The sequence below is a fragment of the Exophiala spinifera genome (assembly GCF_000836115.1).
Source record: "Exophiala spinifera strain CBS 89968 unplaced genomic scaffold supercont1.3, whole genome shotgun sequence".
NCBI classification, from domain to species: domain Eukaryota; kingdom Fungi; phylum Ascomycota; class Eurotiomycetes; order Chaetothyriales; family Herpotrichiellaceae; genus Exophiala; species Exophiala spinifera.
In genome coordinates, this window is record NW_015622515.1 from 1 (window position 1) to 56,225 (window position 56,225).

The 56,225-nt window shown below is 48.4% G+C and overlaps 20 protein-coding genes across 20 annotated transcripts; 9 read left to right on the plus strand and 11 right to left on the minus strand.

The window, feature by feature from the left end:
- Positions 1–137: 137 nt before the first annotated feature.
- On the minus strand, positions 138–2,846 carry PV08_03724 (uncharacterized protein; the record flags this gene model as incomplete). The annotated part of the gene is made up of 3 exons (XM_016378075.1): positions 138–2,288; positions 2,316–2,465; positions 2,532–2,846. The coding sequence occupies 3 exons, from the start codon at positions 2,844–2,846 to the stop codon at positions 138–140; spliced, it is 2,616 nt and encodes an 871-aa protein (XP_016236752.1).
- A 108-nt stretch (positions 2,847–2,954) lies between these two features.
- Positions 2,955–3,599, minus strand: PV08_03725 (uncharacterized protein; the record flags this gene model as incomplete). The annotated part of the gene is made up of 1 exon (XM_016378076.1): positions 2,955–3,599. The coding sequence occupies one exon, from the start codon at positions 3,597–3,599 to the stop codon at positions 2,955–2,957; it is 645 nt and encodes a 214-aa protein (XP_016236753.1).
- An 8,437-nt stretch (positions 3,600–12,036) lies between these two features.
- Positions 12,037–13,842, minus strand: PV08_03726 (uncharacterized protein; the record flags this gene model as incomplete). The annotated part of the gene is made up of 4 exons (XM_016378077.1): positions 12,037–12,697; positions 12,752–12,867; positions 12,917–13,048; positions 13,099–13,842. 4 exons carry the CDS (start codon positions 13,840–13,842, stop codon positions 12,037–12,039), a joined length of 1,653 nt encoding a protein of 550 aa, XP_016236754.1.
- Positions 13,843–14,888: 1,046 nt separating this feature from the next.
- Positions 14,889–16,187, plus strand: PV08_03727 (uncharacterized protein; the record flags this gene model as incomplete). Its single annotated transcript, XM_016378078.1, has 3 exons — positions 14,889–15,080; positions 15,138–15,282; positions 15,334–16,187. 3 exons carry the CDS (start codon positions 14,889–14,891, stop codon positions 16,185–16,187), a joined length of 1,191 nt encoding a protein of 396 aa, XP_016236755.1.
- Positions 16,188–18,520: 2,333 nt separating this feature from the next.
- On the plus strand, positions 18,521–19,570 carry PV08_03728 (uncharacterized protein; the record flags this gene model as incomplete). Its single annotated transcript, XM_016378079.1, has 2 exons — positions 18,521–18,953; positions 19,008–19,570. 2 exons carry the CDS (start codon positions 18,521–18,523, stop codon positions 19,568–19,570), a joined length of 996 nt encoding a protein of 331 aa, XP_016236756.1.
- Positions 19,571–20,041: 471 nt separating this feature from the next.
- Positions 20,042–21,759, minus strand: PV08_03729 (uncharacterized protein; the record flags this gene model as incomplete). Its single annotated transcript, XM_016378080.1, has 2 exons — positions 20,042–21,205; positions 21,301–21,759. The coding sequence occupies 2 exons, from the start codon at positions 21,757–21,759 to the stop codon at positions 20,042–20,044; spliced, it is 1,623 nt and encodes a 540-aa protein (XP_016236757.1).
- Positions 21,760–23,093: 1,334 nt separating this feature from the next.
- On the minus strand, positions 23,094–23,606 carry PV08_03730 (uncharacterized protein; the record flags this gene model as incomplete). Its single annotated transcript, XM_016378081.1, has 1 exon — positions 23,094–23,606. The coding sequence occupies one exon, from the start codon at positions 23,604–23,606 to the stop codon at positions 23,094–23,096; it is 513 nt and encodes a 170-aa protein (XP_016236758.1).
- Positions 23,607–23,832: 226 nt separating this feature from the next.
- Positions 23,833–24,048, minus strand: PV08_03731 (uncharacterized protein; the record flags this gene model as incomplete). The annotated part of the gene is made up of 1 exon (XM_016378082.1): positions 23,833–24,048. One exon carries the CDS (start codon positions 24,046–24,048, stop codon positions 23,833–23,835), a length of 216 nt encoding a protein of 71 aa, XP_016236759.1.
- A 2,488-nt stretch (positions 24,049–26,536) lies between these two features.
- On the minus strand, positions 26,537–27,223 carry PV08_03732 (uncharacterized protein; the record flags this gene model as incomplete). Its single annotated transcript, XM_016378083.1, has 2 exons — positions 26,537–27,000; positions 27,151–27,223. 2 exons carry the CDS (start codon positions 27,221–27,223, stop codon positions 26,537–26,539), a joined length of 537 nt encoding a protein of 178 aa, XP_016236760.1.
- Positions 27,224–27,876: 653 nt separating this feature from the next.
- On the plus strand, positions 27,877–28,729 carry PV08_03733 (uncharacterized protein; the record flags this gene model as incomplete). Its single annotated transcript, XM_016378084.1, has 3 exons — positions 27,877–28,069; positions 28,116–28,396; positions 28,448–28,729. The coding sequence occupies 3 exons, from the start codon at positions 27,877–27,879 to the stop codon at positions 28,727–28,729; spliced, it is 756 nt and encodes a 251-aa protein (XP_016236761.1).
- A 1,156-nt stretch (positions 28,730–29,885) lies between these two features.
- Positions 29,886–30,662, plus strand: PV08_03734 (uncharacterized protein; the record flags this gene model as incomplete). Its single annotated transcript, XM_016378085.1, has 2 exons — positions 29,886–30,421; positions 30,446–30,662. The coding sequence occupies 2 exons, from the start codon at positions 29,886–29,888 to the stop codon at positions 30,660–30,662; spliced, it is 753 nt and encodes a 250-aa protein (XP_016236762.1).
- Positions 30,663–31,397: 735 nt separating this feature from the next.
- On the plus strand, positions 31,398–32,627 carry PV08_03735 (uncharacterized protein; the record flags this gene model as incomplete). The annotated part of the gene is made up of 4 exons (XM_016378086.1): positions 31,398–31,447; positions 31,506–31,791; positions 31,853–32,445; positions 32,504–32,627. The coding sequence occupies 4 exons, from the start codon at positions 31,398–31,400 to the stop codon at positions 32,625–32,627; spliced, it is 1,053 nt and encodes a 350-aa protein (XP_016236763.1).
- A 2,696-nt stretch (positions 32,628–35,323) lies between these two features.
- Positions 35,324–36,752, plus strand: PV08_03736 (uncharacterized protein; the record flags this gene model as incomplete). Its single annotated transcript, XM_016378087.1, has 2 exons — positions 35,324–36,414; positions 36,473–36,752. The coding sequence occupies 2 exons, from the start codon at positions 35,324–35,326 to the stop codon at positions 36,750–36,752; spliced, it is 1,371 nt and encodes a 456-aa protein (XP_016236764.1).
- A 235-nt stretch (positions 36,753–36,987) lies between these two features.
- On the minus strand, positions 36,988–37,683 carry PV08_03737 (uncharacterized protein; the record flags this gene model as incomplete). Its single annotated transcript, XM_016378088.1, has 1 exon — positions 36,988–37,683. The coding sequence occupies one exon, from the start codon at positions 37,681–37,683 to the stop codon at positions 36,988–36,990; it is 696 nt and encodes a 231-aa protein (XP_016236765.1).
- Positions 37,684–38,343: 660 nt separating this feature from the next.
- PV08_03738 (uncharacterized protein) lies at positions 38,344–38,947 on the plus strand (the record flags this gene model as incomplete). Its single annotated transcript, XM_016378089.1, has 4 exons — positions 38,344–38,392; positions 38,452–38,465; positions 38,528–38,701; positions 38,798–38,947. 4 exons carry the CDS (start codon positions 38,344–38,346, stop codon positions 38,945–38,947), a joined length of 387 nt encoding a protein of 128 aa, XP_016236766.1.
- Positions 38,948–40,208: 1,261 nt separating this feature from the next.
- On the plus strand, positions 40,209–40,970 carry PV08_03739 (uncharacterized protein; the record flags this gene model as incomplete). The annotated part of the gene is made up of 1 exon (XM_016378090.1): positions 40,209–40,970. The coding sequence occupies one exon, from the start codon at positions 40,209–40,211 to the stop codon at positions 40,968–40,970; it is 762 nt and encodes a 253-aa protein (XP_016236767.1).
- A 437-nt stretch (positions 40,971–41,407) lies between these two features.
- Positions 41,408–42,995, minus strand: PV08_03740 (uncharacterized protein; the record flags this gene model as incomplete). The annotated part of the gene is made up of 3 exons (XM_016378091.1): positions 41,408–42,836; positions 42,892–42,897; positions 42,952–42,995. The coding sequence occupies 3 exons, from the start codon at positions 42,993–42,995 to the stop codon at positions 41,408–41,410; spliced, it is 1,479 nt and encodes a 492-aa protein (XP_016236768.1).
- An 862-nt stretch (positions 42,996–43,857) lies between these two features.
- Positions 43,858–45,246, minus strand: PV08_03741 (uncharacterized protein; the record flags this gene model as incomplete). Its single annotated transcript, XM_016378092.1, has 4 exons — positions 43,858–44,378; positions 44,470–44,651; positions 44,707–44,817; positions 44,873–45,246. The coding sequence occupies 4 exons, from the start codon at positions 45,244–45,246 to the stop codon at positions 43,858–43,860; spliced, it is 1,188 nt and encodes a 395-aa protein (XP_016236769.1).
- A 3,419-nt stretch (positions 45,247–48,665) lies between these two features.
- Positions 48,666–50,739, plus strand: PV08_03742 (uncharacterized protein; the record flags this gene model as incomplete). The annotated part of the gene is made up of 5 exons (XM_016378093.1): positions 48,666–48,771; positions 48,825–48,905; positions 49,060–49,780; positions 49,836–50,230; positions 50,312–50,739. The coding sequence occupies 5 exons, from the start codon at positions 48,666–48,668 to the stop codon at positions 50,737–50,739; spliced, it is 1,731 nt and encodes a 576-aa protein (XP_016236770.1).
- Positions 50,740–53,697: 2,958 nt separating this feature from the next.
- PV08_03743 (uncharacterized protein) lies at positions 53,698–54,627 on the minus strand (the record flags this gene model as incomplete). Its single annotated transcript, XM_016378094.1, has 1 exon — positions 53,698–54,627. The coding sequence occupies one exon, from the start codon at positions 54,625–54,627 to the stop codon at positions 53,698–53,700; it is 930 nt and encodes a 309-aa protein (XP_016236771.1).
- Positions 54,628–56,225: the final 1,598 nt, after the last annotated feature.

Here is a 56,225-nt window from a genome sequence, read left to right on the forward strand (position 1 = left end):
TCTATACCGATCTCAGAGACTAATGAGCGAGAGACACAATCTGCTCGTCTCTCTCGCGGTTCATTCTCCCTCGTCGAGCCCGAATCGACGGTCTTGATGTCGAATAAATAAATCTCATGATGATCTCGAGTCACACGCTATTCATCTATCCCAAATAGAATAAGACGCCGTATCACCGCCATACCATTACTCATATTCTCACCCCAAATCCGTTGAAAGTGCCGCTGTCCAAGCCACTGACTATACACCGCGAGATCAAGATACTCGCCCTGATACCCGGTAATCTGAACCTCGTTAAACCCGGACTCGCTGTGCATCGCACAGAACAAGATCGGCACCACCACCCCCGGCCATTGACACGCCCGCGACACCTCGACCCCCGTCGCGCAGAGATATTGGCTGACGCCACATCGATGACAACTGTGACTGTTGGCCGCGTAACGGATCTGCTGGCGAAACCGTTCCACGTCGCCACGATTCCACGATGTCCATGGGCAATCCTGCGTTCCGTGGCTCGAATCGCGACCGTCACGGCTCGAGAACCAACAGTACACGCATCCGATCGTCATCTCGGTTAATGCCTCTTCCACTCGCCGTCGCTCCTCTTCATCCTGCCGGGTACGAGTACGGACCTCATGCTCACCTTCGCCGCAACGATCGCAACGGACCCACTCCGCGTCGTCGACACATGACCGTGCCAGTGTCGGCCCGTCGAGATATTCACTCATCACTCGTCGACGACATGTGCGGCTGTTGACGAACTGGGCCATCACCTGGGCTTCGACGTCGAGATGGCGACGCTGAAGACGGACCTCGGCGGCGCGCTGGGTCACGAGAACCAACGAGTCCACCGTCTCACCGGCTCGTCCACCGCGACCACTCTCCTGGGCAAAGTCGATCATACTCCACGGGATGTCGATGTGCAAGACGAAGACGATGCCCGGAATGTCCACGCCCGTACCGAGCGCCGACGTGGCCACGATCAACCCCCCTCGCTGCACCCAACGCTCGAGTCGCTCGGCGCGATCGACCACCCCGGCGTGGTAGTGGGCGCAGTCGAGCCCCGCGGCCATCTCCTCGCACTGGGCCCGCGACAAGCAGTACACCACGCCTTTCTGCCGTGCACGGAGTAAGTGCTCCTGCCGTCGACGACACACCTCCAGCGCGGTCGACTCGAGCTCGCCGGGACGGCAGTGCTGAACGCAGTAGCGATGACCCGGTCGGATGGTAGATGCACGGATAATGCGCGTGAGTCGGACGGCCATACTCTCTTCCAACTCGAACACGCGACGGGGGGGCAACGTGGCGGTGAGTAAGTATGTCGGGCACCCCAACTCGCGCACGTGACGGAGACGGGACAGCTTCGCCCGCCAATGACTGTCGGTGAATGTGGTGTGGCATTCGTCGACAAACACACGCCGCAACAGCTCGCTGTCTCTCAAAACCCGACAGTATGTGCTGAATGCGGGCGTGACCGCGGCGTCGGCACTCACGATCACCAGACGGGCGGGATTGTTCTCGCCGTGGTGCCACTCGAAACAATCAATGCCGGCCGCGCGCAATCGACGCGCCATGTCGTCCACCAACGCTCGAAACGGGGCGATGAAGATGCTGACCCCGCGCGTCTCGAGCACGACGGGCAGCATGGCCAGTAGCGTTTTCCCTCCGCCGGTCGGCAGTACCACGGTCACGGGGGTTTCGGCGTTCAACACCGCGCGGACCCCTTCCTCCTGTTCACGGGAATGAAATCCCACGGGCCCGTCGCCAAACAATCGATGCATAGCTCCCTCGATCTCACTCGACGACGCGGCCACGGGGACGGCGGACGTGGCCCGTTCAGACGCGGGGGGCAGCGACAGAGAAGCGAACGAAGTGGTGCTCGGACCGGCACTCCCGGCCTCGTCGTCAAACAAAGCACGCCAACGGGGCCGTTGCTTCTCACTCGACACCTCCCATGACGATCGACCGTGTCGTTTATGCGTGGCCGTGTGGCTGATGGTGTGAGCGCTGGACCCTACGACGGGCGATGGTCGAGCCGGCGTGACCAGAGTCTTCTCCCACATCTGCGAACGCACACTGACCAAGCCAAGAAATCGATGCCAGCCCTCGCTCAATGGTCGAAATGTGTCCAACGAGCGTACACTCAAGTGCTTGATGATGTCCGCGGGGACGACATATCGTGACGCGCCCATGGCTTCCGTCCGTCCACTCTGTAACTCGATGGGATCCTCACCTTCCTGTTCCGGTTCCTCGATCTCGCCCACCTCGTCCTTGGAGCCTCGGCCAAACTAGTCACCGATCACTCATCGTCCCACCCCAATGGCGATGTGTCGAAAGTCCAGCGTGTTAAATCGATGCCCGAGTCCGAGAGCCGTCTCGCGCTTAATGACCCGCGTTAATTGGTCGGTTTCCCACGGGCCCTTGTCATTGTGCCAGAGATGGTCACTCGGGTCGAGATTCTGCGTCTCACTTAATAATAGTTCACGAAACGGTTAAATATAGACCAAGTACAAGACCGCCAGCTAACCCACCCGCCACAGCAAGAAACGTGGAATGACCTTGGGAGTGTCGAAGAGTTGCTGGGACTTGTGGTAGCGGGTGATGATGCAAGCACTGCCGTCGATGATGAAAAAGTTGCGATCGGCCGTGGCGCCATTACGAAATCGAATAGCGGTGATCTCGGTACCACGACTGACGGGTCCGTATGTTGAGTGCATAGCGAACAAGAGTCGTTCGAGAAAGTATATGGTGTGCTGAAGCCATCGTCGAACCCCGCGGAGCTGCCACGTGCCGTTGACACGAAATAGACGTCGTTTACCTCGTTGTGTACTGGCTTTCGCCGCCATCCAGTCATAGCCATTGGCCAGCTGATTCCTTTCACGTTTCAAGAATGACCAGCCACGACGGGTGAATGGGAGATCATCCTCCAATTGATCCAAATCGACGATGAATCGTTAGGCCAAGTTCGATGTCCACATCAACTCGCGCCATAATAGCTCTTCCGCGCGTTCAATGTTGCTGATAATCATGGAGCGGACCGAGTTGAGTGGAATAGATAGTCCATGATAATAGATGATTTCGCCATCTCGAGACCAAGTCATACTGCCGGCATTACTCGTATTAAGTGCGATGTACTTTCCGTAAGCGAGTAAGTTGATGAGCTCACTCATGGGCGTACTACTCCCATCGACTAAATATTCACGACGATAACGTTGAAACTTAAGTCGTCGCTCATGGCTATCGGGCTGGGTCTCTCGCTTGTGCGCCGGAAGTAGAATCTCCACGGCCAACACTCGAATGGACCAGACCAAACCGGCCACGACATAAGAAAAGTTGATCGCCTCCCTGAGTCGACGGTTTTCCTCGTCAATGCCGAGTACGGCGACAAAATGAATTAACCCACTCTTGAACGGCTCGCCACCGACATGATGAAAGATAAATTGCTGAAGAAATAATTGAACCGCCTCGGTCTTACTCGAGTCTGTAACTTGACGACCTCGAGCTTCATCATCCTTAAATGTACATACGGAATTCACCATGTTCGTGGTTGCTTGAAACTGGTTATCAGTCCATGGGAATAGCTCACGCGCATCTTTCATAATGTCTTCTGTTGTGTCATCGTTACTTCTCTCTGTGTTTGGTGTACATAATCTGGATAGTTGTTCATTATTATCGTCATGATTATTATTATTGTTGTCATCATCATTATTATTGTTGTTGTTATTATCATCATCATCGTTATCGTCATCATTATCGTTATCGTCATCATCATTATTATCGTTATTATTATTGTCGTCGTTATTGTCATCATTATCGTTGTTATTGTCATCATTATCGTCGTTATTATCGTCATTATCATCGTCGTTGTTATCGTCGTTATCATTATTATTAGTAGTATTGTTAGAGTCTATCTCTTGATATAGTGTTCGAGATCTTCTAACTGAAAAGATATTAGTTTGTATATGATTAAACATTGGATTAGATATAGTTGTAGAAGATTGCGGATTACTGGTTTTATCGTCGTTTGTACATTAAGGGGATTGAGTAGAATGTGTACGCCTTCGGGTCTAAATCTCGAAGTCCCATACTCGACAAGTATAACAGATAAATCGTCGAATGTACATGAAGTATCGATCCTCACTGTCGGCATTTTGAAGTCGATTGAATGGTCGGGCGGAAATCACGGTCGCCTGTTCACTGCATAACCAACGTCGTGACTCATGATCGAGTGTAGTAACACTATCAGCCGACCAGACGGTAAGTCTATCAAATATATTCAAGATCTCTTGTAGTACTGGCTCGTTCTTCTCCGACATTCGAGTCGCCCACGCAAGATACACAAGATTGCGACCGTGGAAATGATCTTGCCATTTGGTTCGATTGTACCAACCGATGCGATCTTATTTCAACAACCCTATCTCGAGTCGTTACATTTTGGTTTCATGGACGGTATCAAGCACGACTCTTTTCTCCTGGAGACACTGCATAATTGTTCGAGCATTGTCACCAGCGAGCGGGACAACATCAGTCGGATTTGAACTAGATGACTGCCGAACTTCGTGGCCGTGGATTTCTCGTGCGGTCCGGACACTAGATGGACTGGATATCGATGTAGTATGGGGTAAAGAATTTGAGACTGAGCGCACAACAAAGTATTTTCGGAGTCCTCGAGAAACGAAAAAAGTTTGCGCTTGAACCTGACTCCAAAAAACCGGTTGTTATATTGTCTTTTTCCATTGATGGTGATGACGAGCGTGTTGTTCAATGGTTTTAATATTGCTACTAATATTGCCACAGAATTGCGCCGCACAAAGAAACGCTGGAATCGGTGATGCGAGACCGTCAATAGATGGTTGATATGGTGATGATATATTTATCTTGTCTGGTCTAGCATAGACTTGGCCCTTATGGGCAGAAAGAATCTCTTTTCGTTGCTGAAGACTAAGATCTCGATGCTCATTTCGAAGATGTGACTCGAGAGATAATATAGCGTACCCATGAGTGGTACAGATCAATAGACGGTATTAATCGTGTAGTATTGTAGTTATAGTATAATAATCGAAGATATAAAGTAGTTACGCGGTTATATACTGTACTAGTATACTAACCTTATTCGTAGTTTAATTCTAATAGTAGTTATTCAATCAGTAGTAGAAGATATATTTAAATTAAAATCTACTTATATAATTAATGTGTCGCTCTTAAATGTATATACGCTAAGACTTAATAATCATCCAACACCTAAACTCTAAAATATCTACGCTTACCACCCGATATCCACTATGTCTGCGCAAAAACTAGAGTCCAATGTGTTCGTCCTTGTGATACTCTCCAATGATGCTGCTCTCTAGCATATTGTTCCATGCTCTTTGAATGAGAACTCACCCACTCACAGCGAGGATAGTTACACTGAAATGCAGGAATAGGTGCACTGAGTCCCTCAATGGGTGGAGAGTTAGGAGGGGGGGTTAGAATCTCCTCTATCTGAACGATAACTTGGTGCTGATGTTTCTCTATAAGTTATCGACGTAAAGATAGCGAAAGCTCTTGATGCTGATTTCTTAGATGAGTGCTGAGGTTAGTGATTGTATAGCCGTGGCGTCGATAGATAAAGATCTGATACGCCTCGTTATACAAAATGAGGTCTTTAGATATAATCATATCATTCAAGGTCGTTGTAGATTTAGGAGGTAGTATAGTGATACAAGGATCACGAGGTATAGGTAGTTTTGGCTGAGAAAGAACCATAGCTGCAGTATAGTCGGAGGGAGCGCGAGAGTCTCTTGAGGGAGCTGGCGCTGGGTGTACAGTGGGTGCCACCGGAGGAAATCATGTATAATCAGACTATATATTTACACGGACTTCTTAGAGCGGCACTCGACTGAGAGTCGGGATAAACTCGAGGAACTCGTGCCACTGCCGAGAGACTTAGCGATATCGCTCTAGGAGAGTAGGTTGCAGCCTACTAGGGAAATCAGTGTCGATGCCATAATTGACGGCACGTTAAAGTGGTTGGTGTCCACTTTGCCAAGCGAGAACGCGGCACGAAGAAGCCTGAGGGCTGACGTCACGATATATATCCGTCGGCTGGATCATATATCGCAGATACTTTTCGGTCATGGTGATGATGGCCTGTCGATAGAGCTGAACATCGAGGGGGACGCGAAGGATGGATCGACTTGTTTAGCGAAGCCATCGAGTCATGTCGCCGACTATCCAAGGACGAGGAAGAGATTGGTGGGCAATGAAAGAGTTGGAAGCGAATAGATGGCTCGTGGTGCTGTGGCCAAGACACTGGTGGAGGAGGAGGTCGACGAATGGCTGGATAAAGACCATGTAGTAGTAGACTAGCTGACCAACGGAGGGGGGAAGAAAGCGAGCGGCGTAAAACTCACAATAAGTGATACGCTGACTTTTGAATACACGGCTAATGGAGAGGACCGATCCCCCATAAACATAGATCCCATGGGCGTTAGTTAGCCCGTTCCAGGCTTCAAGGCTCATTAGATCGTGGATACAGGGAGACTGGCCACCGCAGATAAAGAACAGCTGAAAGAGAAGGACAAGGAAGTCTTCATAAAGTCGAAGATACTTTTAAACCGCGGCGTGGACCTATCGGTTGTGCTTAATGAGCCCCTGTTGACAGACACGGGTGGAGAGGTGCAGGTAGGCGCCACGGAGACCATTCTGTGCTTCTTGAACGAAGAAATATCTCGGCGTCGTGTGGCTAATGAGGTCCCGAATGAAATGGAGATTGTAAGAGAGAGACCAATCATATATGAGCTGGCGGCGAAGAGTCGAAGCCTGGTCAACAAGGCCATGTGCAAAAGACCGAAATGACTGCAATGACAGCTGATACTTCGCGAACGACAGAGTTTGACCGTCATCACTTCAATGAAAGAAGAATGTCGGTCCTTCGGAGTCGAGAAAGTGACGACCAAAGGCCAGGAGACTAGTGAACTCGAGAAGGGAGGTGAGGCACCCGCCACAAGTATATCGTTGTCGTATTGCTTGAAGATGGACAAGCTGTTCTCGTCGCGGTCGAGCTGAGATCCCTAAGCTGGGGTAGTCGGATATGGGAAGTGTCGATTCGAGGAGAAGGAGAGTCTGCTGATGGATCAACGCAGCAAGGGTCTATGTGTACGCTCGCGGACGGTGGTATCCCTGCCCTCCTGCCGTGAAACCTAAGACACCGCTGAGGAAGACCAGAGTGGTGGACTGGGGGCGGCCGTCAGTGTATTCCTGTGTGCAGAGTGAGACACTCAGTTGAAAGACCAGGTCAGAAAGAGAAGGTGGGTGAGATTGGGTATTATCTGGACCTAATAATTAAGGGCCGACAGTGTTATCAAAATTGTCTAAGATATTAGGCCCGATGGTTAGATAATCTTCTTCTTCAGAGAAATAATTATCTTTATCTGTTTCTTTATTGTCTTCAATATCTTTAATATCTTCTTTGGCCCCCTTATTCTCGTCTTGATCCTCGTCTTGATCCTTATCTTGATCCTTATCTTGATCCTCATCTTGATCCTCCATAGTACTATCTTCCCAAGAAGGGTGACCTGGATCTTGAGCTGCCATTTGATCCTATATCCTTAATATAAGACCTCGCTAATCGCTTGTGATTGAAATACCCAGACTGGATTAGGTAGTGTTTGAGAGTTATATATAGCGAAGACAGAATATGAGACATCTCTTCCAGTATTGTCGGTATCTTCGTCGAGTTAAGTCATGAAGAACTAATTAAAAGGGCCGCTTAAACGCTCAGTTAGGCTCTCGACTTTATAACCAGCAGAGAAAGGCATGCGGTGTCGCGCGAACAGTATCTTCACATCGATCAAAGATACTATCGATGATAGTTAGAACTGAATAAATGCGAGTCTCGTCTCCACATAAACTGCGGATTTCGACTCCCTAAGATGTAGAAAATTTATGGCTTGAAGAGAGCTCACCTAACGCGAAACCTTCTCCTCGCGTCCGTCGAGTCGGTAGCTGGGTTATCCGGAAAAGGGTCTCTCGAGGAAGGTGAGCGTAAGTCGCGATCCAGCCTGTCCGCTCGAACCAGGGAGTGAGGTCTGACTCGCTCTGCGACCGTAGATTAAACGTCGAGTAAGAGGACGCGATCCGTTCTTTTTCCTCCTGATGAATCGTGAAGAGGAGAGTCGACGGTGGAGGAGGGGAGGGCTGTAGCCAGGTTCGCGCGTCCACGGCACCCATTATTCTCGGTTGGGACGGCTTCTGGTGGCTGACTTAGAAACGCTTTCGCTTGCGAGAAACAGGGTTCATTAAAGGCGCCACACTACTGATAAGAGCGACGATCTAGTATTGCTGTGCTCTCGGGCCGGTAATGGCCCACCGCTGTAGAAGAACACATCAATAATCCTAACTGTCAGTGGCATCGGACTGTTCTATGCGATAGTGGGCGGAGAGATGTCGCCCTAGAAGCTGTTGGCTGGTTGTCCGAGTCGAGCAGTGGCCGCACGCGAATCCAGAAACCGTGGCCAGGGCCGTATCCTCTTGGGATAGATCGTTTCGAGGCGTCAGTTGAGAGATATCCGTGAGATCGAGTGTCGTGAGGTTTTCCAACTGGGACCGACGCGAGCTGTCGATCGAGTGAACCTAAGAAAGATACTGCTAGACAGACCTCGGATCAACACGTAGGGCGCGTTGACATAGCGTACAAATCAACGCGTTTTCAGGAGCGCTTATCGTAAGATTATAGCTGCGAAGCTAGGAAGAGAAGATCATAATGCAAAGAGAAGATAAGATAATCGTGTACCCGTGAAGTCAAGTCTTGGAAGGATCAGCTAGGATGGAAGAGTTAATCGTTCAAAAGATCAAGGCGAGGCTATATTACGTTATCATGAGGCTAAGCCACAGAACATTTGGCGCTACAATAAATATGACGCTACAGGACAAATTTGGCGCTACACTCAAAGTTTATTTCCATTCCGCGCGTTGATCTGCCGCGAAAAGGCGCTACAGTCTGTGCCTAGACTACTAGGGCTATAGCTAGGTTCACATATTCACGGCACCCATTATTCTCGGCCAAGACAGCTTCTAGTGGCTAACTTAAAAACACTTTCGCTTGCGAGAAACAGGGTTTATTAAAGACGCCACACTGCTGATAGAAGCGATAATCCAGTATTATTATGCTCTTAGGCCGGCAATGGCCCATCGCTGTATAAGGATATATCGATAATCTTAACCGTCAGTGATATCGAACTGTTCTATGTGATGATAGGCGGAGAGATATCGCCCTAGAAGCTGTTGGCTAGTTGTACGGATCAAGCAGTGGCCGCACGCGAATCCAGAAACCATGGTCAGGGCTATATTCTCTTGAGATAGGTCGTTTCGAGGCATTAGTTAAGAGATATCCGTGAGATCAAGTGTCGTGAGGTTTTTCAACTAGGATCGACGCGAGCTATCGATCAAGTGAACCTAAGAAAGATACTGCCAGACAGACCTCAGATCAACACATAAGGCGCGTTAATATAGCGTATAAATCAACGCGTTTTCAGGAGCGCTTATTATAAGATTATAGCTGCGAAGCTAGGAAGAGAAGATTATAATATAAAGAGAAGATAAGATAACCATGTATCCATAAAGTCAAGTCTTGAAAGGATCAGCTAGAATAAAAGAGTCAATCATTTAAAAGGTAGAGGCGAGGCTACACTACATTACTATAAGGCTAAGCCATAGAACATTTAGCGCTACAATAAATATAACGCTACAGGACAAATTTGGCGCTACACTCAAAGTTTATTTCCATTCCGCGCGCCGATCTGCCGCGAAAAGGCGCTACAGTCGAGTCCTGTCCTACTAGGGTATATATTCCTTTATAGAGGAACCCCCTTATCCTGGAACTCAAAACTCCAAAGAACGGTGGCCTTATCATCCTGTGAGGCAGAATACATGGCCCTAAGAGATGCAATCAAAGAACAACAATATCTAAGGGCGCTAATCTCAGAAATAGGTGCCTCAGGCCTCGAAGTCACTAATATTTATAGTGATTCAAACTCAGCCATCGAACTTGCCAGAAACCCTGTCTATCACGCTCGAACTAAGTATATCGACATCACATATCACTATGTTCGAGAATGCACTCAAAAAGGCTTAACCAACCTTAACTGGACCTCAACAGAAACCCAGTTAGCCGACGGCCTAACTAAGGCTATTTCTAGTGAAAAATGGACTCAGTTCATCACTGGAATAGGCCTTCGAAATCTATAGCCTTATTAAGGCTAAAAACAGCTAAAACCTACTCAACTAGGCTCAGCCAAAAACAACAAGTCTAAAAGACTTTTCACTCATTTACGAATCTGTCTAAGGGACATCAATATATTCAACAATATTGATCAACAAAAAGGAAGTTATCTTCTCCTATGTCTGGCTTAAAGCCCTATATAGATGAAGTTAGCGCCTTCATCAACGACACAGATCACAACAGTACTTTGATCAAGGATATTTCCTTATTGCGCAGTGAATTACATTGATTAAGCAACTAACCGGAGCATTATGACCAGGCGACACTAGACTACCCGGAAGGACAACCCTCTTACCTACCCCGCAGGAATAGGCCCCTCAATTCTACCAACCACTGCACCACCAAGGCAATACAGCAATTAGCAGGTCGATTTAGTGCTTTTATTAGCACAGAAATCAAGGAATCAAATATATAAACCCTGAAAATCAACAACAAGGTTCAGGGTTCGATCCTCGCTAAGGTCAAGAAAATAAGCCTATTTTTGACGAAAAAAGGCTTACGGGGGTGTGTTGACTATATGTGAATCCTCACTATAGTTAGCGAGGCAAGGAACCAACCCCAGGGACCCAGGAGACTAAGCCTCGTGACTATCAAAGTCCACAGCCTCGCCCAGACACCAACTGGTCAACCACAGCCTCACTCAGCCAGCTAAGTTAAGATCATGACTCACGAGTGAAGGCTATGACTCACGAGTAAAGGTTATGACCCATAATGCTTGGTTTCTTCGTCGCTTGTTAGCTATTTAAGGAGGGCTTAACCCACCTCGAGATGAAGTCCTCCAAGCTTCACTCACAACACTCATTCATAGTTATCCTTGTATACAAGGCAATTCACGCTATTCCCCGCCATTATCTCCACCATTCCCCACTATAACCTGGTCCTCTTGACAGATGGATCACCCCATGGATGGATCACTCGCTCTCTATGCCAAGACCTACTTTATATGTGGACGGGTCACCCGTCCACGGCGTAATAATGGTAGGCGCTCGAGGAACAACACTCCTCAGGAGTGCGCGCCAAGCCAACTTATCTTGACATAGCTTAGCGCACTCCCGAGCTTCGCACTTTTCACGCAAGCTACTCGCATAAGGAACTTTTCTTCCTTATGCTTAGAGTCTTGTATTAGAGCGCACCTCTAGATAGGAATATCTCAACCCTCTATTGTGTTATCACTCTGCCTGTTCTTCGAGCAGTTCCTAACACCTGGTGGAGCGAAACATAACACTGAGGCACTATTTCTAACAGGTTAACATGACCAAGAGAGGTCGAGTGTGTGACAGTCTTAGGACCCACTAGCCCAGGGGTATATATTTACGGAGAAAGGCAAGATAATGATAGCCTCACTCAGATCTCCCTCAGCCAGTCATTGGGTCAGCGCACGTTAAAGACTCGAGGAGCTTCAAGCCCAGTGACACGAAGGAGTAGTTCCACCCCTTCTTCGATCAGTCCACCCCTGCATTGAGCTTTCAAAAAGTCGATCAGTACTATCAGCATCCCAGTCGTTTTTCCATGATATTTTGAGTTCTGGGGGGCTTTGTCGTCCCCTGTCACTGATTCGAGGTAGAATCTACAGTGTTCTCGAGCCAATCTTTTTGATAATATTTGGCCATTTCGGACAAGTTCGTGGTTATTCACCGTTCCGCTAATCGCGAAACCGAAATTCCAGCAAACCAATCCCGCGATGTAGAGACACCATAGGCAGTGATGGGAATGCACTGATTCGGATACAGAGCATAAACGGTCCCTGAGGATTTTGGCGGCATCTACCACTGTCAGTGTTTGCAATTATCCACTAAAACGTTCAATTTCGTACGATTGACTCCGAGGAGACTTCGTCTTTGTGTCGCCCAAGACCGAATTCTACTCTTTGACTTCAAGTAGTCGGAAGTCCCACAAAACTTGCCTTCTATGGGATTTTTACCTGCAACCGTTTGTAGATCAATGGCAGTAACCTCATACAATGTATATGCAAGTCGCGCCATGCAGAAGCAACTTCGCCAGAGATACGACCTGATAGAGGGTGAAAGTTGATTCTGGTTCTTGGATGACTCCAATGCCACCAGATACTGTCTCATGATGTCAGCCACATTCTCCAGAGACTCGCTTGATTTGTTGGCAAAGACGTTATCGCTTCGCTTGACTTTTTCTCTTGCGATTGCAATCATGCCATGGAGTACGGCGTTGGAATAAGTAAGCAACCTTTTGGGTCTGTACAAAGGGGAAATAGTCCACTCGTCCTTCAATATGGAGATGAGTTGCGGTTGTTGTTCTATCACCTGCAGTAATGTATCGGCCCAATCCTCAGCAGAATTGACGTACCAAGCCTCTTCAGAGATTGGAAGCGTCAAGTGAACATCAACTGGATGTAGGACGAGCTCTCCACCGTGTAGGATAGATTGTTTAATATCCAGCACAAAAGTCTCTAGGAGAAGCCTAGTATTCAGTAATGTCAGGTTCAATCCACGGATAATTGGACTTCCATGTCACCTTTTAATTGACTCCTTACGTATCCATACGAGCCAAGCTCTGCGGGGCAATTCCTGTCCATCCTTGGAAGGGGAATCTGAATGTTGTAATGATCTTGTATCTAGTCGTCGTATAGCCTGTTACATTAAGCTATTGTCGAGAGCATGAATTTTTTCGTGCACCTACATCAAGTAAGACATTGTGGAATGTGACGGAAAAGCCATATTCTTCTTGTGTGCCTTGGTATCGAGCAAAAATCAAAACGAAAAATAATGTTTGAACAAGCCAAAGAGGAGGTGAAACTGTGAGGCATGGATGCTTTATGTCCCTTGTGAGCTAAAGATGAATGGAAGAGCAAGGGCACTTACGCAGATCACTTCTTTTCTCAATATTCGTTGGACAGTGCATGCCATGTTCAATTCATGAGCGTCTTCGCTTCGCATAAGGGCCCATCCGAGAGAGATGACAGCCCATAGTAGTTCAGGGGGGGCAACATCTCCAGCAAATTCTGATTCCATCTCTTCTCTTGTTGGGAGAAGCAATTCATTGTGGAGAATTGGATATTCGATGGAGATGTTTCGGGCGTATAGATGAATCCCTTGTTTCATACCACTTAAGGAGAAAATGCGATCTCCGATATCAATGTCGCCCATGGATCTCAGAGCAAGAAGGAGCTCTGTCCTTTTCTTGGCGGTCAGAGCATTACAGATTTTGCGCCCGCAGCTTGGTGCCTCGTAATCCTTCCAGCTTGACACTAGGAGTTTCGTTGATGTTTCTTGAAGATACATGGGTGGTGGGCTATCGGCAGGGCTTGATCTACTAGGCATTTGGTCGCCGGAGTTTGATGTGCCAATACCTTCCGTGTCAGATTCTGTAAGTCCAGTCTCAATGAGAAGATTTCCAGGAATCTCGGAAATGCCATCAGCAGCAGAAAATTTATGCCTGTGAGAAGAGATGCGATGCAGGAAGAAGAGGTTTTCTTGTTCGTCTGTAGAATCGTTGACGGCATCAGGAATGCAAGTATCCCGGCCGCCATCAGTGCAATCCGTGGCTTTCACATCACTAGAAGATTCCTTGTAAGTAGATTCCGTCGATTCTTGTGCTTCGCGCATGGAATGCCTATGGCGCTGCCACAAATCTCGACGGACGAAAGTAGCTGAGCAAGATGGACAAGTCCAAAGCCTTGCAGCCTGGTCTGATGCACGAGCTCAGCAATATTTCTAAAATTAAAGCTTGTGGTTCTACTCACGGTTCAGTTGATGCCTTCTTAGATGTTCAGCTCTTGTGAAAGCCTTCCCACAACCATTGAATGTACACATATGTTGTCTATCGTATAATATCTTCGACGTGCCGTCGTCGGCACGTCTGCTGCGACTTTTGGTGACACGCATCTCAAGTTGAGCCTCTCAGCACCCAGTTTGCCGCAAACTGTGCTTCCGGCGCATGAGATATTTCTCTTTGCTAGCGTTGATCCAAGATTATTGCAGCTTTATCGAGAACGTGAAAAGATTGTGGTTGTAGGGGCATGAAGAGAATTAATTGACTAACTGCAACAAAAGTAGACTTGCCGCTATATATATGTGAGAGCTCGTAAGCTGTAGCGGGAACAAATATTACCGATTCCGACGCTTAATCACAAGGTTGACTAATCACGTCGTTGTCGCTACTTCGGTTGACCTTCCTCAATCAGACACGCTGGTTGCTGCGATTCTTCTCTTCAGGGGAATGCCTTCTGTTACCATATCACTCAATGGCTTTTAGATCTTCTTCAGCTATTAGATTGGACGAAATACACCGCTCTTTGATCTAGGGCGAGCTGGATCATCCCCCTAGCTAAGAGGAAATTGATCTGAGAAGATCGAGCTTGTCTGGGGCCTGAGGTGTTGGGGGTCATATATTTGGGGGTGCCGCCTGCCACGATCGAATTCTTTATCATGGCATCGTCTTAACGCTTCATCGTCGAACGAATCTTTGCACCTTTTGAGACATTATTATGAGCATTAGGGCGGTCCCGGCCGCTGTTATCGGCCGAACCTTGTCGAAAATTTACGAAGAAAGAAGAATTCCTGCCTCTCATCAGCTACATAAATGATCGCGGTTAACCCTAACTAGATTTTCATCAGGCAAAACTCTCAGCTTTCCAGCAAACATCGACATCATGCATTTCATGACTCTTATACTTCTTCTGTGTCTTGGCGATACCTTCGCTGCCACAGGTAATAACAGACTGGGCCGGAACATTGCTTTCAGGTCTCTAAACCGGTCGAACCATACAGGCCAAAGACAAACCCCGCGTTCGGGCGCAACCTCTCCATATATGATTCGTCCCAAGGTCATGATTATCAGCACTGTGAGACACGCAAGAGACTCTATTCACGAATGCTGCTGATAAAATGGCAAAATTTAGTTTGCGCCAGAAGCCGATGTCTGGTATGATACGACAATTGATCTATTCGCGAAGAACGTTACCGTTACCGGTTTGTCGCCTCTTTGGCCCGATGTACATTGTTCTGGAGATGACACTGTTTGCCAGATTACTTCCGGGCTGGGCGGTATGTGTAGATTCTGCAGTCCCCGATGATTATTCTAAGATTTTCGTCCAGTTGTCAATGCAGCTGCTTCAATGCAAGCTCTCTGGATGTCGCCTCATTTCAACCTCACGAAGACATACTTTCTTGTAGCTGCGATTGCCGGCATCAACCCATACGAAGGAACTACAGGCTCCGTCACATTTGCCGATTATGTTGTGAATCTTGACCTCCAGTACAGCCTTTCCGAGAGCGATATGCCTGCAAATGGCTGCAACTTCTTTCCTCTCGGCGCAGACAGACCTGACTCCAGCAATCCTGGCGCGTACCCCACCAGCTGGTTTGGCTGGGAGGCCTTCGAGCTCAATAAGAAGTTGACAACCAGGGTTGTTGAAATCGTTTCCAAGACACCGTTGAATGACTCTGCAGAAGCTGTTGCGTATCGTGCGAATTACGACTATTCACCGGCCAACAAAGCTCCTGGGGTCAAGGTATGTTCTAGTGGCGCTTCCAATCTATACTGGTCTGGTGCCCGCACAGGCTTCGCGTTCTCGAATTACACAAGGCTCGTGACCAATGGATCGGCCACATATTGTGCAACCAATACCGAAGACAGCGGACTCCACGAAGGCCTTTTCCGTGGTGCAATAGCAGGAAAGCTAGATTACGGCCGTGTAATTAACATGCGCACCGCCAGCGATTTCGATCGAGCCCCACCAAATGTTGACCCATTTTATCATCTGTTCGAGGCTGCGCAAGGTGGATATGAGCCAAGCCTCATCAACATTCGGCTTGCAGGCATGGCGATTATCAATGACATCCTCACGAATTGGGATGAGATCTACATGTCTGGAATAAAACCATCAAATTATATTGGAGACGGCTTCGGATCTCTGAAAGACCAAGAAGCTAAAAGAGATATTGGGTAAGCCTTGCCTAGCCCTTCACCATCCAGTCTGTTGAGCTGACCGAGACCTCTTAAGACCTCTACAACCTATCTGGGATATGATACCATACTTCTAGATGAAGTAGGGAGTGTAAAACTCAGCTATTAAGATGGAGTACAAATGTGTCTACGGTGAACTATAAATTGCGTGGTGATTATTGGCGCGAAAATATGCAAATGGTAACCTGCCATTCTGCGATAGACCTTTGTTATGCTGTGAGGATATCTTAGGCTTTATCCCAGGCTTTGATCTCATGCGGAAATCCGGACCACTGTGCTCTCATCAACTTCAAATATAGATTGCTTAATTGACAGTTTCGCGCAGCAATTCCTAGAAGAGCACTTTACAGATCCTTAACGATTGTTCAACTGCGGGCTAAGACATTTCATAGTCCCTAAAATGACGACATTGGATTGGTCTCCTCCAGCGAGTTCCGAGCTGGATTGGATATTTCTGCGAGCTCATCCAAATCACTTGTTGCCACGCAGAGATCTACTGGATGATCGTTGGCTGATAATGCGCTAGCACTTGCTGGCACTGTAGAGAATGGCGGGGCGAAGTTCTTTGGAGAGCATGAAAGCAACAATCAGCGCTCAGGTTCCCTCCACAAAACACTGTCGATATGTAGATCGTGTAGCAACTCACTGTACGCCCGGCGAATGTTTGACGGCACGACAGTGCCCAAAAAGGCGACATCACGCGAATGAGAAGACGGAAATCTTCGTCGTCTCAGGATAATTTGGGCGACGGGCAGGCTCTGAAGGTATTGGCAGGGTGTTCGATATCAGGGTGAGCTGGATCCTGGCCGGACTTACTTGTGGTGACTTTGTCATCTCTCGCAGAAACGTTATCCTCACCCGTGTGAGCGACAGGATTCAATTCCTAGATGTTGTGTTCTGATAAAAGCCTTTGGTGAGTTTTAAGAGTTGAATTCTCGCTGTCATCTTCTGGCTCAGAAAGAAGACGACACTAAATGTCTGGGTGGGTAAAACACGGAGTGGGTGCTTGAGACAGTGTATAGGCGACCTATCCCGGTGTCCTTGATGAAGTCGAAATATCATCTTTCATATACTTCTGGCCTGCATGAATACTGCCGACGATTGGGGAGGCATCGTGATAGGGGAGAAGGGTGAGAAGAATGGACAAAGCCGCAACCACTGAGCAGCAGAAGTCTTCTTCGTACAAGGATCATACTGTGGGAAGAGGGCGAGGCGGGGCAGCAGGCGCAGAAGAGGTTGAAAAGAGAGAGCAGTATAAAAGAAACGATGAAGCCATGCTCTGAGAATTCGGTCAGGCGATGAAGACGCTTGTCACGAGACGCTGTGATTGGCTAGAATAGTCAGATCCTCAGCGCCTCGGTGGACAAGGGACCCAATAAGGAGGCGTGTCACTCGACATAGTCGAGTGTACACTTTCAAGGCGGTGAGAGGATACAAGAGGAGATCCCCTCCCGAAATAGGCGGAGACGACTTCCTCGCTCTTCAAGCGATGAGTCGTTGTTACATAGGACTGTTCAATAGACTACATTGCATCAACTACCCCTTCGCAGGGCTATTCCCAGTGAAGGTCCTGACAACGCTCCTCAAGACATTGCCTGGCGAATAAACTACATTACTGTGAAGGACCCCCAAGATTCAATGGCCCTGGCCAACGGTTGCCTCCACCCCCGTACTAAGAGAGTTCAGCCGGCAAAATCCTCATTCAGCGGAGTGGGCAGGGATCAGACCTCGATAAAGTCGATCTCGTTCACGCACGCACCAGGTGGAAGATCTAGAACCAGTTCTGCACGTCCGGAGTGGCGCCGGGCGCTTGGATCCCCGCACTCCAGAGCGACATTCAGCTCCCAGCCCTATATGGAATCGAATCCTACTGGCGGTGGTAAGATTCTCGTTTACTTGACTTTTACAAATGTTCACTTGATTTCTGTTGCCAAAACAAAATCTGTTCTTGGTTGGCCTCGGAGAGTGGCGCGGTGGCCGCTACACAGAGCCTTGAGTGGGTGATTGTGCTACAGTACAGCAGCCTTTGCGGACGCTTCTTATACTCAGATCCGTCCTGCGTAAGAACGACGGTTGACAATGGGAAACTATATGCGGTGTTTAGGATTCTGCCCATCTTCTTCAAGGTCAGGCATGGAGACCGTACTGCGGTTGTGGGGTCTGCCCGGCCTGGCTCTCATCGTCGTTATGTACCTCTGGATCTCTGCTGGGTGGATGCCTTCGCCCAAGGTAAGGGTATTATCTTGTCCAAGACATGCGAGCACGATTGTAACAATCAGCCAGGACTTTTTACATTCGCGTGGACAGCATCTATGGATGGAGCACCCAGAGAATCCCGTGCTGCCTGACGAGGCGCATTGGGATCAGACGGGCACAGTCTTTGACTTGGGATTGCTGCAAGAGAATGTTACAGTTACAGGCCAGCCTGCCGACCTTTATTTCCTTCAAGTGGGCGCAGAACCCATCGAAACCAAACTAGTATGGCGCATGTGGAATTCATGGCGACCCCGTGGAAGCATTGGGTATTCAACGTCGACAGACGGAAAGACCTGGAACCAGACCCTGGCCGTATCCCTGCCCCCAAATGGAGGCTGGGAGCACGCGATTAATCGACCGTTCGTGAAAAAGATTGCAACTGGAAAATATGGCATGTGGTATACTGGACAAGGTGCAGATCTCGGGGGTCTTGTGGACGGATCCATTGGTTACGCGGAAAGTCCAGACGGGATCATCTTCACCAGAACCAGTGGTAAACACTTCATCTACCCTTCCCAATTTCTATGGCGCTGACTCTCGTGTACAGATAAGCCAGTATTGAAACCTGAATATCCATGGGAGAAAGATGCCGTCATGACGCCGACAATCGTCGACCTCCCAGGTGGCGCACTGCGCATGTACTATGCAGGCGGCGAGACGTACGAGCCTGATTCGATTGGTGCGGCTCATTCTTACGACGGTGGGCATACATGGATCAAGTTTGGAAACCCGGTTCTGACGCCTGATCAGAATTCTGGTAAGGTCGGTGAATGGTGGGACTCGTACAAGGTCACCAGCCCCCACGTCATCCTCGGCGACGATGGATACTACTACATGTTTTATGCTGGCTTCCGAAACGTTGACTATTCTTCAATTGGAGTCGTTCGGTCCAAGGATGGATTAACGTCTTGGGAGCGATTGACAAACAACCCAATCATTGACATCATCCCGGGAACTTGGAAGTGCGACGCAGCCTACAAGCCGTTCGTGGGCTGGTCGGAAGATCAACAGGAATGGCTCCTGTGGTACAATGGACGATGCAATAGAGACGAAAGGATTGGTGTTTCGATCTTGAAATCCCGGACTTTTGGTAGGTTTATCAAGCGGTGATAGCAAACTGCGCAGAGTGGTATTATGTTATCATGTCTCAAATTCCTCAGTCCCTGGGTTATGGTCCAGCGAATGTTCAGCCGCCATCATGCACTTGGGGTAGATGATCACGTCAGATTCTCAGCTTGAACTTGGACTTGTAGAAGCTGCACCACAGGCGCCTTCAACTGTACAGCCATACTACAAGTCAATCGCTAGGGATTGGAGTTCTCAATATGTTTCACTCTGCCTGAATATGTGCTTTAATAGCGTTGCATTCTATTGTAAAGGTGTCGGCCAATCTTCATTTAGAATCTTGTACCGTCCATTACAGCCCATGCCGTCGGGGGGCGGCTTTGGTCTTCTTGCATGAGCACGAACGTCAGTACAAACCAGCCGTGTTGGACTCGAGGCCGCAAGGTCAGTTGCTGCTGCTCAGCTTGGTGAGTATGAATAACCGGACTCTGACCCATCTAAACACAGCAACCTCAGCTAAGGTTGGTCGTGAGTGCTGGCGCATATCGCCAGACAATCTTGATCGTTTTCCACATTTGGACACAGCTGTAGTCTCGTCTGCATCTGCGCAGAATACTCGGTGATACCAGTAAGATTCATGATCATTTCAAACGATCTAGCAGCTTCGTGGAAATGCTGCTCAAATCCAGGGTCGGTAATTTGCGCGCGGTTAGAGGCATCTTCATTTCGCAGCCACTGATAAGCGGGATCCAGTAGATTGTCAAAATCGAGAATTGGGACGACATTTTGATTCAGACCATGTACAAGGTCTGTGAGATCTTGTGGTCCGCGCGGTACGCCTTGGAGCCGCAGAAAATCGCCCACGTCAACCACATGTGGTGTGCACAAGCTCTTTCCGATTTCACGTTGTTGGTTTTGCAGGTATCGACTCTCGACCGTCTTTATACCGTCCTTCTGAGCTTGGGCATAGTCCAGGACTCGAATGCCAGGGAAACTTGAATCAGCGTAAAACTCACTACGCCCGTCGACGATTCGGCGTTGAACAAGAGAGACGCTGTTGGGCCATAGCAGCGTTCGGTTCGTTCTCTGTGCAATCTCCACGGCGAACGCAATCTGCTGTAGGACGGCGTCAGTGGACCCTGCCACGTTGACCATACCTAGGAGTGGCGGTGGATTGCTGTAATAGCCATCAAGGTCAGCGTATCCTCCGAAATTTGCCCCAAAGTACGTTTTGAGGCCCTTCTCCACGCAGGTATAGTGCACCATTGGAGATTCTTCGACAAAACCGGCAGCCAGATTTTCCAATGCAAAAAAGGGAAGCCAATCCACATTTATAAAGTTGCGGAACTTGGACAAGGAAAGATAATGGACTTTCAAAGAGTCTCCCATTTCTCCAATGATGTCGTTCATGACGTTCTGGTCCCAGGCGTTCGTTTCTAGCCAGCGGTCATAGCTGCTCTGAAAGAAGTGTTTAGTCGCTGTGCTGGCTTTGGCAAAGAACCATCCAATGTTCGCTATCCGACGGAAAATGTCCATCTCGTCCTGGAATTGTATATCCCAACTTTGGTCAGAAAGTGGTAACATGTCCATGAAAGGATCTCCTGAGCCAGTAAGGAAGACATCGCCATCGAGAAAAACAAAGTTGTACCCGTTTTGTGCCAATTCAAGGGTAATGGTAAACTGTCGTGAGACATCATTCATCAGTATACACAACGCTGAACCGAATGGAGCTCACCTAGGATACAGACCTTAGCGGCGGCTACCTGTTTCATTACTTTTGTGTTAGAAATCATGTGAACGCGCCAGCCATGATAGCTTTTTTCTTTCAGGCATGCTTCATCCAGACAGAGAACCACCAGATTTCGACCGTAACCCCATAGGTCGAGGCGCGCACGAAGATTGCGAAGGGCCTGTATGTAGTTTGAGTCCCCAATGGTTATGATAGGGACTTCGTTTTGCGAGATCCCTTGTGCGTGAAGCCACCCGCTAAAGTTGTCACCGTTGGTGTCTGCGGAGACTGCTCCAAGTTCGCTCTCTGGCGTTTCCACGTCAGCTATCTTATTCGAGACCCATTCGGACAAAGTTCCATAAGCCTTCGTTCCCCATTGTCGCACGTTGTCATTTCGAAGCGCAATCCAATGATGTTGTCCTAGTAAAATCAGGGCTAGGCTTAACAATGCTGCTAATAAAACGCGCTGCTTAAAGCTGCGAACTATGGCGGTGAGGGTGGTCATCGAGCCTATTCAGGATATATTTCACCTCAGGATCTTTGGAAGGGGGAAATGATAACACTGGACACATAAATACGAGGAGTATACCGGTCCAGCATAGATAGAACGATACTCTGCTCAATCTCTCAATGGGCTTCAAACGTAAGCCTCGGACGAGCAAGCCTTTAAAAGGGCTTTCAGTGAGACCGCAACGACACAAAACTTACGCCACCCCAGAACTACTGACGTGCCGGCGCTATTGCTGCCAAGTATTGCTGCCGGTCTCAAGTCTGAACAGAGTGCAGGTTGGGTACTAGATATTGTGCTGCCAAAGCATCAAGGGGGTCCGGAGAGACCTGCGTCCTTGCACTAGTTCCCCGCAAAAATCGCACGGGGCAAGCAGCGGAGTTTTAAGCACTGTTCTTACAGTAAGACTCAGCTCGGACTCTTGAACCAAAGAGTGATAATCGATACATGGGTTATCCCTGTCATTGCATTTCGCAGGGCTTGTTTGAATACGAGTTGTCGAGCCAATCAATTTAAGACGATGACCAAGTAATTTTTTCTTTCTCGTTGAGATTCCCGTCATTTGGGTTGCAGTTCTTAAGTCCGCAACTTAGGGGTCGATATATCCTACACTTCCAACACCTACTTTCCTACCTACCTATCCAGCCTCTGGCCATTATTAGCATCTCTCCATTTATATACAAACTCGCAGCGCTCGCTAAAAGACCACTAACGCTTTGGAGTCTTCTAGCTTTCGTCATTATCCTGCCTGTATTCTCTGACAATCTGTCTCGCTCGTGTATTATCTCCTTTTAGGCTTATACTTATGGTGATTTATATATAGCTGGAGATTATCGTATAATACTGACCCCTTTACTCGTCTATTCAGATGAGCAGCTCAACTATCAGCTTCGATCAGCGTTCCGTAAAGGGGCTGGAATGCGCATCAGATCGAATGGGTAGAATGAAAATTGATAGTATCTAAAGTAGTACCGAACGATCTTATCCCATCTTGTCGAGGTGACTTCTGTAAAGTTGTTTCAGTGGTGTCGAGGAAGTTGGATTGGATGAACATTGCCGTTCGTCCAGTTCCACTGACAGGGTCGTTTATCTGCCAATCCTTTCGTAAGGTTCTGTTATAGAAATGTCGCAACTTTGCGCTTCTCCTCGAACCAGGGAGACGTCGAGTTGCTGGTGGTTTCATCGCCGTGCTTAAAGAAGAACAAGGACTTTGAGAGGTTGCTGAGAGTCAGCTAGGTATAGCACATCAGTTGGCTTTTCGGTCTACATGGCTGCTCCTGTGAAGATCAGGGGCCTTGTGTACCTTTTGTGTACCTTACTCTTCCAATTCACTAATTTTGCTGCATCAATACAGCCTTTGGAGGCGAAACTGGCACATGGTTAAAACTCCATAACCCCTGCTGGAACTCCCATTTAGCCGAAACCGGAGACTTGTCACAAGATGTAAGATGCTTTACGATATTGTCAATGATATTGACGTTGCCGGTTGCAGTCGAGTCTCTTAGTTGCGGCTGAAACATGCTTGTCAGCGTAAGATGAAAATCGAAAACGCCATCGACAGCCACCGCGACCGCAAGACGGTGTTCAAAGGCAACCGCCCGTACGGCAAGCAGATCTCCAAAGGAGTATCCGGGTACGACGAGCTTTGGTGGATCCATTCGGGGCCGTGCAACCGCGTAATCGACAACGGGTGTTACAATACTTTCCCATTCTGCGAGGAACCCCGGCCCTTGGTTTCGGCGAACTGATGGCTGGCCCGGACCTTCAAACGTAATGAAATTATATCCTTGTGCAAGAGAAGCAAAACCGAAGACATGCAGTAGGTTCTTCCTGGCGTCCGTCATATCCGTTACATGCCACTATTGTTGGGGTGGTTCATGCCGTCGTCCTCGCTCGCAGTCCGGTAGAAAATGATTGGGATGTCGAAGTCGTCTCCGCGGAGCACCACACGCTCTGCAGGTATCGGTGCCACTGCAATCGCTTTGTCGAATACGATAGTCTATTTCCCCCACAACGTTTTAATCCGTGGATCTCTCCGGTCTCAGAAATTGGCGGCTCGATAGTAGGTGGCTACTCGGAAGAAGGAGCCGCGGAGGGAAACTTCGTGTCTTGAGCCTCAACACGTTGCGCAAGCCTGTTGAATGCTTCATCAACGCGCTCCATGTCCCGGGGCTTGATGAGGGACGCTACTTGTAGGACTTCGCTAATATCCGAGCCATGGTACCGGGCTAGGGCCTGCGTACACAGCAGCTCGGGGCTTAGGCTGTCATAGTTGAGCGAGGGCATCTTGTAACCTAACAATAAAGTTTGCCGTCAAAAGCAAATTATGGACAGTTGTAATTCCTGTAACAGATTCAAGTGGCAATTTGCAAATCGTTGTGCTTATTCCTGACCTTTCGTGGCCCAAATAATCAATCGGTCTAAGCCTAGTGCTTGGTTTCGCGCAACCGGCGCACATTTTTGGGCCCACGCATTAGCCCTCGCAAAAAATTGCCATGGTAAGCCTGGCTGATAAATTATGATAGAAACTCCTCTCTTTGAATGTGACGTACATGCAGTCATTGATCGATGGGAACACCTCTCCGGGTTAGTTGTGAACTGCCAGACATAGTATTTTGCTGGCCCTTCCTCCCACCTCTTGCTCAGTGAATGCTACTACAATTGAAGCCGTTGTCCTGTAGCCTTCAAGTCGCACCTGGAATGCGGCGCAATGTCTATAGCGATATACCCAAGTCACAACGTCGACGTCAGCATCACGTTCAGGGCACGAACGAATCTCTCTCGATCCTTTATCCCGTCCTTTACCACCGGCGACGAGATCAGAGGCACAGTATCAATCACTACACATGGTGATTTAGAGATTTTGAAAGCCTAGAGGTACTACTCATAGGTATGGCTACGTGTATTACTTCATCCGTCCGTTGACTAGGTTTAGGGGAGCAGTTTACGACTGTCCGTGGCGGAGTTCCTGAACAAGCCCGCCACGAGTTCCTGCGCAATGTTCAGAATCTCGAAGAATCGCTCCTCCCGGTTCCCAAAGTACTCAGGCGTGGAATGATATATGAGTTTCCGTTTAGACTCCTGCTCATTGATTACCTACCGATTTCCTCATGTTTGCATCCAGTCGAGAATCCCCTTGTGAGAGCAGCTCACCTGTACCTGCCACCCAGCATCGGGGACGCGAGTATTGCTGGCTTTGGCGGCAGACTCCGAGATGACTTCGCACCGCCGGGTTGTCGCATAACTTACAGTATCCAGGCAGTTCTAACCCAAGTCATTACTGTAACGAAAAAACGCCAGACAATACTGTTGAAGTCACAAAAGATCCGTGTAAGGCCAACTGCTGGTGATGTATCCTTCCCACGATTAACCTTCGACCCTCGAGGCAACAACTACACTTACCGATGTGCGCTTACAACTACGGGAAAGCATTCTGGACTTCCCCAAGGCCAGTTCTCTGTTCTCCTTCAACAGCCTGAGACAATCTGGCTACCTCTTCGAGATCCTCACACCGAGGTTATGAAATCCGCTCGGCTTATCTTGACATATATTCCAGCAAAAGCTACCCAAAGCGAGGCAATTTCCGGTTCGCCACATCCACCTGAGCAACTGCCAGTTATTAAGTCTTTCAAGGGCCACATCATAGCTACCACCTTGTACCCCACCATGATCTCACTGAACTTTTCCTCCTTTCTCACCCCAAAACGACGGGGCTTGTTCGGCAGACCCCTCAACTTCTTCGACCGGGATATTCCATTATGTATTCCTTCATCCCCAACGCTTCAATGGATACCTCGGAGTTTGCTGGAGCCACCACCCCTGAACGAAACACTACCCGAGCTTAAATACCAAGGGCCAAATCAGGTTTACTACACAGCCTCATTGTTATTACCCGTGTCGCTGGGTCGTGAAAATTACGTTCCAACCTTCCATTCTTGCTTCATGTCAAGACTATATAGTCTTTGTTTACAGCTTGATGTATCCCAGCCCGGGTCGGCGCCACTACAGACCATTAAGCTTAATGTGCCACTGGAGATTTCTGCGAAGCGAGATCCGGGCGTTCTGCCATCCTACAATGCCACGCTTGGGGTTGTTAGTACTTGTTCTTAGAGTAATGTTACATTGTTCTGGTGCTTTATCTCAAATGGTGTGGTCGGACCTAACACCTCCGCGTCGATACAAACGCAATCTGCAAATTCCACCTTCTCTACCTGCAGCAACGCAGATAGTTGGTAGTCAAGTCGCAGGGTCTCATTAGTTTACTAGTCAAGTAGCCCTGGGTAATTTCACTTCTACACAGTCTAGCCAGGTTAGGAAGTTATCGACCCTATTAGGAAGTTGTCAAAACTGAAAATAGTAAAGCCCATTAATAGGTGGGTGAAAAGCACACCGCCTCATTTACGTAGTTAGCACCTGTCTTGGCACAACTTAGGCCCCCTCCCCATTTTTCTCTCTGCGTAATCCTTATCTGACCATGTATAGTGCATACACTATTATCGGAAGCTTATTAGCAACACTGCATTGCGATAGTGTACTATTAGATCAGGATTTTAAACTGCTGAATTTCTTTCTGCTCACTCTGCCTCAGTCGAGTTGTTAGCTACGAGCGGATCATTCGGCGCTCTCGGAAGGTGCGGGTTCGAAGAGATACTGGCGCCATGGACAAAGATGAGCGAGCTCGACAAATAATACATCTCATGAAGTGGATACCTTATCTGAGCAGCAGCTGGCACACACAGGGACTGCTCTCGTGGAAATCGTGAAACCCTAGACCTTAAGCCCCTGTGAACTTAACGTAGTGCCGCTCAATTTCACCCATCTGGCCTTCTCCTCTGATCAAGTGTATGCTACCTTGTACGGCGTCCGACTCTTTCGCTGCCACGTGTTGGGCAGTTGATTCCCAGGCCAGAAAATTAAACCATCCAATTCCTTTAGGGTTGATCCCCTCCACAGCGATGTCTTCGACGATTTCCGCATGAAGGAAACCTAGACCTCCCTGAAACGATCCTAGAATCCTCAAGAGCTTCTCGCCCTCGTCGGAGTAACCCTTGGGGACTGAGAAGAAAGTGGCGACCTCGATAATAGGAGCGCTCAAGATTCTCTCACGCTCGACTGGGTCGAGATATACGTGGAACATAAACGGAGGATCCGTAATGACGGGCCCCAGAAATGCTCCGGCCGCAGCGAAGTCTGTCTCAGACTGCTCGAATGCCTTATGATAGGAGATGTCGTCCCATCCTTCATAAAATCACCGTTAGTTCTCATCTCGAATGTTCGCTTATTCATATGAAATACCGATAATCAGATTGACTTTATTTTTATTCTATTCCCAGCGTCCCCATTTCAGACATTGAAGCCCTTCTCGCTTGGACAGAACTGAATTCAAACCACTAATGACCTCATCAGCGTTCGCTTCGGGCTGCAAAGTGAGAGTGACAACTTCGGTGACTGGACGCGGCATTTTGGGTTGAAGCAAATTGAATGATGAAGTTATCAGATTGCTGTTGCCCAGTGTATGTCAATCAGCTACCACGACATATGAAGCTTGGGGACACGGCTTTAAATATTCTCTTTTCTTACCGCTTAATGAAGCCCGGGGATCATTTTTCTTGCGCGGAAAGTTGCCTTAATCTACCCCAGTTACTCATCATCGGCTGTCCGCAATAGACACATTTGATAAAGTTGAATTAGTGTCTATGCTGAGTAGCAAGTGGAAACCTGTCTGAACTAAGCTGACATCTTCCGTCAAGGTGGCACCACCTGAACTTCTGGCAAATTATGTCTTTTCAAGTTTGTAGGCAATCACGTCACATGCCTCTCGCCGGCTTAATGGAAAGAGCCTGTCACCATCTTTCGCGGTATGAGAAAAGTCGTGTTTCTTCTTTGAGCTGAGCAGAATCTCTTCGTAATGGCGACTAAGTCTTCTCGAGGCTGTTGGAATTGCCGAAGCAGGTAAATCCCCAATCTGTACATCAAAATCTAACGTTCTCAGACCGAAAGGTCGGCTGCGACAGGGGGATTCCATCATGTGAGAACTGCCTCAAGAGGAACACACTCTGCCCAGGGTATGGATTTCGCCTTTCATGGCCCAAGGCTGGCGATCAACGCCGGTCAATGAGGGCTGGAGTTCACAAATTCCCTTCGGTCGTGGCCGACGAGGTGCAGTTCATCAACACGACGGCGGAAGACATGGAAGTGCCTCTAGGGTTCGATGCTTTGAAAATTAAAGCTATCCGACTACCTCGCTTGGAAGTGAGGACCTTGCCCCCGAGCCCAGTGTGCGTCGACCGTTCACTTTCCACTGGCAGTAAGCGCCGCTCGCACTGAATCGGAACATTTTCTAATATATTTAGACGTATCTATGCTCTCCAGGATGATATCTGGTGACGAAAACTCTTCAGACCTTCACAGCTTACTCTTGCGCATGTCACTCGTTGACGAATCGTTACCTACACTTGCAGTGCGCCACTCTCTTACATCTTTGTCTCTACTCCACACCCACGGCCAGGTCGCTGCGCGTAGCAGCCGTGGCAAGGCACTCTCTGCCATTCGGCGATGCATTACTGGTAGATTGACTCAACCGAGCGAGGTACTGCAGGTCATTTCAGCCAGCTTGCTTATGGAACTATACGAGGTTGGTGCTCCTCCTCCCTGTAACCTTTCAGTGGTAGTTGACATGAGTCAGATCTACAGCCATGAATCCTCCTCAAACACATGGACTGGCTCCTTCTGTGGGTCTAAGAAGCTCGCGAAGCTCTCGTACGAATACGATGAGGCCTATGAAGGCGACATAGCCCTGGTCCTTGACTGGCTATTTTACCACAACGTTATGTACAAGTTCACGATGCGCCACTGGGGGCAACGGAATTCAGAACAGGAAGATCTGGCAAGAGAACCGACCATTATTTCTAAGGATCTGTTCTCGCCTAAAAGACATATTGTATCTCAATCATCGCGTTTGACATAATCACCATAGATCAGCTAACGACAGCAGATTATTCCGAGCTTAGGGTGCTCCCTCCTGCTCCTCGACACATTCTCTTCTATCATCGATGCAGTGCTTGAATCCAATCATCCTGCATACCACTGTGAATCGCACCAGCAAACTCTCCGCACCCTGGCCCACAAAGTCGACAATATCCAACAGACCGAACCACCCGAGGACGTCAACCCGCCATTAAAGGGAACATCATCCCGAGTCACTAGCACAGCGAACCTCTTTCGTCTCGCAATCAGGATCTACCTCGAACGCGTCGCAAGCCGCCCCATTCACTCACACGACACCATAATCCAGCTAGCGCGTGATGCGCTTGGCCTTGTTCTAGAAGCTGAACATTCAGTGCAACGCTTTCCCCTCTTTGTTGTTGCACTTGAGTTGCAGGGAGAAGAAGAGCGCGCCGACATTCTGCACTTATTATCTCGAGTATCGGAAAGGGTTCCAGATGGGCTATTTTCGCTTCGGAGGATGGTTGTGAGGGCGTGGGTGAGGTTGGATTTGTGCGGTGGTTGGGAAGGCGTTGATGCCTTGCGTCTGCATAGTGAGGTAATATCGAGTAATGTTGTCCCACCGGCGTTTGTGTAAGAGGGTATGGGAATAGTGGCAATGAATACGTGGTCTACAGCGTGCCTCTTGAAACAACTAAAAATCGCCCTATACTTCTTGAGGTGTCTCCAGTCTCTCCAAAGATAAACGAGATAGAAGCAGCCTTCACCGGTAGTCTTATCATTGCAGCGAGGCGATGCTCATTCCTGGGCTAGCTACACTGCGAACAGACGTAGATAGACACCGTCGTGCTATTGCTACGTCTGATTAACACTATGTACACATCGCAGCAACTTTCCAAGTCAGCCACACATTAATCATACTCTGTTTTGTCATGCCGAGACTTTACTCCTAGCTTATCAGCCACATACGTCAAGCTGTAGAAGACAAGCCCTTCAATAATCCGTATACAGCTAGAAAGTTTTAGGTTCTACTCAGTCACGATCACTGAGGAAAGTTTTCCCGACAGACTCTATTGTCCAATTTTGACGAAAAGGGGCAGTTATATATCGACCGAGGTCCCGGTTAGCTCGATTGGATAGCAATATTTAGACCAAGACTTCGCGCTTATAAAATCTCGATGCCTGCTCCAACAACGCTGACAGTCGGTGCCTCTCGGGGCCTCGGACTCGAGCTCGTTAAACAGCTCAGCAAAACCCCAGATCAGCACATTATCGCAACTGTCCGCTCCCCTACGGACAGGATTCCCAAGTCCGACAATATTACACTCCTCATTCTCGATCAATCTAGTCCCGAATCCGTCCTTGCCGCAGCGTCCCATGATGTCGAGCTCGACACGTTGATCAACAACGCTGCGATTGGTGACGACGAGCTACTCTTGAGGACCACAGAATCTAGACTTTTTGAGTACGTAAACACGGATATCCTCGGTCCCATTCAAATTGTCAAGGTGTTTCTCCCTGCTCTGCTTGCATGCCGGACAAGGAAGGTTGTCTTCATCTCCTCCGAGGCCGGATCGCTCTCGCTACAGGTCGATATCAACTTTGGCTTCCGTGGCCCGTATGCTGTTTCCAAGGCGGCGGGGAATATGGTTGTTGTGCAACTGCATAATGAACTGAGGGAGGAAGGGTTTAAGGTTGTTGCAGTTTATCCAGGGTAGGTTGCAACGGACATGGGAAGGATAGCTGGTGATGGTGGTATGGCGCCTGGAGAGTCAGCATCACAGGCGTCGAAAGTCATTCAGAAGCTGCAGGCACGAGATTCAACGAGACTTTTCAACTATGACGGTACTATTGTGCCCTGGGAAGGGTTTATGCTGAGACTTCGGTGCGTTCTGATCAGAGCTGGGGTCTTCACCAAAGCAAAGGTCTGTTGTCCTCGCGAGGAAAAAATGTAGTTCTACAGACGAGTCCCAGACTTCTGACTGTAGTTATGGAAAGCTTCCAAAAGGTCCCCTAGAATACAAATTGCTTTATCAATGTACCGCGAAACTACAGGTAAGGCAATCTAGTTATAGCTTCAATCCGTGGTGTAGATACCAATGTTGTTCTCGAGAAGAGGTTAATCGAAAGAGTAATTCAAGGCATCTTTTACTAGAAGGAACTTCGTAAGCTAAATCGCTTAGCGGTGAGCATATCAGGTGTACCCGAGGCTCAAAGCAGTAGTACGAGCTGCCACAGTGTCAGGAGAAGGTGATCATATTCACAGCTTTAACGGCATGGACAGCCGAGATCAACTATGCATCAGTCTGCGCCCGCAAAATTCAGGCCAGGCCCGGCGCATCTTGGCGACTTCCATATCGGGAAGCCACCTGCCTGTTCAGCTTACGGGCGGAGCGGAGAACTCTACACTAACGCCTCGCAAAAAGCTGCCCTGATTTCTCCACCTAATTAATGCCGAACTTTGCTGACGAATAGCTTGCTTCCGTCCGCATGAGTCTTCTTGTAGGCGGCGCTCAAAGTTGTCAGACCTGCCACGGGCAGCACGTTTGGTTGGTAGGATAACGGATATATAATGGACATTTGAGACTTGCGGGATCAATAGAACAATTGAAATTTCAACCTTTATCAGCATACCTTCTGCGATGTCAGTGACTACTCTTCCAATCCGGCCAAGTCCTCCACAGTCCGAAATGTCTGAATCTACCCCCCGTATCCTTGTTACTGGAGCCACTGGATACATGTTTGTGACATCCCTTCACCTTCCCATATACCTGCTTCTCCATCACTAACAGCCACAGCGGCGGCTCTGTTCTCAGCGAGATCCTCCAAAGCCCAGCTGTTGAAGCTGGGTCAGTCTCAGCTCTCGTCCGTCGCCCCGACCAGGCTGAGGTTCTCCTTGCTCATGGCGTAACGCCCGTTCTTTTCAAACACCTCGATGACCTTGAGACTATGGAGAAAGTCGCTAGGGATTTCGATGTCGTGATCAACTGCGCGAACGGCTTTCACGCGAGTTCTGCAGTTGCCCTCATCACAGGCCTTAGCAAGCGCAAAGAGAAGACTGGAAAACAGGTCCATTTCATTCATGTTAGTACATGCATCAGTCGTTGGGCAGACTTTTCTCTTCACAATTACTTACACGGCACAGACCTCGGGAACTTCCAATCTCGGCGACTATCGCATTAGCGGCAAATACAAGGAAAACCGCATCTTCACCGACAAGGATCACATCTTCGCATACGAAAAGTATCGTGAGGACATGGAAACATATCCGCAGCGCACAACGGACATTGCAGTCGTCGAAACCGGTCTCGCAACTTCTGTGCGCACCTACATCATCATGTCGCCAACCATCTACGGTTTCGGTAGCGGGTGGTTTAACACTATCTCCATCCAGATCCCTGCTCTTATACGAACGGCCATCGAGAAGGGTCATGCAGAGGTCGTCGCTGCAGGTAACGCAAAATGGAACAGCGTGCACATTGCGGACCTTGCGCTGCTCTATGAGATTCTGCTCCGCGGGGTGCTCGAAGGGAGGAAGCTTGCGTATGGTTCTCAAGGGATTTATTTCTCTGAGACTGGTGAACATTCGTGGCTGGACCTCGCGGAAGGGGTTGCAAAGGCGGGCTTTGAGCTTGGGGTCTTGGAGGCGCCCGCGCCCGTGAGCATTACCTTGCAGCAGTCAGCGCAACAGTGGGGAAAGGGCTCGCTACAGTATGGTGAGCTGGGATGGGCTTCATCGTGAGTTTCCCTCTCGTCATCCTTGTCCAACATTTGGCGCTAATGGGTTATATACTAGGTCCCGCACTCGGGCGGTCATGAGTCGCGAAATCGGATGGAAACCGACCAAGGGGAGAAGAGACTTTGAGGAGAACTTCTCGGAGGAGTTTCAACTGATTTTCAACAGAAGCAAGAAGCAGTAGGAATTGTACACCACAATGCTTTTATGACTTCTACCCCGTGGGCTGAGCCCTCCTGTGACTGTGAAAATCCTGGCCGAAGAGGTGCCCTAGGCCGTAGCTGCCAAGACTTATTCTCTGGGCTAACCCTCCTCACCGGTCAAGGTTTTCCTCCAATTGGTCCCCGGTAATACCAAGTTTCGGGACATTACCTCTTCCCAGGAGCATAGTTACTATTCGTCACTAGTCCAAGAAACAACCAAATGTATATCCGTGCTGTACCGGGAGTTTGGGTCGATCCAATGCCCGTCCAGAAAGTGGGTTGATATCACGGCCCCCAGCATCGTTGGACAACGGTACAGCCAAATAGGACGTTCCAGCACTCTCTCCATGCTGTATCCGAACAACGAATTGTTCATAGCAACGGTAGCAATGCTTTGCCTGTCAGATTGCCAAAGGATGGCTTTAGGCCTCGGCCGTTCAAGCTAATTAGTACCTCATCCAGCCATGGTACATGGGAGCGAGAACCTGATTAATCCGTCTGCTCGAGACTTTGGATTGATTCTTGTAGGTTACATGACAGACGAATTTGTTGTGCATTTCGTGTCTGCCAGGGACAGCAGTGGCAAGGACAGGAACGATAAATGCCGAAATGGTCCACCCCTGTCGGTCGCGTGTCTTCATACACTTGCTGACCACTTCTGTCCAGCCCCGTGGGAGCGTTTCGTGGCGTTATGAGATGTACATCGGTGCAGACAGAGAGAGACACCGCGTCGTGACATATCCGGGGTTGTGTTATGTTGGACAAGGATCAAATGATGCTCGAGGTGAGAGAGGGGGGGGGGGAACCCAGCTCGTTGGGAATTTCGGTCGGGCTAAATAGGGTGTAGTCGGCAACAAAGGGTCAGAGACGCTTGTTCCATTATGTGGTGCAAATATGTCGCCGCTCCCAGACCAGTATTGGGTAGCCGTGGGGTAATGCTATTGCCGAAAATGTTTTTCAGGACAATTTGGTCGTTTTCTTACGGCTGTCCACCCCGCAAACTTGTCAGCATGGAGTATTCGAAGCACAGATCCAGAAGAATCGTATCGCAAGTGTGAGGCCACATTTTGATGGGCTTGAACTGCGAGACCTTTTTGCTTGTGATGAAAACGTAACGCGGGCGGAGTTGAATTTAACGCATCCTTCGGTGTAAATGCGCCGTGTCTGCCTGTTAGTGATGGACGCTGCAAGCGATTTGGTCGGAATCTCTGTGCTGGGCAGAATCTTCACTCCCCACGTATCGCACTTTTCGCTTCAAATAGGAGGTGTTAAGAGGCGCAGGCTTAAGGACTGTCTCTGATCTTGATGATCATCAAACGGTACGGAGCAACTCACTGATTCGCTGTGAGTGCCGCGTTGACATAACGATGGCTCTCTTTGCCATACGGCGGATGAACAGGGCTCAGTTTTCACAATTGTAACCCCCCATCAATATGCTATTATGCATGAGTTGCTATTACGGGAAATCTCTTACATGCGATGCTGCTGCACTGGCCCGATAAGCATTGTGCCAAGGTGGCGGCCGCGCCGAGAAGCGGCCGCTGTTCAATTTTGTAGTTGTGATGAGGCCGTGCGTAGCTGTTGATAATATGTTACCATGTTCTTCTACGCCTCCTTGTACTGTTAAGTAGTATCTGTGGCTCATCTCCTCCACGAACACCTTCAGCTTACCTGGCGCCGCTCCAGAAAGCAGACGCATGATGGTCCGTGCACTGGAGAATGGTTCGGCCCTAATCCAAGCAAAGAATAATCCGTCACAATCAGTTATGACGTTCGTTACCGTTCGTAGCTCTCCTCGAAATTGGTGCGCAGCGTGCTATCGACAGGTCTGGAACCTCGGATGTAGCTGATTTTATCGTGGGAGGCGGAAACAAGCGTCTGTCAACAAAGTCAATGAAACCTTATCGAAGGGTTAACTGAGAATTCAGGAGCCCTCCAACCAACCAGAAGTACCAACTTTCTTTTTTTCTCGCATCCGCGGTGCAAAAGCTTTATCCCTGCTACCAGTACAACGATGTTCCACTCCACTGTCCTCAAGAAGAAACCCAAACAAGTTTGCGATCTATTCACGCCAGTCCCTCAAGCGATTCTAAATGCCTATTTTGCCTTGTCATATTCTGCAAGCCACATGTCGATCCCCTTTTGTTGAGCTTTGTTGGACTGGACGACATCGCTCCAAGGCTTGTAACTCAGCCCTCCCGCAAAGTGCATTACCCACTTATTCCGTTGCATCCACATTGTTAGTACTTTAATTAATGTAGTTCTTGCCTATGCCTAAATTATAACACTGGAACGACGAGTACAGACGTAGCATTTCGTAACTCTGCAGTGGGCCAGGTCACAAGAACCCTTCGGGACTGTCTTACTGGAACGCTTACTTCTTTATCATAAATTCTCATCCGTTCGAACTGAGGTAGCGGGAACGATAAGCGCAATTTGGCGACTTAGCTCCGATATAATGCTGACGTCTAATTGGCCGCCGCGCTCTCATCGCGAGCCAGCTAATCAAAAGCCATTCAGAAGGCCGGCAAAGCCGCGGGTTGCACTCCTCAGTTTGTTCGAATTCTATCGGTTCTCGGAGAGTAATAGCACAGGGTTGTAGAAATAATAAAGTTCTTCCAATAATGCCCACAATACTGTTCTCATAGCTGCATTTCATTGCAACTGAGACACAACCATGAGAGATAACAAGCCTACCCCAGGAGAGATACTGATCATTGGCGGTGGCGTATTTGGTATAAGTACCGCTGTTGCTCTCCTAGAACGTCCACAGTACAGAAACACCAGGATAAATATTGTTGATACATCGTCAGAACTTCCCAACCAGTCAGCAGCATCATGGGATACAAGTCGCATGTTAAGGGCGGATTATGCCGAGGCAGCGTACACGAAACTTGTGTCTGAGGCGCGGAAACAGTGGACAAACTCGGACAGCAATGCCTGGGGCGGTGAAGGTCGATACTATGATGCACCATTGCTGTTGACAGCGCAGCCTGGTGTCCTTGGCCACGTTGATGGATATCTGGAACGGAGTCTGGAAAACCTCCAAAAGCTTGCAGAAACTCGCGACTTTGCCTTTATGCCGGAGGATGTTAAAGAACTAGCAGACGAGGATGCAATCAGAGCGGCATCAGGACCGATCCCAGGTGTCAGCGGAAATGTTGGTTACATTAACCGTAACTGCGGCTGGGTCGATGCTCGAGGCTGTCTGCGCTTTCTATACCAAAAGCTGAGACATGCAAGCAAAGGCAAGTGCAAGATTCATTACGGCACAACTGTTTGCAAGCTCCTTTATGAGGGGATTGCCGGGTCTTCAATCAACCCAGCTCGATGCATCGGTGCGAAGACGACAAATGGGTCTCGAATACACGCCGATCTGACGATACTGGCAGCGGGCGCGTGGAGTCCTTCGCTGGTCGACATGCAAGGCCGCGCAGAGGCCACGGGCCAAATCCTTGGGTATCTGACATTGACCGAGGAGGAACAAGCAAGCTTAAACAATATGCCCATATACTTCAACATGAGCACGGGGATGTTTATGTTCCCGGCACATAACCATGAGCTCAAACTCGGCCGTCATGGATTTGGATACCAGAACCCCACTCCAGTAATCCTTGAGGGTAAGCGGAAGCTTATTAGTACTCCAATATCTCACCTACCGGTGCCGACGGAGGCAGAGGATGCCCTCAGAGATTTCTTGGTTGAATTATTCCCTCACTGGAGAAACAAAGAGCTTTCAAAGACAAAACTCTGCTGGTACTGCGACACGTAAGTCTAAGGAGCCTTTACAACAGCAGTGGCGTGGATGTACTGACAATCGTATCAGACCGAACGGAGATTTCCTCATTGACTATCATCCCGACTACAAAGGATTGTTTCTCGCGACTGGTGACAGTGGTCATGGTGTCAAGGTCTTGCCAGTGATAGGAGAGAAGATTGCAGATTCTATTGAGGGGAAGCTAGACCATACCCTGCAGGAGTTATGGCGCTGGAGAGAGGACATTACTGCCGTGTTCCAGGGGACCAGTGACGGAACTCGAGGTGGAAGGCGTGGTATGGTGTTTCAAGAAGAGTGGCAGAAATCAAAGATCCGGCAAGAGCAGTAATACAAGCCCTGTGAACGATGGCCATACAATTTGGGTACAGGAATGAAGTGCTTGTAGACGCGAGAGCAACGACACACTTTGCAATACTCAAACTTTCTTTAAAAGTACTATGACTGGGACATTTATGGAGAGTAACGTATCAAGCTGTCGCTCAAAAAGAGTAGACATTTGTGGTTGGTAACACCCTACAGTTCAGCACAATTGGACACGGTTCATTATCTAGATACAATACGTTCTAAGCCAGTGCCCACTCTGCGATCCCTCCAGCATGTATTGTTGTTGTTTCAAAAGTTGGGCCTGACAGATCTACCGGAACGAAGACAAGGCGGAGTTCCGTGCAAGCCAAAATCACGCAGTCAACTCCTTGTTCATGGAAAAGAAGTCTGTAGGCTTCGTGCCATCGAGACCTGACGTCTTGAGGAATTGTCCCCTTACTCATTTCAACAAAGATGTCGTTGTCTGCTGTAGATCTGAATTCTTCGCTAGGGATAGCGATCTCCAAGCCGAATCCTTGAAGGCGGGCCTTGTAAAAGTCCTCCTCCATCACTGCTCGGGTTGCCAACAGTCCAACCTTTTTGAATCCAAAAGTGTTGATTTTTTGTGCCGTGAAATCCACAATGTGTAACACAGGCAGGCCAGATGACTGCTCCAAAGATTCAGCAGCTTTGTGCGCGATGTTAGCGCACAAGACGAGGGCTTGTGCATTTGCGTCCTTCAACTCCTGGCCGTGCTTGCAGAGCATTCTGGTCATGCCGTTATAGTCCTTTTGACTGACCATGGCGGCAAGCTCTGCATAATCGATGGATCTAATCAAGAGATTGGCGGAATGAAGACCCCCCTGCCTTGCATTCACATGCTCATTGATCTCTTTGTAGTAGACAGAGGTAGACTGCCAGGAGAACCCGCCAATGAGGCCGACTGTCTTGGTCATATTGTCGCGGCTAATGGCCAGGTATATTTGATATTTGATCAGGGAAGGGAAAACCACACAAGTAAAAATGAAGAAAAGTGTGTTTGCGGCGATATTTCCGACGCCTATATGTAAATAGTCATAAAGGAAGCCCGAGATCTTTAACCCTAGCTAAGTGACGCAAACTATATTTTAATTGCGTAATGACCTGAGTATATAGTGGACGCAGGCTTCCTCATGGTTTGTACCAAATGCACATCTACTAGGAATTGTAAGAATAATAATCGCTCTGTGCGCGGTTCAAGGTGACCACGGACGTTGTTCATTGGCAGTTTCTACTGGACAGCTCGGGATGAAAAGGGATTATCCAATTAGATTATTATGTCTGACTGGTGCAACATCTTGGTTCTTGTCTCGCTTGCGCTATCACACGCTGATTAGGATCTGTGGTCGTTAGTTCTCTAGATTTCCACTTTCAGCGCTGGTAGATACGAAGCAAAACGATCCTGTGTTGGCTAATCAGGGAACAATGTCACTGCTTGGACAATGGTGAGATACAAGTGCCTATATATAGGGCCGTTCGTTCCCGTTTAATCATTATATCTGATCATTCTATGTGAGCATCTACATTATTCGCTGGCCAAACTTTCATATCAAGAATACACAGGAAAGAAGCCATTAATGGCCGGCGGAGAACTTCAGGTTATCTTCAACGACAAGGGTGTGCACCGTGGGTGACTTTCGAAGTTTCTCGTTTTGTGGACTTCTTAACTGACGTATATCTTTCAGCTATCGGCCCCTACGTACGTACACTACAAATCTTGACCATCTTGAGTGCCGAGCAGCTCCCTAACTCTCCTCATAGTCTCAGGCTATTAAAGCCGGTGGCTTCGTCTTCCTAGCCGGTCAAGTTCCCTGCGACTCTCAAGCAAAGGTTGTGCCTGGTACAATGCGTGACAAGGCGCGTCGCATGTGTGAAAATGCGAAGCTCATGATCGAGTCAGCCGGCTCCAGCATGGACAAGGTCGTCAAGGTTAACGTAAGCAGTCCATCTCCGTTCGGCCTGCCGATTAGACAGCTTTAATGCATTTTCTCTCGGACACGTAAGGAAGAAGATCTAATCACGTGTGTTCAGATTTATTTCGAGGACATCGACAGAGATTTTGCTGCCGTTAACGAGGTTTTTGCTGAATATTTTGTGTCGAAGCCTGCCCGTACCTCTATCCAGGTTGCGAAACTTCCTGTGGGATGTCCCCTAGAGATGGATGTGACCGCTGTCGCATAAAGACACTCCAGTCGACCTCGACTTCACCATTGCAAAGAGGTTAAAGGTCGACGCGATGCATGAGGAACTCTCTCTAGTGATGGCCGGTTCGCTCTGTCCTAACGCTGCTATTCCCCTCCACTTCCTGCGACACCTTTAATGGCTATTGACGAACACGGACTGCGGATACTCTCAACGCCAACGGTATCAATCAGCCAAGTCAAATCAATTATTCCCGGTAGTCTTTCCTGTTTACGAAATGTCTCCGTATCTCTCTACAGGACACAGCTTAACAGCAACATTATCACCCATGGCGGTAGTCTACTATGTATACTTGTCTTGGTTCAGCTCTGCAGAGTCAGTGCCACATCTTTCCAAATTATCCGTCCCATAGTAGATCTTCTTAGCCTTTCACACGCTTCGTATCACTGCCACTCCGCTGACGTGTTTCCTTAGTTACGATTACATGTCTGTAGAGACCGGGTCGACCTTCCCGAGACTAGACAATGAGAAAAGATTAGGCGAGGACTTCCACAGATATATCTCTTACCTAGGACCGCCTTATGGAGGACGAGCCTGTAGCTACTCCGTACTAGCTAGTGGTTCTTATTCAGGCCGGCTATATGATCAACTGTGAGGAATGTGTTCGGATGGTGGAAAAGCCAGCGCAATGTTGATTGGCCACCTCGCTTTCGCGCAAACCCAGCCAATAAGTTGAATCCAAGTATATCCACATCGCAGATCAAAGGCCGAACCCGGCTGATGAATCTCACCGGGGGAGAGGTTTCGATGTCGGAACGAGTCATGATCGGCGTGACAGGGTAAGCAAGGCCGTGCCATCTTGCAATCTCCCAGCTACGCTTTCATTCGCTTAAAGTGACTCCAAGACCGAAGTACGCTTGGCGAGATCGTACATCGACAACCTCCCTGGGTGGCCTGAATGAAATAGACAATCTAAGTGGGTGTTTCCCTCAAACAGCTCCCACAGTCACCAGAAAAGTGCCGGTACAATCCAATATATTGTCGGTATCTCAAGCTTGAGTACGACATGCCGGACGTGGGATGATACCCGTTAGGCGTCCTCCATATTGCAACATCCGTGGTAAGCATCCCACAGTTGATTTCGCCACATAATATACTCGTGTCCATAACACACGAAGAGAACACACTAGACACGCGTAACCATCGAGATCATTAGGGCCTATCATTAGTGCATTGCTGTTCACCCTAGCAGTCTCAGGACCATCTCTCCCAGAAGTCTTGCCTCCAACCATTGAGAACAATGTCTAGGGAAAGGACCTACCAGAATGAGCCTATGGGCATTCAACGAGGTGTCTATGGGCGCAATTGGTTTTGGAACATTCTCTTCAGCATTGGCCGCGCTCTCACTGGCCCCGTGCAATACCTCCTCATCGGCGCACACCCATTAGGACGCTTTGGCATCCCCCCGCCTCCAACAGGGGGGCTCATCACGCTCCTCGGCCACACAATGCCACGCTACCAAGTCCTTGCTGCCCTCATGCCAGCTTTCCTCTCCGTCAAGCAGATCATCTGGATCAACGTCCTCGCGCGCGAGAAACTCAGCAAGGAGTTCCTCTTGTTCGCGGTGCCAGCCGGCATAGCCGTCGAGATGGTCCACACTCTCGCATTTACCGCAGCATCCAAAAACCCCCTGTTCTCCTCCCGTGTGTTCAACATCGGTCTTGCTCTCTTCATGACAGGGAATATTATGGAAGTTATCGCTGATGTTCAACTCGCGCTCCATCGCTGGAATCCTAAGAACCAGGGCAAGGTGTGCAAGGCCGGCTTGTGGCGAGTCACACGACAAATCAACTATACGGCCAATATCATTTTCGGGTTCGGTTATACGATGGCACTTGGTGGACTGGTATACGGAATTGTGGCCACCACGGCAACGTATATTATGAATTTCTTGACAAACGCTGGTCCATCGAAGGAGCACTATTGCCGAGAAAAGTATGGAAAACAGTGGGAACAGTATAAGAAGGAGGTGCCATATGTATTGATCCCCTGGATCTACTGAATCCTTTCTTCTGTTCCAGCGAAGTTTGCGCACTCGGAAATTGCCATGCATAGAATAATGATGACCAAGCTGCGCAGATTCCCAACCACAACTCTTCGGGGCTTGTCCCTTGGAAGTGGACGCTACCGGATTTGAATGGACAATCCTGGATGGCTTGAGGCTTGAGAAGCACACATACTTGGCAAAACGAGTCACAGGTGGCATATAAGTGTAAATGTAGTCATGCTATCTTTGCCGTTATCAAGAATTTTAAATCGGTCCAGATCTCTCAGTAACAATCCACCTAACACCACTACAAGCAAGTCACCTGTCAGCATCTTGGACTTTATTGACTACCCTAATCAATGTATTGATCGACTGATTATCAGTAACGCAACCAGGAAATGATTTCTTGTTAATGCTACAGTTCGTTTGGTTCTGCAAGGGTGGCGGCACGTTCATTCTTCCACCGGAATGAACGTGTTGTAAACCTCCGATGTTTGATGGAAAGGAGCTCTGATATATTGCATGACAATCTGCGCGTTGTCCTTCTCTAGATCCGCAGATACTTTTCGTATACGCTGATGTTCAGGAATATACATATTGTCTCCAGAAGGTTGCTGACTTTCCTCCTCGATCTCGATGATCCGTTGAGCACAAAGACCGGTATATCGATCTGACCATGTGCCATGATAGAATGGAGAGAGAAGCATAACTCCAAGAGCCTTGCGACGAATCTTGGAGTTACGGCAACGAGATGCAACGAAGAACATCGGTGGTGTTATACCAAGATCGAAACTGAATAATGAGCTATACTGATGTGGCTCTGTCCTCCAGTATTGCAGTAGTTCGTGAGCCAGGTTGGCGATGAGCTCAAATGCATCTCCATGCTCATCAAAATCGGTCTCGAAGGAGGTCCCATATGTGCCGATTATGATCAAGGACAAGTGAAAGTACAGCATCAACAACTTATACGTACACGTTTGAATGGATGAGCTTCTTCCGGTGGCTCTTGATGGGTTCATTGCTTGTCTCCAATGTATCAGCGTGGCTGTGAGATGGTCTTTAGGTATTGTGCGCCCTTCTTCGAGGCAGCGTTCCATGGTGGTAAAGGTATAGTTCATGAGTCGATCAAAATCTGAACGTGCTTTGTCAAGATCTTCGTAGGAAGAAGGTATACTTGGCCGGGGTAAGTAAGGAGGGCTACCTGTATTTCTCCAGGCGTGGCGAAGGTCCATACACAAAGCAAATTGCACACGTAATCGTTGAAGAATGGGTGCAAGTTGTTGGTTAATTAAGTCTGCTGTCGGTCGAGAGAAATTTTGAAGTTTGTTGTAGTTGTCCGTGCGCGTCCTCCACGAAGAAAGGAGCTGAATGCCTGCGGTCAGATGGAGAAGACATGTTGCGTCGTTACCTCGAAACTGTTCGAAACACACGGCCAAGATACACAACACTAGTATTGTGTCAGGCTGGGAAGACGTATTTAATGGCTCGGTTCGGAGGAAATGAATCATAATGTTGTAGTGTTTCAGAGCCGCCATGTAAGCTATATTTTCAGCTGGCCCAGGACGCTTTCGTATCAAGATAAAGTCGTTGACAGGTTCCAGACTTTCATGCACAGAGGCAAGTGCAACAATCACATGCTTAACAGGTGGCTTAGCATGACTTAGTTGGAGAAGAATAGAGATCCAGTCTTTCGCGTCACGTTGGCCGAAAATTCGGTGAACAGTTCTGGTCTGAAAGAAAAGGAAAGCCCGCCGTTCCTCGTCATTCAGAAGCTGAGAGGGGGCGGAAATAGATCTGGGTCCCACAAAGTATCCTTCACATATTAGTTTGGAGGAGATACAGCGTCGGCATGAGGGTTTCTGCTCGTCACACTTGATACGACTGGTGTCATCGTGTCAGTAGAACAACAGTCACCTTGAGCTACAGTTTCTCCTACCGAGTCCTAACGGGCAAATATGTCAGAGAACTCATGTAATCTCAGGTAGTCGATACCTACTTGCAAGTGATGCAACCAGTGCGACTTCTCCGCGTTACAGCCATGATTGGTGTAGTGATGATAGATTGTAACAGTTGCTGAAGTGAGGGCGCCGCACGCAACGCATGTTACACCAATGAGCCTTATCCCATTTGCGGATCCTCTAGTGGTCTAGTGAGGATTGTGCTAAACGAGTGAGAACAGATCAGCTAGAATCTTATGGCAGAGAGTAGTAGTGCGCGCTCCGTCGAAATGCAGGGAAGAGATATGGAATAAGGACCGTATTTTCACAGTGAAATAATGTTAGGCGGCCAGTGCGAGATACGGTGCTGAAGTAACTCGTTAGTTAGTGGCGGAAACGACTATGCCAAGAGTCGTACCCAAATATCCCCGAACCGGAACATCGAGGCAAACCAGGCGCTCAACTTTCTCATGAGCCTAATAAATACACCATATCGCCAAAGGGTGGGGACTAATTTTACTCCCGATACAAATATTCAGGTTGACAATCACGTTAAGTCGAGTTTTCAATCTTTATACTTATAGTGTCACGGCAGAGAGATCGTTCCTTAGTGACCAAGTCAGAGAGAGCAACAACGATTGATCCAGTCCAGGTTGAAATATATAGACATTGTCTTCGGCGCTGACAGCGAAACTATCCCCTGGTATTCGTGCATCTTAATATCTAAGTTCTTTAATGGAGACTAGGGTTCTACAGAAGAGGGAGAAACAAGAGCCGAGAAATATATCGTATACTGTGAAAACTGACAGGCTTATCGTCGCTAGACAGCAGATTCTCGACTTGTGAAGGATTGCTAGATCTTTATTAGTTCATCTCATGCTGTAGCCGCTGGCAGTCGACGGTGATGCGCACGTATTTTTACCACCTAACCCCATCACCACCGTGACATTTACATCCACTCTCTATCAAACATTTCTGTCCAAGAAGGACACAATCTCACGATAGAAGCCAGTCGCATTAGCAGCGAAATTGGTGCCGTGGCCAGCATGGGGATGGAGGTAGGTCTCGATGACTTGTGCGTGAGAATAGGTGGAAGCCTGCTCCCCGACCTGATAGAACGAAGTCGTGCAGTTACCGCCACATACTAGGAAGTCGTTTTCGCCAGTGGTGAGCATGATTGGCTTCGTGAAGGAAGGAGCATAATAATTCAATGCTGAGACGCTCAAGTATTCTAGTAAAGAGAGAGGCTGACGAATCGATTGCGCGTATTCAATGGTTGGGATGTCATACGGCGCCCGAAAGAACAATTGTGCATGGGCATATATGTCGCCGAAGTCGGCGTAGCCGGTGTCGCGAGCGAAGTAATGGCCATCGGTGTTCGCAAGGCGTGGTCGGAAAGCAGTTGACAGAAAGTGAGGGATTGCCTTTGCTAGAGGGAAGGGATCGATTGAGTCATTGCCTAGGGCCATCCCAGTAAGAACGGCACCTGAGCCACAAGGTTAGCTGTGTGCTGAACATATTGAGGTGAGAATGCACAAGAGGCGCCGGGTAACTTGGTTCCTGAGAGCGTCACATACCATCGATAAGATCCCCGTACTTGGACAATACGATATTCGTTATCCTCGAGCCCATGGAATGACCAACCGCCACGACCTTACTGGCCTTGATGTTCCCTGCGTATGCCCCAGTTTTCATCCTTCTAACAATCTGTGCTAAAAGTTCAGCCTGATAGTTGACTGAATTTTTGTATCCAGATACTCTAGGCAGGGTATCAGCTCGGTGGTGTATATGCGTAGATTAAGGTCCTAACCCACATTTGTGAACGTCCAGTTCCCACACGATCGTACCAAAAGATCGAGTAGCCATTCTCAAGCGCATATTGGGCAAAGCTGTATTCTTCAGGCTTGTACGAGGATGCCCAATAGCTGGTGTGAGGATCAGCAAACTTCTTCAACTAGGTCTCATGATAATTTCACGTACCGTCCATCATATCCGAGGCCGTGTGTGGCTACAAGAACTGTTGTCTCCTTACCGTTCCCAGGCTTCCGGGGTGAACAGAAGGTCGCCGAAACCGTGTAGTTGCTTGTCCGGTTCTCGTAGCCGGAAATGGGCGGGAGTACATTGACCTGGGAGTCCTTCCTTGTGCTATTGAAAAGAAAGGATGCGATGTCGAAGTTGGTCTGGAACTTAGGAAGGCCCCAAATTGCGTCCGACGAAGTCGTTTGCTCCGTTATGGAGTAGTCAGTGCAAAGACCATTTGGAGGATGAACATAGGTGTTTGGTGCTGGAGTCGAGGCCACGGGCGTGAGGCGGCTCAGAACTGCGAGCACCGTGAGAGTCAGCACTGCGGCCATCGTTCACAGTTGATTGCGAGTTATTTGGTTGGTCAAGAGTCAAGTATAGTGTAAGCAAGGGTGAGTAACTGCAAGATACAAGTGTATGTTCTCGAGCATCTATGGGATCCTGCTTATATGTACTTTGTCTTACCGTAAAAACCTTCTATACTGTAGCATTCAGTCTACTCAGATCAGTCATCATCGGAACGAGCCTAGCCATATTCCCTGCACTTATGTCTCGCGTGGGTACGGTGTAGTGTAAAGATCACCTAGTAGTGACAATTAATATTACACAGCAAGTCCAGGGAGTGACTTGTTCGGGAACGAAGATATGGGTAAATTTGTAAGATTACAGTCAAGGTTAACGCAGAGATGTTCAAGCACGCTGTCCTCCACATTCCGAATTCAAGAACCGACCCGTAGTTTTTGGTCATAGTTCCGCTCCTGCTGACTTACTAAACATCAGGCAGGCCTACGGTACTGTTAGCCCATCAAGCGATTTCGGCCATTGAGCGATTTTCGGCTCAGTGTCATGTTGACTCCCTTTTCTACACTCCTCGTCTTTTCTTTCAAGGTCACTCACAAAGACCTAAGTTTTTGCTCGCGGCTAGGGATGACATATTTCGCAGCCAGAGTAGACGTAATATCAAATTATCGTTACGTTTCGCTCCACCTACGGTGTGGCGGTGGTGGCGTTCGTGTTCCTGTATACCTGCGGGTTTGGTAGTACCTGGATCACATGCTCATCGGTCTTGCTCTGTCCAAATTTCCTTGAGTTGCAGTGCACCAAATTTCGGGGCTTACCGGCTCGCTTGCTGACATACATATGCTGTTAAGCATGTCCCACAGAGGTCTTTCCTCCAGCCACACGAGTAAAGGGTGACTCCCCGTCCATGGTGTCGTTTATACTATCTTGGGCGCCGCCATTAATGAAGTCATACCATATGTCATCAGCGCCGTAGCGGACGGTTTTTCATTATGTTCGCCGTCATTAACATCATTCAGATCATCTCTAGGTGGTTTATGTCGAAACGGTCAATCGTCACCTGGGGGGTCTTGATATTCTTTCCGCCTGCAAACGTGATTTTGCCGAAAGGAAACGTTCCCTCGGCTTTCATACAGAAAATACACATGGGGTTGTGCACACAGACCGAGGATGAATGGTTACATGATGCTTATGTCTCTCATGGCAGGCTCGAAGACCGACAAGATTCTCGAGAGTGGCCCAGGGGTATTTCACTCATCGCTCTCGCGGAAAGATTAACAGTAACACCAGATCGACAGTCTTCGTTGGAGGTTGAAGCTATCGGGAAAATTCAACCATCCGCCAGTATAGTCTCTAGGAGTTGTGTGGTTGACATTGTTCTCTTCAATTCGTTCCAACCAGCTTGCTGGGATGTCCACGCTTACCTGTTTGACTGCCCGTATCGTCCAACTTGATAGCTTCAATTCTTTCCAAAATATTGGCAGAAGCTCCGCCATTGATCAGAATCACCATTCCAGCACTTGCCTATGATAGCGTCACCAGTTAAATCATGGAGCGGTGGGAATTCTCTATCTTGAAACCTTTTTGCTCAGAATGACGAAATGGTCTGTGCCCCCTGGACCCTGTCTTATACTGCTCATGACCACGTAAAAGGGTATAGTAGCCTGAGCCTATAGCAAAAGTCTCTGTTCGGGCACCCGCTTTGCCATAACTAACAGTAACCCCATTGTCTCCTTCGTTGAGAAGCCGCCCGAATGACTCAAGTCAGTACTGTGATTTCTTCTCCAATCTCGATTGTGAGGTCAATATCGTCCAACTTCAAATTTCTCATTCGAACCTAAGAGCATGCTTCTGGAGTGGATATCACAATGTGTCAGTTCGATATCTTCAAGTTCTATAGCGACCAGACACAATTTCCTTATCCAACGACTGATTTTCTGCAGTTTGAGGGTTTGCAAAACCTTAAGACTTGTCTTCCGTCACGTTTCAGGCACTGCCTGAGATGCAACGCGACACTCCCGTTGGGTGCAAGCTCTAAGAGGGCGTCGCCTGGCCTTTGACAAAAGCAGCGAATCAGATGCGGATCTGCGGGCGATGTTTGAGAAATTGCAATATTTTTTGCTCGTTGGCAAGATCGGCCTCGTCCTCATCTCTTTGTATCTCGCGATTTTCACCAGTGAACCCTGCTCTTGAAACCACTCGGCCGGGATCCCACGTTCCGTCAAGGGTTCGAACGCGCGAAGGATGGCACCGGGCAGTAGGGGCCGATAGTGATGAAGATCCCGGCCGTGAACGTGTGCTGATCAAGGTGCAGGATGGATGCCCGTAGGTGTTTTATGCCGATCGTGATCTCTGGGCCGATTTCAACCCAAATGGTCCCTACGATCGGAGGAGGAGTTGGGCATTTCTCCGCCGGCTCGCTGTGTATCACGCCTAATCATTTCTTCCGTAAGTGTCTCGTATAGGCTCATCAACCCCCGGCTACGAGAGAGGATCAGCTGCACGTTATAGGAACACGGTATGAGGGGGTATAGCTGAGCTGCGGAAACATCGATGCTGCTGGTCGCAGAATGGAAAATGGCACGTATTTGGACGTCCGGGATACGGAGATTCGAAACTGAGAGGCGGTGAAGAGGCTACCGCTTCCTCGTCATGGCTGTGCAACCATCCAGCCATGGATTACCAGATAAAATATGCTCAAGTTCACATTGTGCTTCGCTACTTCACGATTAGCGAGGGTGAGCCTCCAAAGTTGCTTCGTCCACAATACCCGGCTAAATCGCGAGCCATTTCTTGGCCGTCTTGTAAAGCTGTCGCTTTGACGTGACCGGATCCAGATGCACCTGGCTGGCGGTGTGGGAAATCAGGCTGCTTCATTACAGAACATTAGATGGGTTTGTGGGAGATGCGTGTGAGTGTCTTCGTCTTCCAGATACTGGATCATTAACACGGGCAGTATCAGCCGAGGAGAAGTAGGAGAAGGTGCTTATCTGAGCCGCATATGGGACTTGCAAAGAATTAGCGTCCCCTAGAGTTAAAGCCAACCAGCGACCGGCAATTATGACTAGCTGTTCATTTGACCAAGATGTCGTTTTGGGGCAGCAGTGACATTGTTGGGGCTAAGTAGAATTAGAGTCTTTTCTACTTTCCGAAAGGTTAGTTTTTACCGACCCATTGCAACACCATCTACCAATCAGGAACTCTTTGGGACATCCTCTCAGGCCCTGGACTTTTGGGGGCGTCTCAATACGAGCTCGAATGTCACCTATCCTGACACAAGCTCGGGTCCTCGCAAGCCAACGAAGCGAGAATACGAGGACCTCCACGCATAGCTCCGAAGCTTCGTGTTGGTGTGTTTATCTTTCACTACGTAGCTGCAATCACGGACGCGTCTTCCAGTCTTCATCACTTCGACCGTCTTACCCATCGTGATAAGTGCGATCACGAAGCTATGGGTCCGATCGCAGTTCTGCTACTTCTTTTGATCCGCTCGGGTACCGTGGTCTCATACTGGGAGTATGAGTCGCTGAACGTAAGTCAGTGGCAATGGCAATCTTGTACGGTCCTGATCGTTGTTTTGCTGAAGCATGGTGATTGACTGAAAGCACAGCCGTCGTCGTTAACAACTGGCTTTATATTGATGGGGGCGAGCTCTATGCAATCCAGAATGACAATCCCACATTCTTCTACCGTTAGTATAACCTTTCAATCCAAAAAGCTTCTGCGCCAGACGGGGTGATAGGGGTCCCTTGATTACTTTCGAAAGCCAGAACAATATTTGCCTGGCACAAAGTTTCTATCTCGGCTTTTTTGGGAGCATCAAATTGGTCTAATCAAGCTACCAGTTGGCCAAACGATATCAATTGACTTGACGCAGCCTTGGACAAATGCGACTGTACAGAACTATTTAAGAGAGACACAACGACCTGTCACCGATGGCCACTGGTCGAAAAAGCCGGCTTTGTTCTATGACCCATTTAAGAATGTCGTTATACAATGGGGAGGCTGGCCATACGACAACGACGATCAGTCATACGAGTTCGTCTTCACACCAAACGGAAACGGCACCGTAAATTGGATCCAGAGTGCAACACCAGTCACAAACACACAAGATAAATCTTCGCCAGCAATCTTCGGCTCGGCATTCGTTTCTTCAAGCACATCGTTCTACTCTCTAGGTGGAGTTGTTGCTGAAGAATCTGCGCCACCTGAGCTGGCCGTTCAAGGTCTGCTCGAGTACAATTTTGAAGGCAGCAACTGGACGAACAGTTCCTCTGAGATGGCAACTGCGAACGGTTATCTTGTAGGTGGGCAAGCAGCCTACACTCCGGGATCCGATCAAGGCGGCTTTGGCCAAGCCGGGTACATCTTTTTTGTTGGTGGCAATGACCCAGCAAGCCAGTCATTCGACCCTCAGTCTCCTTCTCTGGTCGACATGTCAAACATTACCTTGTACGATATTGGGGCGCAGGCATGGTATCAGCAGGCAACCACGGGAACAATTCCTCCACCACGTCAATTTTTCTGTTCTGTTTCAGCAACCTCTATCCAAGCCACGTTTGAGATGTAAGTTCCAAATTCCAAACCCCGGACCGAGGATCGCTTAGTGAAATATGTCCAGATTCATCTTGGGTGGTTCCACGAATGAAACATATGACCAAGCACTCGCCAACGATACAGACTATCTCAGTGTGTACACCTTGTCCATTCCGGCTTTTCGCTGGTTCAAATCGACAGCCACAGACCAAGTGAGACGGGCCAATCAATGCTGCCAGCTCATAGGAAACAAGCAGATGCTGGTAATCGGAGGTACACAACCTAGTAACCCATTAGGCATTGCTGCGGTTGAGCCATGGCCGAATGGTTTGGGGATCTTTGATATGTCGAACTTCACCTGGGCGGACAGCTATGATCCACAGGCCGCCCCGTACGAGCAACCCGCAGTGGTGAGAGATTATTACAGTAATGAGTACCAATCTCCAGTTTGGGGCTCATCGCAATTGCAAGTTGACTTCGGTGAGTGTTATCACCCATTTTTGTGGAGATTCAATACTTCCCCTGAGGATGATACACAATACTGACAAATTTCGACACTAGCCTGGGCACCACCTGATCTTCCTACAGGGACATACACTGGCTCATATCCGTCAACTACTACATCGCCAGCCCCTACTGCAAGCGCATCTACCAAGGTCTCTTCCAGCTCAACTCCTATAGGCCCAATCGTAGGAGGTGTAGTCGGCGGTGTGTGTGCTCTCCTTCTCGCGCTGATCCTCGGAGTCCTGGTGTGGAAGAGAAAGAACCCGAAGACAATGTCATCACACGAGGTGCAGACCCTCGAAGTCAGTAACATCACCACCCAAAAAGTCGAGCTACCAACACCACTCAATTCTCCTGGACTTCGAGCTGGAGTTCCACCATCCTACACAGAGACGCGGGCCAGCGGCAGGCAGTTGAGGATGGAAGAGCCAGAGGCACAAGAGCTTGAGGCTACAAGTGTCAGTCGAACTCCTGAGTTGCCTTAATATGTTATCCTAGCATTATTCTGGTGTGTATAACTCTTACACTATTCCGGTCTGGATCGGTGACCGTTCCACATATAAATCGAGTCTTGACGTCGAGTCGCCGGTCTACATTCCACGGTCTTTATTTCACTAACCAGAATTTTGAGTCGATTTTTATATCTAGCCTAACTAAATAGATACTAAATCGCACTATCTTATCATTATTTTATCTATTTTCATCATTTTTATCGTTACTATTTAATTATTATGTTTAATGGTTCAATATTAGAGATAGAGGCCGAGAAGAATATCGAGCTCTTAAGGGCACTCTTAGAGTAGAAATAGATTGCGGCGTGAGGAAATGCAATATTTTTTGGATATAATTGCGACGACGATATATTGCTCTAGAAGGAGTGAAACTCTCTTTACTGCATTTCAGGTTAATATACTGATTGCTCTCTCTAGGTTCTCGAAGGACACTGGCCAGTTCTGCTCTATCGTGAATCGAATAGCACTCAGTTATGTGAGTTTCAGTGATCGTCTTAGTGGTTTTGGCAGGATTCTGACTCAGGCCGGGAAGGAGGAGTTAAGAGGAGAGTTCGAAAGCCTTGGACTCGAACAGTTCATTCAGTATAGCGATCTGCTCGACTCTTACAGAAAGTATGTACGAGCCTCGTCGACAGAATGTAGTCAATACCTGCCAGTTTCTGAAAGGGCATTAGTAACATAAGCAAGACAAACTCTCGTTAGTTGTGAGGCTCGCAAACGATGTCGTTGAGACAGAATAGTAGTTTAACAGCAACAAGAGATGACAGTAAGCTTCTTTACTTAGCTCCGTGTTTATAGCCTCAGTATACATAACAAAGTGACGGCCAGTGATGAATCCTTCTTTACATTGTTAGTGCTTGGCACATTAATCTATAAAGTGGTCACGATAGAGTCTATGGCATAGACAGACAGTACTCTCCGCTCACGCTACAATCAGAACATGTCTATCTCGGTATCCGAACCAGAATTTGAATCCAGCACATGCTACAACGTTGCTCTCATGATCATGCCTTGAGTTCTGCTCTAGTAAACTCAGATCTATTCCGGATAAAGACCAAAGTATTGAACCTGCTCTTGGGGACAATAGTGCGCCTTTTGGTGCGCCACATACAACAGTACCGAAACCGCGGGGCCCTTGCCAAGGGTCCAGGCACATGCTCACCTTCTTAATTGTTCAAGCCAGGAGCTGTACTTTCCGTGGCGAGATTGAATGTTTCTTCTTGACGGTTCTAGTTCTTAAGCAATCTTGAGTGTTAAAGGTAGACCGAGTATAGCCGAGTCAATCTTGACTTATTAGCTAGAACCATTCAATATTAAGGTTCATCAAGAGAGCTTAACATGACGCAGTCTAAAGCTGAGCAGGTTTTTTGAATTATTAAATAGATCAAATTATTGCCACAATTCTTTGAGCGATCTATCTTTCTAATCACCACAACGCAGAACAGTTTCTTTTTATTCAAACGCAACCGAATCGAACGCATTATGAAACCCTTATCTCGATTCTCAACGCTTGTCGCGATGGTGGCAGTAGTGCTTTATCTTCACATCGATATAGCTCGTGCTGCACCAGCACCATTATCTTCAAACTCAACAGATCTTTCTACCCCTCAAGAGACCTTTTGGGTATACGGCAGTATTTGCGACTATTGGACCGACCCAGACCCAGAACAGAATGGATACTACAGACTCAAGGTGCAATGCGATTATGTCGGCCAAGGTACAAAGATTGCTGCCAGTGTGACCTTGAACAAACATGTCTTCTCCACTGAGCAGATAGGTCTTAAGGATGTGAATAAGATTTTTCAGAGTCCAGCATTCAACTCGAATAAGCCGGCTGGACAACTCAACTTTCAAACACATAGAAGTATATCAGGTGGGCCGGATATGGGCATCTGTCGCTGTGAAGTGATTGAAGAAGAGCTTGGGGTAACATGGACGTCAACGTCATGGATCAATAAAATGACCTGTACCAATATCAGTCCGTACCTCAGAGTACGTGCAGTGCTGGATTTTGCACACAAGTCTCCTTTCTACTCGAATTGGCTTACAACACCTGGTACGGTCGAGACTAAAAAGATTTATTCGCCGGGTACGCCTTCTGCCTATTCCGAATGGTCATTTTAAGAGGTTCAAGGGAGCAACCAGGGGTGAAGAAACTTCTGGCGACTCTACTAAACTTTTAGTTGAGGTACTGTATTTTCAAGACCATGGGAGATTTCTGATAGTGGTCTTGGGTGTGCAGTCCAAAACTTTTTTGGTGACGTGACAGATCAAGTAGATAAGGGCACAGAGGCGCCTGCACCTTCGGTACAACCGCACCACTAAGTAGTATCAGTTATTATATAGTTTTCTATCTCTACACACTATTTATCCCGACCGAATCTTCTGGAGTCTGCTACTTCTCGATCCGAAGCAGAGCAATCGACCTCTTGAGGTCCGCAATCTTCCTCTGCAGAATACATGCAGCGACAGGTAAAAGTCCAGTTCAACCGCAACATCTTTGCCCACCGAAGATAGTTGATTCTAGATTTATACTTAGGTGGCGTTACTCTTGACCTCTAACATAGGAGTGCAGAAGTAATACTGATACACTTACGCTCGAGAGAGCGATATTGTTGTGATTCTCGCTTATCAATGCCAAGGATCTCGTTTCCAAATCTTAAACACCAATCGCCTAGCCCACAGCCACCCTAAGTGTCTAGCGAAACTCTGGGGTTAGGATGGTTTTGAGCTCTGAGTCTAATATCTAATTGGTGTCGTCCCTCTCGAAGATATGCTGACTACCAAGACGACTATGAGTATGAGTACAGGTTCTTGGTTTAGGACAAGAGATGGACATGCTCTAATCTTGCAGCTATTAAATAATGCTATACAGAATTCTAAAGCACCACCACAGATCAGCATGCGGTGACTCTCGGGTTACTCATGAAATCACTCGTTTACGCCCTGCAGCCAGATTGGTTGCTCAATGCGAGTCGAGTACGCCGACATGCCCAGGATACGCTGCATTTGCGCGTTGCTGACGTAAAGCACCTGCTCTGCCATGAAGAATCGAATGCCCTCCTTGCATGGAGGAACGGTCAAACTACCCATGTAAGTCCAGAAATTGTCAAAGTACACGACCTCTTGCAGAGCCAGATCCAGGTCTTGTTGGACGTTGGTCAACTGCCTGGTCTCGTTGAATCCAATGGTCCAGGGCCACTGGGATACAAACGGGGAGTCGATATCCCCAGAGGGATCGATTCGCATGGCCAGGACACCGGCATAGTTGCCGTCCGTGTCCGCGTGCACGAAATGGATTTCCGCCATGCTGCGTTTGCCGTTGACCGGGTGCTCGGCTGGGGCGTGGGTATGCCACCCGACCATGTAGGAAGTGTTCCCGTCGAAGGTGAGGTTGGGGAGACTGTAGATGGTGCTTTTGTTGTACATCGGCGTGAAAGCCGGACCGTATCCCCAGTTGTAGTACGTCCCAGTGACGTTCCCTTCGTAGTTGCCAAACACTGGTTCGTGAACCTCGGAGAAACCCTGATCAGAAGTTAGACCGACCGGGGCTTGCTGGGTGCCGTTCTGGCAGAGGGCGTATTCTGTTCCAATTCCAAGGATATCAGTATGTAGTTCAATATCATGCGCAGAAAACGACCAGTCTAGATATTTATTCACGGGGAGGTTCGGCTCACTGGGATTGATATATGCCCAATCAGAAGAAACTTCGTATGTCCAGTCGTTGACATCCCTACCAGGGTCGACTTCTTCTGGTGGAACGTCTCGTCGTGCATGAGGATGTGGTAGATGATTGGAGTGATCCGCACAGCCCAACGCCGCGGTGGTCAAGATAGAGGCAAGAAAGATCTTGGACAACATGGTAGCGATGCAGTAGGCTCGCGCAGCGCTTTCAAGAGAAGTAAATTTTTACGGTACGATGATGAGTGACAGTGAATATACATTTATTAACATTACATCTTCTTCTTTATACTTCATGATTATCATAGGTCGATAGAAGCTCGGTCACTGAGTTCGGAATTGATCTTTGAGCTCAAGGATTCATGAGCCCCTCGCCATTGTATTGAAAATACAGTTCTGGATCCGTGCCAGTTGTCGGATTCCTTCTTGGTCTGGGCGTTGACACGTCATAGCTTCCACTCCACAAAGTCTTGATCTCCAGGTCTGAGCGCGAAATGTGAAGCACCCGCTCGTTGATCTGGATTCCTTGGCAGGCACTCGGGTCGAGTCACCCTCTTCTACTTGGGAACGGAAGCGTCTACATCGCGTGTAAGGAGATATTCTGGAACTCTACTTTCAACAAAAGAGTAACGTTCGAGACCAAAATAGACTCTCTCCAAAGGTTAAATTGTGCCGATAGTAAGCGATTAAGTTCGACGCCACCATATGAATTATTGACGAATCATTGAAGCTTATTACGCCGAGAGAAGACAATTTTGCCGTCAATGTGGCTCGATAGATGCCTCTTGTCTAAATGGCAGATAAACTAAAAAAATCTCAATATGATCTAAGTATCTCGATTGCGCCAAGCACAAAGTTTGACTCTCACGTGCGGTGATGTGGATTCAGGCCCCTGACACGCGCCAAAGCCGACTTCCTTTGCGGCGGAGCGAGTTGTCCTCGACAGGTTCGTGGAACAATGCTGATCAATATGGTTTGCTATTTGGCTCGGTCTGACCTTTGTGGGATCATGTCTGCGGCGTGGGGATGTTGGACCGATGTCGCATCGTGCAGTTCATTGAGCAAATGGTCACACGAACTACTATTGTTGTTCATCGCAGAACTGTCAAGATGCCTTTGTATTGGGTAGAATGATGTCACAGAAGAGTCGGGAGACTTGGGTTACAGCGGAAGCTGGGTTTTAAGCCTCTCTCCACTTCAGCGAGCCGGTCTTGGACGGGAGCTGTCGGCGTAAGCTGACTTGATCGTGGCCAGAGCTTTTCTTGACATATCGATTCTTCGTTCGAGTTGAGCTACACATCCCGTGCGACGTCTGGGCTGACTGTGATGTACAGCAGAGGTTGCTTGGGGGTTGCAAATTGCCCCCTTGTGCAGAGAGAGTTACAGTTACTTCGCGGCTGGCTGGTGGGTGCAGATTGCAGAAATTGAAGATTGAGACTTTGACCGCTTGCCGATCCTATAGTTTGCGGAGGGAGGTAGGGGTTTTTGATAGACTACAAACGTTGGTCACCCCTACGCATATATCGCCGTCGGCGATGAGAGGCTCGTTTGACTTCACGCATCATGCAGCTTCGGTGCAGAACTGAAAGACGAGGACGCCCAGCCGAACACTCAGCCGGGGATTGGCGCGTGCTCCGAGAACACGAAGAATTGGTTTTGATGCAAATTGGTGAGAACCACTGTGCTGGTAAATACTTGCTGAGAGGAGGATGCATACCGCAGATAGGTTCTTCAGGCCAGACAAGTGAACGATCAGATGAAAGTTGACAAAACTGGCG